Source organism: Lolium perenne, chromosome 7, assembly GCF_019359855.2.
Source record: "Lolium perenne isolate Kyuss_39 chromosome 7, Kyuss_2.0, whole genome shotgun sequence".
Lineage (NCBI taxonomy): Eukaryota > Viridiplantae > Streptophyta > Magnoliopsida > Poales > Poaceae > Lolium > Lolium perenne.
This window is the reverse complement of record NC_067250.2, coordinates 317,169,926-317,242,014: the sequence shown is the minus strand read 5'-3', so window position 1 is coordinate 317,242,014 and position 72,089 is coordinate 317,169,926. Positions and strand designations below refer to the sequence as shown.

Genomic DNA, 72,089 nt, shown 5'->3' with positions numbered 1-72,089 from the left:
GCGCCACTTCCAAGAGGAAGTCGGAGCGCGGCCGGCGGCGAGGTCCTGCGATAGGGACTCGAGATCAACGACGGGAGAACACACGGGAAGGGGAGGGAGACGGCGAGAGGCTCAGGAGGAGCAAAAACTCACCAGGAGCGCACCGGTGGGCTCAGAATAGCCAGGGGAGGGCAGGCGGCGTCGCCATGGTTGAAGGTGTGTCCGTCGGTGGCGAGGAAGATGCGTATGCCAACGGTGATTCACGCGCTCCCGAAGCGATTCCCTCTATGGAGGTTCTCAGCACGACGACACGGTTCTTCTGGTGGCGTCGGCGAAGCGAGGGGTGCCTGGAATCGATGGCGCGTCGGGGTGCTGCGGCGTTGGTGCTCGGTGGGGGGAAACCCTCTTTGGTTTCGTTTTCGTGGGGAAGGGGAAAGAAGGGGAGGAGTAGGTGGGTGCGGATGAGGACGAGGAGCTGCTGCGTGGTCCAAGGGTAAAGAAAGAGGGAGAAGGGGAGGCTCATCTGGTGAAAGTGGAGATCATGCGGGGTGAGGAGATGGATACAGACATGGTGGTTGAGGACCACGGCTCACGCTCCTCTCATGGGAGAAGAGAACAAACGAGTGTACCGCTTCGTCCAGGAAGATATGGGCTGGTAGCTGTGGGCTGAAGAGAGGGGGGTTGGGCCACCGTGGGAGAAAGGAAGAGAAGGCCAGGGAGAGGAAGGACTGGGCCAGGGAGGGAGAGAGCAGCCCAGGTCAGGTTAGGTTAGGGTTTTTATTTTGTAAATCTTTTCTCCTTTTAAAAGCTGTTTTGCAAATTGATTTAAACCAGATCAATAAAAGTTTGAATTTGAATATAGAGGTGGAGATAAAGGTAAAATAAGAACAAAAGATTTTATAGCAAAAATAAAATAATATATAATTTTATATAGGGTTTTGTTAAATGAATAGAAGAGGAGGTTTAATATGAGAGGGAAAACAAAATAATTTGGGTTTATAAAAATTATAGTTTTATTTTGTCAAACATGGATGAGATGCATGCATGCTGCCATGATGATGCATGAAAGAAAAAGAACAAACAAAATCTAATAGGGGTACTACCCGGGGCCGTTACAATCGACACCACTAACAAGGAACCTCGCCCCGATGTTCCACCTCAAGGTACGGGGGAGAGAGGTGAACTATCGGGTCTTCAGGCAACGTGTCGATCTCCTCGACACCACTAACAAGAATTGTTGCTCCATTATGATCGGTCGACACCACTAACAAGAAGTCGTTGTTCTGTCGGTGCTGATGTGCTTCTGTCGAGATCCTCCGAAGATCAGACCTAATAGGTGAGGGGCAAAGATCGTCCAACCCACATCGGGACCTAAGACTCAGAAAAACTTAGTTAAGAGAGAAGACTCAAAACTCGCAAAGGTAAGATGAGAAAGAATAGGGGTAAGGAGAAAAATCAGAGCTAATCAGATCTATCCAACGAATTTTAGAAAATAGTTTTGACACTAGACACAATGTCCGTTGGCAAGGTTATCCTATAGGCTGGACTAGTGGGGTACCGTCAACCTAGGCTCTGATACCAACTTGTGATGCCCCGGAACAGGTACCATGAGGATTCCAGCGATCCCGCCGAAATCCGCACGATATCGATTCAGAGACGCCCTCCGACATGACGTGCGCAATACACGTGATGCCAGAGGAATTAACATGAGCGGTAACATTACAACAGGATTACAATAGAGCCCACAAGATACATATATTACAACAACGACTCCAATGAGTCAAGATACAAATATACAACTCAAGATCCGAATCATACAGAAGATCAAGTATGTCCGAGTACGGACAAGATACAAATTGGACTAAGAGTCCTGAAGATAAACGACGGGGTCCATAACCCTGCCCAGGCCAAGCCGGAAGGGTAACCTTGCTAACGTTGTCTTCATCGAACATGTCTTCATACCTGCCCGGTTATGTCCCAAAGCAGCAATAAGTACGGGTGACATAGGCATCCCGGATGGGCCTGTCGAATAAGGTACCCGAAGATAGTCGAAGGCCCATGACCTGAAGTTTATAAAGCTCGGGAGCCCATTAAGCATTGATATGGAAAACAGAGATAGATTAGGAATAAGAGGCTTGTATCAATACGGGAAGGACTCGAGTAGGCCTCCCGGATTTTGTAACTTGTACGATACGAAAACCTCGGCTCCACCTCCTATATAAAGGGGAGCCGAGGGAGAGAGAAAGGATCGAATCATTGTCAACACAAACCCTAGTTTTAGCAGTCGAGCAACTTTTTCGGCTGAAACCTTCGAGATCTACTTGCCCTCTACTTTCCGCGAAACCCTAGTCTACAACTTGTAGGCATTGACAAGTTAAACCCTTGTCAATTGGTGCCGTCTGTGGGGATTGGACCCGACAAAGAGCTGATCTCGATGTCATGTTCAACATCAACAACATCATCAGTAGCAAGCAACGCGATGGACGGAGGTAAACAGATCAAAAATGGTCTCGTTGATTTTGTACCTCACCCTCCCTCCCGTATGGATGCATATGCCTATCTGGAGGACCCAATGGAGATGATGTTCGGGAGCTTCCACTTCTGCGTCGGGAAAGCAGGATCGCGTCGTCTCGCGGTACCGATTTCATCGGGACCGTTAGTGGTCGATTCCGATTTTTTGGGATCGTAATTATCGTTCGAGTCAGGCGACGAAGATATCTTGCCGTCAAGTGTCATCAAGCCCGCTACAGGCGAAAAACTCGCCAATATGTTCGGCAGCATGTCCTTCGAGTCATACACAGACTCAGATCTAAGCAGCGGCTCGGAAAGTGTCGATAGCTTTGACTTCATCGACATATCTACTTCTATTCGGGAGGTCTTCGCCGATCTATATGACGGTGTCACCGACCCTGAAAACGAAAACAAAGCTACAATATATCATCAGGTATGTGCAATTGGTGAATCCAGTCGCCAAGAGGATGAAACATCAGAGGATTTCGATGATTTGGAAAATCCATACATGCATCGATCCCGCTGATCTCATGCGAGGATTAGGAAATAAATACGTCGGGCCCACACCGCGCGAGAAATTACAACTTCCGCAGGCAGCCTGGGACAGAGCATCAAGAGCCATGAATGGCATGGAGCCGATGACAACTACAGCTACATTACAAGAGCTGCAAGCGTATCAATATAGACTCGCTCGTGCTAGACGGGAGATAGAAAAGGAAAAAAGTTATACTTGAGCAGAGAAAAGCTGCAACCTCAGCATCGAGTAGGTGCAGAGCCAACCTGAGCCAACATTCAGGAACCTCGGGAGATAGTCACAGAGCAGCACGCGCGAGAGGAAGATCTCGGCTAGCAAATGTGCCTGAGCATTAAAGAGAGAACTTGATACAAAACCTCGACATGTCCTTTATGTCGATAGATACAAGAGGGCATATCATCCAAAAACACCGGAAGCAGGATATATGGCGACTCATGCCTTCATCTTGGCATCCGAACCACCTCCCGGAGATCCCAGAGAAGCTCTGTACCAGATGGCCATGGCAGGAGTTGGAGTCATGGGGACAGCGTTTGCAGGGTCAAGTACGCCGCAATTCAAGAGCGCAGCAAGACAAAATAATCCTCGCCCTGCTAGGATAGCGAGAGATCCTCCATGCGAAGGTGATGCGAGAGACACAATGACACAAGCACGAGTCGATAGAGCATGGCAGGAGAGAAGAGAACGTCGGTATTCACCAGAAATCGACGAAGAAGACATGTGCAGGATCCCTTGCTTTACTCGACGAGTTAGAAAAACTTGGGTTCCTTCTGGGTTCAAGTTACCTGATAACTACAAAAAGTTCGATGGCTTGCAAGATCTAGAGGATTGGCTAATCGACTACCTGGAGACAGTGAAGTTGATGGGTGGAACTAGAGCAACTGCCATGCAGAGTATCCAGGTTCACCTCAGCGGAGCCGCAAGATCGTGGATAAAGAAGTTACCAGAAGGATCCATCGACAGCTGGGAGACTTTTGAGGACTTGTTTGTGAAAAATTTCCGTTCCAAGTGCAAGAAACCTGCATCAATAGAGCAACTGAGAACTTGCAGGCAAAAGTATGACGAACCAATGAGGATGTATATCCAGCGATGGAACATCATAAATTTTTTGGCAGAAAACATATCTGATGAAAGAGCAATAGATGTGTTTGTTGCGGGGATCCGAAGGAAAGACTTAATCGAGTTTCTGGGAAGGTCTAACCCGAAAAAAATAGCAGGGCTCATGGAGATAACGAATCGCTGGGTAGATGGCGAAGATAATGTTCAAAACAAAAGGCACGGGTCACCTGAAGAAGATCGCAACAGAAACAATAATCAAAATAGGCGACATTTTTCTCGACAGTTCTCAGATTATGACGGTCCCAGTCAAGTGGCGGCTGGCTTCCGCCGAAACAGTGGAGGAAATCATCGGGATGATTATCAGAGGAGCAACGAATAGCGCAATGACCATAGAGACGCGCCAAGCTCCAGCAGGCAAAATAATCGGCCAAGATTCCAGATGCCATACAATATATCACCCGAAGATCTTCTGAACGGGCCATGCCAGATGAACTTTTACCTCGACAATGAAGGAAAAAGACAGTCAGGCCCTCTTCAGAAGGATTGTCGAACTTTTCAAGCTTTGCATAGATATGCGGAACAAACTAATTCTCACGCGGCAAATAGGGGGCACCCGCAGGGGCCAAGGAGTGAGATTCATCTTCCACCTCCACCCGCAATTACTAACGAAAATCGACATCAGTTGCAATTGGTGGCAGCACCAACAAATAATGGCCCTTACATTGACACAATGGGAGCGGTGTCAATGATTCAAAGCGGTAGACCTTCGAATAGGGCGCAAAAGGTAATTTCGCGACAGGTATACATGGCGGAGAAGATGCCACCACCAACCATCGAGTACCTTAATTGGTCAGACCAAGATATAACATTCACTCAAGCAGACCACCCGCCTCAAGTTCTACAACCAACCATCGAGTACCTTAATTGGTCAGACCAAGATATAACATTCACTCAAGCAGACCACCCGCCTCAAGTTCCACAACCAGGGCAATCAGCTATGATTTTTCCAGCGGTGATTGCAGGATTCGAGGTTTCGCGCATATTCATCGACGGAGGAAGCAGTCTGAATCTCATTATCTCCTTGGAAAACTTGACACCTACGGACACCCGTTTCCACGGCATCACACTAGAGAAGTCGAGCTATCCTTTGGGAAAGATAAATCTCGACGTACAATTTGGAACTCGAGAAAATTTCAGAAGAGAGAAGCTGGAGTTTGAAGTTATCGACTTTCCATCACAGTATCATGCTATATTGGGACGACCCACGTATGCCAGATTCATGGTCGTACCACACTATACATACCTGTTGTGGAGAATCCCTGGTCCTAACGGCCCAATTACAGCGAAAGGAAGCTTCGCAATGGCAGATAAATGCGACAAGGATTTTCATAGGCTTTTCGAAACTTTCGGGATGTAGGCTGAGTACGGAGCATCTAAGTTCACCACCAACTACAATGTGCTACCCAATGGAGGAAGGCCACTCAAGGAACAAACCTTCGACACCTCCAAAAACTCCAAGGAAGTGCAGATTCACCCGATGGATCCCAAAAAGACGACAGCCATCGCAACAAACATGGATAGCGCATAGGAAAGCGCGCTCGTCGAGTTCCTCCGTGAGAGCTGGGAAATCTTCGCATGGTGTCTAGCTGACATGCCAGGAGTACCCAGTGAACTTGCCAAGCACCCCCTCAATCTAGATCCAAGAGCCAGACCAATCCGACAACCTTTGCGGCGTTTCTCCGAGCCAAACCGCAAAGCTATGCTGTCAGAGATTAATCGACTTAGAGAAGCAAATTTCATCAAAGAACTACACACCGAGGCCACATGGGTCGCTAACCCAGTTTTGGTCTCGAAGAAAAACACGGATGTCCTTCGCATGTGCGTCGACTTCACGTGTCTCAATAAACATTGTCCTAAGGATCACTTCCCACTCCCGAGGATCGATCAAATCATCGACTCCACAGCGGGATGCGGACGTATTTCCTTCCTGGACGCGTATTATGGTTATAACCAGATCCGCTTAAAAGAAGAGGATGAAGTCAAAACAACTTTCATAACACCTTATGGCGTATTTTTTTACAGAACAATGCCCTTCGGGTTGAAAAACGCGGGAGCTACGTATCAGAGGATGATGCAGAAGTGTCTTGCCAAACAGATTGGCAAGAACGTACAAGTATACATCCACAACGTCATCATAACAACAAAGCAAGGATTGTCTTTTATTGACGATCTTAGAGAAACCTTCGACAACCTCGACAAGTTTTGCCTCAAGCTGAACCCGACGAAATGCTCCTTCGGTGTTCCTATAGGAGAACTCCTCGGATACTTGGTATGAACTAGAGGAATAGAGGCAAATCCCGAGAAAATAAAGGCTATCGTGATGATGAGGAAGCCAACGAAGCTCAAGGAGATACAACAGTTGATGGACTGTGTCACGTCTTTGAGCAGGTTTGTCGCTAGATTAGGAGAAAAAGCGTTGCCTTTCTACGCGCTGATCAAGCAAGGAGAAAAATTCGAGTGGAACGAAGAAGCAGACAAAGCTTTTGAGCATCTAAAGCGCTCAATCTCGACACCTCCAGTGTTGGTGGCTCCGAAAGATAAAGAACCCCTCTTGCTATACATCGCGGCCACACCTCAGGTGGTCAGCACAATCCTCGCGGTGGAACGAGAAGAAGAAGGGAAGATTCATGGAGTTCAGCGACCAGTATACTTCATCAGCGAGGTACTATCACCATCCAAGCAGCGGTACCCGCAATATCAGAAACTCGCATATGGAGTATTCACAAGAGCAAGAAAGCTACGACACTATTTTTCGGCGCACCCGATAATAGTAGTCAATGAGGCACCCCTCTCGAACATCTAAACAATCCAGAAGCCACGGGACGTGTCTCTCTGTGGGGAATCGAGCTCTCCCCTCGAGACATCACGTATGAAAAAAAAAGGTGATCAAGTCGCAGATTCTACCGGATTTTGTCGCAGAATGGGTGGAATTACAAAATACCGGACCCCCGGATTTGTCGAGTACCTGACATATGAATTTTGACGGGTCCAAGAGATTGGAAGGAGCTGGAGCAGGCATGATACTTGTATCACCTCAAGGCGACAAAATGAAATATATACTACGGATGACGTTCCCCAACGCGTCCAATAACGAGGCAGAATATGAAGCCCTCATACACGGGATGAAAATGGCAAAGGCGTGTGGCGCAACCCGATTAAAAATCTTCGGCGACTCCCAGTTGGTAGCTCAACAGGTGATGAACAAATGTGATGCAGTCAATGATAGCATGATAGTATACAAGCAAATATACAATGAACTCGAGAAACTCTTCGACGGCTGTGAAGTCAACCACATCAGCAGGCTCAGCAACAACGAGGCCGACATTTTGGCAAACATCGGCTCGCAATGCTTGCCAATACCACATGGCGTTTTCTGGGAGGAGATAATTGAGAGATCAACTAAGGCGAAGAAAAGCACCAAAATAGCCGAAGAAAAAAAGAAAAGGCCAAGGAAGGCTCGGGGGCTCCAGCAGCTCAAGAAACAAATACATCAGAAGATGAAGCGGAACCAGAAGAAGTTATGATGATACAAGTTCCGTGGATGCAGGTTTACGTGGCATACATCACAAGGAAAGAGATACCCGAAGATCCGGTAGAAGCACGGCGGGTTATCCGACGATCCAAAGCATTCACCGTGGTAAACGGGGAACTATACAAACGGAGCATCTCAGGAGTATTGCAGAGGTGCGTTACACCCGAAGAAGGGAGAGTTATACTGAAAGATATACATGAGGGAGTATGCGGCCACCACGCAAATAGTTGAGCAATAGCAGCCAAAGCTTTTCGGGCAGGATTTTATTGACTGACAACAGTTGAAGATGCAAAAGATATAGTACGCACGTGCAATGCGTGTCAGATATTAGCGGCTAAACCTCATTCACCGGCAGCAGAGTTGATGCCAATACCATTGCCGTGGCCATTCGCGCAATGGGGGCTCGATATGGTGGGCAAATTACACAAGTCCTGGCCAGGAGGATACGTATATCTGCTCGTAGCTGTCGACAAATTTACCAAGTGGATCGAGGTAGTACCAGTAACTTCGGCAGACGCAACATCGGCGGTAAACTTCGTCAAGGGGATAGTTTTTCGATTTGGCGTCCCTAACAGCATAGTTACAGACAATGGCAGCAACTTCACTACTCGAGAATTCAAAGACTACTACGCAGAAGTAGGAATCAAACTACACTTATCGGTGGCGCATCCGCAAACCAATGGCCAAATCGAGAAAGCAAATGGTATTATCTGTAATGGCATCAAGAAGCGGCTGTTAACACCACTAGAGAAAACGCGACACACTTGGATTGATGAGTTGCCCAGCATATTATGGAGCATACGAACGGCAGCAAATACAGCAACTTAAGAAACCCCGTTCTTTTTGGTCCACGGAGCCGAGACGGTACTCTCGATAGAAATAGAGCATAATTCTCCAAGAGTCGCAGAATACGACGAAGAAACTTCGAGAAAGGCACTGGAAGATGATGTCGATGCACTTGACGAAGTGATGAAGTATTGTCAAGAGTAACCACGTACCATCATAACCTCAAAAATTATCATAGTCGACATTTGCGATCCAGGTCTTTCCAAATTGGCGACCTAGTTCTTCGGCTCACACAGGACAGCCATGAAAAATTCGAGTCTCCATGGATAGGACCATACATCGTCACCAAAGTAATTCCAGGAGGAGCATACAGATTGAAGGACAAGAAGATGGGGAAAGAAGAACCAAACCCATCGAACGTGGCACAGCTCCGACGTTTCTACGCTTAAGAGGTCAAAATAGCATCAAATATGTAAGCACACATTATACTGAAAAGCTCGCAAATTTTCAGACACACTCTTTTCCTTTCAGGGCATCGAGTGGGGCTGAAAGAGTTTTAATGAGGCGGGCTTGCGATGCTGCAATATAGTAAAAATAGTGGTGATATATATTTTTCTCGCAAGTCTCGGGGGCTCGTACCCGAAGAATTCACAAGATATACTCGACTCCCACAAAATGTAGCTCAAAACTATTTGCCTTGGTTAAAAAACCTCGCAAATAATCTCTATCTCTATCTCTACTACTATAATGCACCAGTTTTGAAATTTGAATTTTAAACCCAATCCAGCCACCCACCAGGCAACGCAAAGTCTCTTTTAGCCGTCCACATCGCCACATCGGACGGTTGTCAGCGCATGAATTCGCTCCTACTCACTTCCCGCTCACTCTCCCGCGCACAGGTTTTGGCAGCTCCTCGATCCTTCCCGACAACTCCACAAGCTGCAGCGCTTCTGATATTTTTTTATCTTAAAATAAAACCTGTTGCCGGCGGCCTGCGTTCCGCACACAACGCCTCCATCCGGTTGAACTCCTATCACCTGCATCCCTCTCGCTGCTCATACCTCACATTTTCACAACAGCTCTATTTTTGTCTCCCTTGCAGCGTTCCTTAGTTCTTCGAGGACCTTGTTGTTGTCAGCCCAGAGGGCTTGGTTGAGCTGAAGTGTCACCGCTACATCTACTACATATCCAGATTGGCACCTTTTTAGCTCTCTCCGGAGCGCGTATATCAGTATATGTACGTATACAGGCAAACCTGCCCTGTACATGACACGTTCTTTTGTGGAAGGCCAACAACTGGCGGCACCGCGCGCGGCGTTGTTGCGGTCTTCAGACTGAATCGTCAGGGCCGGACAATGGGGTTGGCGCAGCTGCGACCTCTGTTGTCGACCTGCCGGCAGCACGGACAATCCCGGTATTGGTGGCCGAGCTGCCGGCAACCACGCGCCTCCGAAGCGGCGGCCACAACAGCGAGGGCCTCTCCTACAACTTCAAACCATCGGCGGTGACTAGCGGCCTCGCTGGTGGGCAATGACATATCCTCGCGTCCCGTCTTGGTCAAGCCTTGCCTCCAAGAGCATGGAAAAAGGTAAATTTTGGAGATGCATGCACGGGAGAGCCAATGGATTGGAAGATTGGGTAGAGTTGGCTCACTGCTATACAGTAGAAAAGGGGATTTTGCTTACCGTACTTGCTTTTCACAAGAGGGAGATGTAGAGACGAGTGTGGCTGCTTCCATGATTACTCTTTACTTTTCTTCGATGCTTGATTTACTCTTACAGGGGGCTGACCATTGACATTTGACAATGGTATTTTACCAGGTTGAACATGAGCATGAACTGAACAAATAAGTGAGAAAAAACGGGTTGGATAAATAAAATACAAGTAAGATGTACTCCCTTCATCCTAGAATAAGTGTACGTTAGGATATGTCTTAAGTCAAAATTTATAATTTTAACTAAATTTCTAGAAAAAAGTAGCAATATTTATGACACTAAATTTTTTTTTGAGGAACCTACAGCAGAAGAGACTCCTACTGCACTTAAATTAAAAAGAAGGTTAAAGTTACAACATATTTACAAGGGTCCTATTTTTAGGACCCATAAAGGACTGGAAAAGATTACACTCTTATTTCTCTAACAAAAGAATCTATGTTGTGTCTAAGGTCTTGCTTCGCCCTAGACTTGAGAAGATCCAGATCCACACTAAGCTGACCAAGCCAATAATGAATGGAGACATCAACATTATCAAAGTGTTTCCTATTTCTCTGCTTCCATGTTCCAAGCCCCAAGGATGACATACTCCAGGAAGAAAGGCTTTCTCCAAACATTTGCTGCAGCTATGATCCTATCAGCCAACGGCAGAGTCAAGTCCCATGTAATACCCATAGCAGACCAGCACGTTTTACTGATGACACTAAATTAATACCGCTAAATTCATATCGACATATAGTTTAATTATATAGTAATTTGATGTCACATATAATGTTGTGTTTGTGTAAAATTTTGGTTAAATTTAAAAATGTTTAACTTCCAGAAAAATATTTGACTTCCTCAAAAGGAAACATACACTTATTAGCAGATGGAGGGAGTATGGAATAAGATTGAAAAACATAACCATACCAAGCGGGGAAAATTGGTACATAGATGTAATTTAGAAAATGAATAATGCCTACAAAAATAATGTGGCTAGCGGAAAATTGTTGGAGATATGCCCAAGAGGTAATAATAAAAGTGGTTATTATATATCTTTGTGTTTATGATAAATGTTTATATACCATGCTATAATTGTATTAACCGAAACATTGATACATGTGCGTTATGTAAACAAACAAATGAGTCCCTAGTAAGCCTCTTAACTAGCTTGTTGATTAATAGATGATTAGTTTCATAATCATGAACATTGGATGTTATTAATGACAAGGTTATATCATTATATGAATGATGTAATGGACACACCCAATTAAGCGTAGCATAAGATCACGTCATTAAGTTATTTGCTATATGCTTTCGATACATAGTTACCTAGTCCTTATGACCATGAGATCATGTAAATCACTTATACCGGAAAGGTACTTTGATTACATCAAACGCCACTGCGTAAATGGGTGGTTATAAAGGTGGGATTAAGTATCCGGAAAGTATGAGTTGAGGCATATGGATCAACAGTGGGATTTGTCCATCCCGATGACGGATAGATATACTCTGGGCCCTCTCGGTGGAATGTCGTCTAATGTCTTGCAAGCATATGAATAAGTTCATAAGAGACCACATACCACGGTACGAGTAAAGAGTACTTGTCAGGAAACGAGGTTGAACAAGGTATAGAGTGATACCGATGATCAAACCTCGGACAAGTAAAATATCGCGTGACAAAGGGAATTGGTATCGTATGTGAATGGTTCATTCGATCACTAAGTCATCGTTGAATATGTGGGAGCCATTATGGATCTCCAGATCCCGCTATTGGTTATTGGTCGGAGTGAGTACTCAACCATGTCCGCATAGTTCGCGAACCGTAGGGTGACACACTTAAAGCTGGATGTTGAAATGGTAGAACTTGAATATGGAATGGAGTTCGAATATTTGTTCGAAGTCCCGGATGAGATCCCGGACATCACGAGGAGTTCCGGAATGGTCCGGAGAATAAGATTCATATATAGGAAGTCATTTTATGTGATTTAAATTGATCCGGAAGGTTCTATGGAAGGTTCTAGAAGGTTCTAGAAAAATCCGGAAGAAACCACTAAGGAAGGCGGAGTCCCGGAGGGACTCCACCTCCCATGGCCGGCCAACCCTAAGGGGGAGGAGTCCCAAGTGGACTCCCCTATGGGGGCCGGCCACCCCCCCACATGGAAGGGGGGAATCCCACCCAAGTGGGATTCCCACCTTGGGTAGGTTTCCCTATCACATGGAAGGTTTTTGGTTCGGGTCTTATTCGGAGACTTGTAGTCCAACACTTGGGGCTTCCACCTATATAATGAGGGGCCAAGGGGAGGGGGGCGGCCACCCAAAAGACCACAAGGTGGCCGCACCCCTTAGTGGCCGGCGCCCCCCTCTCCCAAACCCTAGCGGCCCTCTCTCCTCCACCACATCCCGCACGCTTAGCGAAGCTCCGCCGGATTTCTCCACCACCACCGACACCACGCCGTCGTGCTGTCGGATTCAAGAGGAGCTACTACTTCCGCTGCCCGCTGGAACGGGGAGGTGGACGTCGTCTTCATCAACAACCGAACGTGTGACCGAGTACGGAGGTGCTGCCAGTTCGTGGCGCCGTGATCAAGATCTTCTACGCGCTTTTGCAAGCGGCAAGTGATCGTCTACCGCAGCAACAAGAGCCTCATCTTGTAGGCTTTGGAATCTCTTCAAGGGTGAGACTCGATAATCCCCTCGTTGCTACCGTCTTGTAGATTGCATCTTGGCTTGGATTTCGTGTTCGCGGTAGGAAATTTTTTTTTTCTATGCTACGTTATCCTACAGTGGTATCAGAGCTGTGTCTATGCATAGATGGTTGCACGAGTAGAACACAATGGTTTTGTGGGCGTTGATGCTTTTGTTATCTTTAGTTTGAGTACTTTGCATCTTTGTGACATAGTGGGATGAAGCGGCTCGGGCTAACTTTACATGACCGCGTTCATGAGATTTGCTCCACGCTTGACATGCAACTTGTATTGCATAAGTGGCTTTGCGGGTGTCTGTCTCTCCTACTATAGTGAAGATTCAATTTACTCTTCTATTGACAACACTAGTATCACCGTTGTGGTTCATGTTCGTAGGTAGATTGGATCTTACTCAAAAACCCTAAACCACGTAAAATATGCAAACCAAATTAGAGAACGTCTAACTTGTTTTTGCAGGGTTTGGTGATGTGATATGGCCATAATGTGATGATGACTATGTATGAGATGATCATTATTGTATTGTCGCAACCGGCAGGAGCCTTATGGTTGTCTTTAAATTTCATGTTGAGTAGTATTTCAAAGTAGTTGTAATAGTTGCTACATGGAGGACAATCATGAAGACGGCGCCATTGACCTTGGTGCTTCGCCGATGATGATGGAGATCATGCCCGTTGTTGATGGAGATCATGTTCGTGCTTTGGAGATGAAGATCAAAGGCTCAAAGACAAAAGGGCCATATCATATCACATATGAACTGCATGTGATGTTAATCCTTTTATGCATCTTATTTTGCTTAGATCGCGACGGTAGCATTATAAAATGATCCCTCTCACTAAAATATCAAGATAATAAAGTGTTCATCCTTAGTAGCACCGTTGCCAAGACTTGTCGTTTCGAAGCATCTCGTGATGATCGGGTGTGATAGATTCAACAAGTGCATACAACGGGTGCAAGACAGTTTTGCACATGCGGATACTAAGGTGGCCTTGACGAGCCTAGCATGTACAGACATGGTCTCGGAACACGTGATACCGAAAGGTAGAGCATGAATCATATGATTGATATGATGAACACTTTGAGTGTTCGCCATTGAAGTTACATCTTGTCTCGTGATGATCGGACTTGGTGTGGTGGATTTGGTTCGTGTGATCACTAAGACAATGCGAGGGATATTGTTTTGAGTGGGAGTTCACCTAGTTTTTAATTATGTTGAATTAAAATTTGAACTCAATTTGTCATAAACATTAGTCTAAACTATTGCAAATATGTTGTAGATATGGCGTCCTCAATCAATTTTAACCAGTTCCTAGAGAAAGAAAAGCTTAAGAGCAACGGTAGCAACTTCACCGACTGGTTCCGTCATGTGAGGATCTTCCTCAATGGCGGGAATCTGCAATATGTGCTTGATGCACCGCTAGGTGACCCTCCTGCAGAAACTGAAACCGATGAAGTAAAGAATGTTTACGCGACTCGGAAAACTCGGTACTCTCAAGTTCAGTGTGCCATCCTATGCAGTCTGGAAGCCGATCTTCAAAAACGTTTTGAGCACCACGATCCACATGAGTTAATCAATGAGTTGAAGACTATCTTTGAAACTCATGCGGCCGTGGAATGCTATGAAGCATCGAAACACTTCTTCAGCTGCATGATGGAAGAAGGCAGCTCCGTTAGTGAGCACATGCTCGCCATGACCGGGCATGCGAAGAAACTCAGTGACTTGGGAATAGTGATTCCTAATAGACTGGAGATTAATCGTGTCCTTCAATCACTGCCACCTAGTTACAAGAACTTTGTGATGAACTACAATATGCAGAACATGAACAAAGAGTTACCTGAACTCTTCTCCATGCTGAAATCTGCTGAGATTGAAATCAAGAAAGAGCACCAAGTGTTGATGGTCAACAAAACCACCAGTTTCAAGAAACAGGGCAAGTCTAAGGGAAAATTTAAGAAGGGTGGCAAGAAAGCTGCCACGCCTCCTGTGAAACCTAAGACTGGCCCTAAGCCTGATGTTGAGTGTTATTACTGCAAGGAGAAGGGACACTGGAAGCGTAATTGCTCCAAGTATTTGGCGGATCTGAAGAGCGGCCTTGTCAAGAAGAAGAAAGAAGGTATATCTGATATACATGTTATAGATGTTTATCTTACTGGTTCTCGTACTAGTACCTGGGTATTTGATACTGGTTCGGTTGCTCATATTTGTAACTCGAAACAGGAACTAAAGAATAAACGAAGACTACTAAAGGATGAAGTGACCATGCGCGTTGGAAATGGATCCAAAGTCGATGTGATCGCTGTCGGCACACTTCCTCTACATCTACCTTCAGGATTAGTTTTAAGCCTCAATAATTGTTATTTTGTACCCGCGTTGAGCATGAACATTATATCTGGATCTTGTTTAATGCAAGACGGTTATTCATTCAAGTCTGAGAATAATGGTTGTTCTATTTTTATGAATAATATCTTTTATGGTCGAGCACCTGAAAAGAATGGCTTATTTCTGTTAGATCTCGATAGTAGTGATACACATATACATAACATTGATGCTAAGCGAATTAAATTGAATGATAATTCTACTTATACGTGGCACTGTCGTCTTGGTCATATTGGAGTGAAACGCATGAAGAAACTCCATACCGATGGATTATTTGAATCACTTGACTTTGAGTCACTTGATAGATGCGAAGCATGTCTAATGGGAAAAATGACTAAGACTCCATTCTCTGGTATTATGGAGCGAGCTACTGACTTATTGGAAATCATACATACCGTTGTGTGCGGACCAATGAGTGTAGCATCGCGCGGTGGTTATCGTTATGTTCTAACCTTCACAGATGATCTGAGTAGATATGGGTATATCTATTTCATGAAACATAAATCCGAAACTTTTGAGAAGTTTAAGGAATTCCAAAGTGAAGTAGAAAATCAACGTAACAAGAAGATTAAATTTCTACGATCTGATCGCGGAGGTGAATATCTGAGTTATGAGTTTGGCATGCATTTAAAGAAATGCGGAATACTTTCATAATTGACACCGCCGGGAACACCACAATGAAACGATGTGTCCGAACGTCGTAATCGAACTCTCTTAGATATGGTTCGTTCTATGATGTCTCTTACTGATTTGCCGTTATCATTTTGGAGTTATGCACTAGAGACAGCCGCATTCACTTTAAATAGAGCACCATCAAAATCCGTTGAAACGACACCGTATGAATTATGGTTTAATAAGAAACCTAAGCTGTCGTTCCTTAAAGTTTGGGGTTGCGAAGCCTATGTAAAAAAGTTACAACCGGACAAGCTAGAACCCAAAGCGGAGAAATGCGTCTTCATAGGATACCCTAAGGAAACTATAGGGTACACTTTCTATCACAGATCCGAAGGCAAGATATTTGTTGCTAAGAACGGAACCTTTCTTGAGAAAGAATTTCTCACTAAAGAAGTGACTGGAAGAAAAGTAGAACTCGATGAGATTGAAGAATCTCTGCTCGTTGATCAGAGTAGCGCGATGGGAAGATGTTCTGTACACTTTGCCGCAACAGAGGAAGCTAATGATAATGATCATGAAACTTCAAATGAGACAACTACTGAACCTCGCAGATCGAGAAGGGAACGTGCCACTCCTGATTGGTATGATCCTTGTCTAAATGTCATGATTGTGGATAACAATGATGAAGACCCTGCGACGTATGAAGAAGCGATGATGAGCCCAGATTCCAACAAATGGCAAGAAGCCATGAAATCCGAAATGGGATCCATGTATGATAACAAAGTATGGACTTTGGTAGACTTACCTGATAGCCGCAAGGCTGTCGAGAATAAATGGATCTTCAAGAGAAAAACAGATGCTGATGGTAATATTACTGTCTATAAAGCTCGACTTGTCGCAAAGGGTTTCCGACAAATTCAAGGTGTTGACTACGATGAGACTTTCTCACCTGTAACGAAGCTAAAATCTGTAAGGATTTTGTTAGCAATAGCTGCATTTTTCGATTATGAGATTTGGCAGATGGATGTCAAAACGGCGTTCCTTAATGGAGACATTGAGGAAGAGTTGTATATGGTACAGCCCAAAGGTTTTGCCGATCCTAAAAATGCTGACAAAGTATGCAAACTTCAGCGTTCAATCTATGGACTGAAGCAAGCATCGAGAAGTTGGAACCGACGCTTTGATAAGGTGATCAAAGACTTCGGGTTTATACAGTGTCATGGAGAGGCCTGTATTTACAAGAAAGCGAGTGGGAGCTCTGTAGCATTCCTGATATTATATGTAGATGACATATTATTGATTGGGAATGATATAGAACTATTAAGCAGTGTAAAGGGTTATTTGAATAATAGTTTTTCAATGAAAGACCTTGGTGAAGCATCGTATATATTAGGCATCAAGATTTATAGAGATAGATCAAGACGTCTAATAGGGCTATCACAGAGTACATACCTGGACAAGATTCTAAAGAAGTTTAGAATGGACGAAAGTAAGAAAGGATTCTTACCTATGTTACCAGGCAAGGTCTTGAGTAAGACTCAAGGTCCGGCTACGGCAGAAGAAAGAGAAAGGATGAGTCAAATCCCCTATGCCTCGGCAGTAGGCTCTATCATGTATGCCATGCTATGTATAAGACCGGATATAGCACATGCTGTTAGTTTGACTAGCAGATATCAAAGTGATCTAGGAATGGAACACTGGACAGCGGTCAAGAATATCCTGAAGTACTTGAAAAGAACTAAAGATATGTTTCTTTGTTATGGAGGTGACCAAGAGCTCGTTGTAACAAGTTACACCGATGCAAGTTGGAACACTGATCCTGATGACTCTAAGTCACAGTCTGGGTACGTGTTTATATTGAATGGTGCTGCAGTAAGCTGGGCAAGCTCGAAGCAGTGCACGGTGGCGAAATCCTCAACAGAATCGGGGTACATAGCGGCTTCAGAGGGGCTTCATCAGAAGCGGTATGGATGAAGAGGTTCATTATAGAGCTCGGTGTGGTTCCTAGTGCATTGGACCCACTAGTCATCTACTGTGACAACATGGGTGCCATCGCCAATGCACAAGAACCAAGGTCACACAAGAGGCTGAAGCATATCAAGCTGCGTTATCATTCGATTCGCGAGTACATCGAAGATGGAGAAGTAAAGATTTGCAAAGTACACACTGATCTGAATGTAGCAGATCCGTTGACTAAAGCTCTCCCTAGGGCAAAGCATGACCAACACCAGAATGCCATGGATGTTAGGTAACTTACAATGTAATCTAGATTATTGACTCTAGTGCAAGTGGGAGACTGTTGGAGATATGCCCAAGAGGCAATAATAAAAGTGGTTATTATATATCTTTGTGTTTATGATAAATGTTTATATACCATGCTATAATTGTATTAACCGAAACATTGATACATGTGTGTTATGTAAACAAACAAATGAGTCCCTAGTAAGCCTCTTAACTAGCTTGTTGATTAATAGATGATTAGTTTCATAATCATGAACATTGGATGTTATTAATAACAAGGTTATATCATTATATGAATGATGTAATGGACACACCCAATTAAGCGTAGCATAAGATCACGTCATTAAGTTATTTGCTATAAGCTTTCGATACATAGTTACCTAGTCCTTATGACCATGAGATCATGTAAATCACTTATACCGGAAAGGTACTTTGATTACATCAAACGCCACTGCGTAAATGGGTGGTTATAAAGGTGGGATTAAGTATCCGGAAAGTATGAGTTGAGGCATATGGAACAACAGTGGGATTTGTCCATCCCGATGACGGATAGATATACTCTGGGCCCTCTCGGTGGAATGTCGTCTAATGTCTTGCAAGCATATGAATAAGTTCATAAGAGACCACATACCACGGTACGAGTAAAGAGTACTTGTCAGGAAACGAGGTTGAACAAGGTATAGAGTGATACCGATGATCAAACCTCGGACAAGTAAAATATCGCGTGACAAAGGGAATTGGTATCGTATATGAATGGTTCATTCGATCACTAAGTCATCGTTGAATATGTGGGAGCCATTATGGATCTCCAGATCCCGCTATTGGTTATTGGTCGGAGTGAGTACTCAACCATGTCCGCATAGTTCGCGAACCGTAGGGTGACACACTTAAAGTTGGATGTTCAAATGGTAGAACTTGAATATAGAATGGAGTTCGAATATTTGTTCGAAGTCCCGGATGAGATCCCGGACATCACGAGGAGTTCCGGAATGGTCCGGAGAATAAGATTCATATATAGGAAGTCATTTTATGTGATTTAAAATGATCCGGAAGGTTCTATGGAAGGTTCTAGAAGGTTCTAGAAAAATCCGGAAGAAACCACTAAGGAAGGCGGAGTCCCGGAGGGACTCCACCTCTCATGGCCGGCCAACCCTAAGGGGGGGGAGTCCCAAGTGGACTCCCCTATGGGGGCCGGCCACCCCCCCACATGGAAGGGGGGAATCCCACCCAAGTGGGATTCCCACCTTGGGTAGGTTTCCCTATCACATGGAAGATTTTTGGTTCGGGTCTTATTCGGAGACTTGTAGTCCAACACTTGGGGCTTCCACCTATATAATGAGGGGCGAAGGGGAGGGGGCCGGCCACCAAAAAGACCACAAGGTGGCCGCACCCCTTAGTGGCCGGCGCCCCCCTCTCCCAAACCCTAGCGGCCCTCTCTCCTCCACCACATCCCGCACGCTTAGCGAAGCTCCGCCGGATTTCTCCACCACCACCGACATCACGCCGTCGTGCTGTCGGATTCAAGAGGAGCTACTACTTCCGCTGCCCGCTGGAACAGGGAGGTGGACGTCGTCTTCATCAACAACCGAACGTGTGACCGAGTACGGAGGTGCTGCCAGTTCGTGGCGCCGTGATCAAGATCTTCTACGCGCTTTTGCAAGCGGCAAGTGATCGTCTACCGCAGAAACAAGAGCCTCATCTTGTAGGTTTTGGAATCTCTTCAAGGGTGAGACTCGATAATCCCCTCGTTGCTACCGTCTTCTAGATTGCATCTTGGTTTGGATTTCGTGTTCGCGGTAGGAAATTTTTTGTTTTCTATGCTACGTTATCCTACAAAAATAGCATCTAAAGCATAGAAATATCCAAAGTTAAATTGTGAGTTCAGTAAAACTCAGTTCTTAATGTTAAAACTCAGCTAACTTATGGCTAATTTTTTCAGTCGTATTCCATACATCTATGTACCAAAATTTTCATGCTCGTGGTATGGTTAATTTCCCCGCTCATATGGAGATGAGGGAAAATATAAGAAAATAGAAAAATAAATCGGCACAAGATTTTATTGGACGCAGACGATGCTAAAAAGAGAAGAAAATAAATCTGCAAAAGATGTTTAGGCCACGTAATTTAAAAGAACTTTAGAAACCAAAAAGATAGAAGAAAAATATTTAGGAGTATAATGAAACCATAGCTGAATTTGTCTTTGCAAACATATTAATTTATATTACTAGATAGGAGTAACAAAGAGCTTGATGTGCATTCTGCCAAATACCAAAAAAATGTTCATATAAAATATAACGATGCCATGTGTGGGTCACATAAAATTTATTAAGGTAATACATTTATATATAAATATGGTATAAAGTATTTTGAAATTCAAAAATATCGCAGAAATATATAACATAGATAGTCTAGCTTTGAATGCAAGTCACACTAGGTAAGATAGACCCTTAATATTTTTCGACATCTAATCGCAAAACTATATATACCCTTAATGACATGTCCATGAAAAAGTTGTATCACTTTCTATGAGGGTACACTTCTATTTCATACTTACTAAAAATTTAGTTGTAGTAATCCGACATATTGCTCCTTCTATTCCTTCGTTTAGGGTGTATTAGTTTTTTCAAAAGCCAAACTTTGGTCTTGGTGACTAATTTAGGAAAACAAATTATAAACATCTGCATACTAAATAAAATATGAAAATATTTTAGAATTATATATGGCGCCACGTGCAAAGCACGTGCTACTTACTAGTAAACATAGACACGCCACCAAAATAAGTCTATCGTGACCGATTTGGCGCAGAACTCTCGCACCACGCCACTAGCTAGTTAGTTAATCTCCGCGTACGTAGCTAGTTCAGGTTGGTGCTTTTTTCAAGCTAGGTTCGCTTGCCGCATGCACGCGCGCAGCTAGCATCTACCTTCCCTTGTGTTTAGGAACTAATGATTGAGAGAATCAAGTGATCTTTCATTGATGATTGTTGGGGGTATATATACCCACCGAACAGACGCCTATAAGGCGGTTACAAAGACATCCCTTCGGGATTACAGCGTTTGGACAAAAGTAACTACCTACTTAGCTTATGATCTAAGCTAATCTTAATAACTTCCTAGTTAGCTTAGTATCAAAGCTATCCTATTTCTAACACTCCCCCTTGGACAATGCTGTCTCTTGAAAATCTCTTGTATAATCTTCAAGACCTTCTCGCATAGTCTTGAAAGTCTTCTTGCTTTTATGTGAGGATGTCCTTGTAAACAATTGTTCTCTTTGTATCATCTTGAAAGTCATTATCTTTAAAATATCTCCCCCAAAAACCCTGTGGGAAAAATATGAGAAGAGTTGTAGTTGATATGTTGTTAAAACTCCTTTAAACCCTTTGGGAAAAATAAGGAGAAAATAGTACAACATGTAAAGATTGTTGTCTCCATGAGAACTCATATGAGAAAACCTTAGAGAAGGGAAAAAAACTCACGAATGAGTTTGGAGAACAATAAATATGCCTTTTGTACTTCCTTTAAAAACCCCAGCGGGGAAAATAGGAGGTATGGCATATATCTTGTGTAAATATTGCAAAGAGTGCAATATGATGTGCCACGGAAAACTCCTTTAAAATCCAATGGGAAAAATATAAGGAGAAAACAATGTGGCATATCTTAGCACTTGTATTTATATCGTCTCATTAAAAACCTTTTATGAGAAACCATTAGGAAAAACTCATTAAGGGAAAAAGAGTACAATATATGATCTAATGATCATCAACGGGTTATAATTTGGGAGTTTTACTCCCCCTGGACTTTGCAAGACTAAGAGTTGTCTCACGCCAATCCATGAACTTAAATTCGGAAATATGGGAATATGTAAAGCAATGTGAATAAATCTGTTAGATTTCACATGATATGTTTGCAAAGTGTTTATCTCCCTAGTTTGGAAAATATTAATTTAACCCTTGGGCATTTGAGAAATACAAGTGGTATTATCTGATAAATAATGGTGGGTGATTCTGTTGAATCTCAACCACATGATCTTGAATGTGGTTAGTCGAGCCTATTTTGTTCTCTTAGTTAGAAGGCTCTTTCATTGAATTCAGTCTATGATATGGCATTTTCGGGATCGGTAATTATAGCCAACTAGATGACCTGTTGCGCTATCGCGCAAATGACAGAATCAAAGCAAAATTTAAATTATAAGTTTTAGCTTATTTAGTATTAAAAATTAGCTTGAAATTTAATAAATGTTTTAGTATAAATGTAGACACAACATTCTATCAAGATGCTGCAATTAGATATGACAATTTCAGCGCAAAGGCAAAAGCGAAATAGAAGCTCATATAAGTATTTTTCAAGGAAACCCCCAGTACCATAATAATGAAGTTATAATACAATCGTATGGCGTGGCAAGCATGACCATCCATTTTCAAATTAATGCAGGAACTTATAGGATGGCAAACTCATAAAATGGCGCAGCAAGCATGATCATCCATTTTCAAATTAATGCAGGAACTTAGGATGGCAAACTTATAGGATGGCAATTCTGCCATTTATTCATTTCATCTGTAAATTACACTTTTTATGTGTGGTCTAATACAATCCCAGGAACTTATATGATGGCAATTCTGCCATCCATAGAGACTGGTTGCACCCCAGCGCAAAGGCAAAGCGGGACATTAATCAAACCATAAGTTTTACACTAATTGGCTGCTCCATGTTCATAAGTCAATAATAAGTTACTTTGGCACTTAAATGAGATGATGTTGAGATTCACTACACATAAAGTATGGAAATCCAGCCAGAGCAACATGATAGTCCTCGCAGAAAAACACATAAGCCCAAAGACCTGAATAACAAAATCTGATTAGGCATGGGGAAACGTACCAAATTCACAAAGATTGCCACAAAATAAAGTATTCTAATTTCTCATCGCTTCATCTGTTTCCATCCAAACTCAGCAAAGTCTGTCCAGATTACTTTGCAGAGTTGCAGAGAATGGTGTCCTTTTAAAAACCATAGCAGCTGGTTGTGGCATCTTAAGACAAAGATGAACTACTAAGTCTTCTCGTATTGGCTGCTTGCTGCTTGAGCTCGCTGAACCTTATGCATTATCATTTGTAAACTGGGAAAAAATAACAAAACAGGATAGACTTTCTGAAGCTGGGAGGAAACAATAATATAAGTATATAACAGAAATGCTCAATATATCATAACCACACACACACACACACATTCAAAGAATCATGCAATAAGAGATTCATCTCTATGTGCAATGTGTCCAAAGAACAAATATATACCAGAACAAGCATTATACATCAGCATATGCGTGTGCCATTCAATGATCAAAGACAAAAAGTCATAAAGTAATACAAGAAAATCTTCTTCCTTCATTCGTTGATACATGCATGATACATGCATATGAATGGCTCCAATAATTAAGGATTTTATAACCTAAGCTGAAGGGTCTTTGTTGCACAAGAACCACAGATCAGCGAGCTCCATGCACACAATTACATCCTGTAGTAGTTTCCAATGATCAAAAGCGGTTGGAGAAAAGGAAATACATTTGAAGGACAAAAGTTTGAAAGCAAAATCTATAACCTGGAATGGAGACATTGCACATTAACAAACATGTTCTATCAAAAGGGTCAAAGAGTTAGAAGTTGGGGCAATTCAAAGGTTCTTGCAGTCACACATTGATGCGGCTCAGCTAGTACGGCATTAACCTATGTTTTAATCACGCTATGCCGAAGCATGTGTAGTACATATGTCGTTGCTTAGTTTAATAGCCGACACATCGAAGATAGAGAATGCATTAATATGGAGTGCTTTGAATTTTCAAACAGCAGAATGGACAAACCACCAACAAGTTTGCATTGAAAATGTAAGCAAGGAACATAATTTTTTCAATTAACACAAGCAGATAATTTAAGATAACATACTTACATGCATCACCGTAGCTCTAAACAAAAAGAGAATTATTCAGAGCAGTACCATTATCTGGCTGTGTGGACGCTGGATGTAGATACAGAGCATGTCTGCTCTTTTTCTTGCTCTCATAGCACCACATCGAGAGGAGGGGTTGGAGCCAGCTGTGGATGGGAGACGAAGGAGGATGGCGGCGAGTTGCAACGCTAGCGCCATGGTCGGCCCGAGCCAAGCTGCTTCCCTCACTGGCATCCACGGATCCCCGCCTTCTCTGGCTGATGACGCACATTACAATAGTCCGTAAGTTAATACATGCAAAGTTGTCCTTTTCCAGCATATATGTTGACCTCAGTCTCAACTAAATCATAATAGATGACAAAAAGAGTAGTTGCTAGTGTACCTGAATCCACTATTATGTGGATGTCACAATCTATAACAAATATGTTGTACAATCTAACAGCCAGAAATAATGTTGTCAAATCCTAAGACTTGAGTGACAGTCCTGAAAACAATATAAGAAAAAAGAAGTCTTGAACAAGTCAGAATTGTGTGGGTTGCTTTTTTGTATCACTTGATTACTGTTTACGACTTTGAGGCCATTAGCTATTGTTAGGTGAACAAAATTGAAAGTGTGCCCAATTATGCCATCAATGCAGTAAATTTCATGAATGTGCTGCATTTATACATGTCGAGTTCTACTTATAATAATCTATATAATTTCATATCAACTTGAGAAAAGTGGGCATTGGATTCGGTGCGACCATACATCTTGAGTGCCTTCCATGTAACCTGAACAAATATCAGATGGTCATGGTTTGGTACGTAAGTGGCGTTTGAGAGGCTTCAGGATGCTATGCTCATATTTACTTCAGATTGTGAGAGTTTTACGCATTTTTTTCTCCAATTCAAACGATAATGGCCATCGTCTCTATTTTATATTGCATCAATCAAAGTTCAGAAACTGATATAACTCGAAAGGCTTCTACCTGAGATAATGACTTTCTAGGTTGGTTAATATTTGCTTTCCAAGGAATGTTGGCGGATGCAGAATCTAATTGTTAAGCAAAGTGATAGTTTCCAAAGTTACTCTCAGAGGTCAGTTCTATTTGACAAGACATGGGATGGCTTGTCATCTTTTTGGAGAATTTTCCCTTTTCTATACCAGGAGCATGAATAAAAAAGTTGATGTCATGGTTTCACCACTAACATATAAAGGGTATTTCACATGGAAATATCTTTGTCCTACCTTCTTACTTCTTAACCTGAAATTGTTTTTTCTCTTTCCTTCCACGTGATTCACAATAGTTCTATCTCAGATGGGAAAAAACTTATCTGTAACATACCAAATAAATTTAAATTAAGAAAATTGCAATGGTGGATGCATGCTTTTCATTTGTTTTTGTGATACTGATCATCTTCTCATGTAAGGATTAAATGACCTGATGTTATTCTCTCATTAAATAGAAAAATGAACTCTTGCATTTAATTTAGCATGTTTTTTAGTCAAATACTTAACTTCTACGTATGATCTTGCCTCTTGGTAGTAATGATGCAACATAAATAGTGTACTGTTAAGTTGATATCCTGATTGTGTCTCACACTGTCCTTGAACTGCTGTCTATACTTTTCATCTTCAGTTTAATTAATGCAGTCAGAGATTTTGACGACATTGTTGACTTCTAGATTGAATAACCATTTTAGCTATGCATCAAAATTAACATTTCAGACTATGACTATCTATTATTACCTCCTTTGCTGGTTCTATTTTTCAATGTGGTAGTGGAGTCATCGGTGGACGGTTTGTCTCAAGTTTTGGATGCGCCTCGTGTGTTGGGAGGCTCCTCAATGAGCTTCTGGTTTTTATGGTTACAGTGAAGCTATTTTCTTTGTCCTTGATCTATATTATTTGTTCCATATCTTTTTACTTGAGGATTGCATTATCTTATTTTAGTTGAGGACCGCTGTTATAAGCACATAGTCACCGGCCACGAAAAAATAAAAACATGTACAACAAAGGACGGCGCAGCAAAGCGCGCGGGGTCCTTCTAGTAGGCATGAAACTACACGGTAGGTAGCAGTAGCCTCAAATCAATAGACTAAAAAGGAGGCCACGGGGAAGGCTCACAACACTATATGAGGCCCTCGAAAGTTTAATGGGTCCACAGGGGGTGTAATGGGTCTCACGCTGCACAACATATCAAGTAATTCCACAGGGAGGTGTAATGGGTCCTTGAAAGTGCCAACAATTATCTAATAAATGATGAGAAAGTATAGCACATCGCACAAGCTTGATGGAAAGAGAGAGATATAAAGAAAGAGGATTTGGGAAAAGCTCACCTTGTTGTGTAGGAATCAGACGCTGTCGCTTGACAGGCGCACCACTCCCCAAGACGTGTTGTCTTGACCGTGATTTCTAAAGCATGTCCAGTCTGCTGCACCGTCCGCTGCGGTCGCCGCTGCTCGCCGCCATCCCGTATCGCTTGAGCCACCTCTCGTTGATCCCTAAGATGGACCGTGCCTGAGCAAAATCAACATTAACCAACTCAGGGACCTGAAAAGGAGAAGAGGACATTAAATTTCAAAACCTTACCTATCATCATGGAACCAAAATCCTAATGATACGAGGGTCAATTTTATTGTACTAAATATGGTACTCCCTCCGATCCACTATAAATGGTTTAAAGCTACTTATGGAACTACACTTTTGACCAAGACCGCTTTTAGAACCTATTTATAACATACAAAGGAATGGTTCTTTATCAGAAGATTCAAATTTACTCAGCAAGTTTTATTTTTTATAATCATTTATCCATAAACCATGAAGCAACTTCAGTAGCTTCAGTCAAACATACATGAACAACATATAATATTAATGTACCAAATACTGCATGTACTTCCCATTTTCCTTCATACATTTCATACATCAGTAGCGACTTCATGTTTAAGCTAAAAACAGAAGAAGCGTCACATACCTCAGGAGCAATGTAATTTTCCATGCCACAGTTGTGTGAAGAGGCCTACTCCCTGGAATTCCCAAAAATTAAGAACTCTCGATCAACACAAGAAAATATAAGAAGGCATTGTCAGCAAATGGAATCTCTTTATCACGTTTCTAGGAAAAAGTCCGAAACTGGAACTTTTAAGTTCCCATGTGAATCAAGAAGCAGGTTTTCAGGCTACAAAAGCAGATTAGAATTGTCAAGCATGAGAAAATGCAATTAGAGAATGAGAGAAAAGAAAGTGACGCATGCATCTCTTATCCAGAACGGACCTTCAGACCTCTATGATAGACTCCTTTGGTATGGCAATAATCATTGGCGTCAATAAGCTGCTTGACGTACTTCCTAGCTTCATTTTCTGGTTGCCAATGAATTCTTCAAGATCGTGCATTTCTGCACAAATATTCTTTCGCATTAACAAGGAACACAAACAATTGAAAAGCATATGTGGCACTTCTTTTAACACAATATGATGAGTTTCTCCATTGGATGAGAGTTAACTTTTCTAGAAAAATGTTCTTTCCACCATTCAAACATGAACACAAACAGTTGCGGGGCATATGTGACACTCTTTTAACATAGCATAATGGCCACCTAAAAATAAAATAGAGAGGGGCAGAAATTACTGCCGGTACCAACAACAATGTCTGGTTGCTTATCTCCTTCGTGTGTTTACCACTTTACCCCAACCAGACCCGCTGCTAGATGCAAAGAAAAGGCACAACGATGTAAACCAAAAAAATCTGTTGAGCCAGCAACTCCACAAAGCGCCGCCGCCCTCCTCCGGGACCCTCTCTGCAGCGCTTCCTCTCGTCTACCACGGCGGCCACATACAAAGGAATGGTTCTTTATCGAAGATTCAAATTTACTCAGCAAGTTTTATTTTTTATAATCATTTATCCATAAACCATGAAGCAACTTCAGTAGCTTCGATCAAACATACATGAACAACATATAATATTAATGTACCAAATACGCATGTACTTCCCATTTTCCTTCATACATTTCATACATCAGTAGCGACTTCATGTTTAAGCTAAAAACAGAAGAAGCGTCACATACCTCAGGAGCAATGTAATTTTCCATGCCACAGCTTGTGTGAAGAGGCCTACTCCCTGGAATTCCCAAAAATTAAGAACTCTCAGTCAACACGGTAAAATATAAGTAGGCATTGTCAGCAAATGGAATCTCTTTATCACGTTTCTAGGAAAAAGTCCGAAACTGGAACTTTTAAGTTCCCATGTGAATCAAGAAGCAGGTTTTCAGGCTACAAAAGCAGATTAGAATTGTCAAGCATGAGAAAATGCAATTAGAGAATGAGAGAAAAGAAAGTGACGCATGCATCTCTTATCCGTAACGGACCTTCGAGACCTCTATGATAGACTCCTTTGGTATGGCAATAATCATTGGCGTCAATAAGCTGCTTGACGTACTTCCTAGCTTCATTTTCTGGTTGCCAATGAATTCTTCAGTACTGTGCATTTCTGCACAAATATTCTTTCTGCATTAACAAGGAACACAAACAATTGAAAAGCATATGTGGCACTTCTTTTAACACAATATGATGATTTTCTCCATTGGATGAGAGTTAACTTTTCTAGAAAAATGTTCTTTCCACCATTCAAACATGAACACAAACAGTTGCAGGGCATATGTGACACTCTTTTTAACATAGCATAATGGCCACCTAAAAATAAAATAGAGAGGGGCAGAAATTACTGCTGGTACCAACAACAATGTCTGGTTGCTTATCTCCTTCGTGTGTTTACCACTTTACCCCAACCAGACCCGCTGCTAGATGCAAAGAAAAGGCACAACGATGTAAACCAAAAAAATCTGTTGAGCCAGCAACTCCACAGGCGGCGCCGCCCCTCCTCCGGGACCCTCTCCTGCAGCGCTTCCTCTCGTCTACCACGGCGGCCGTCCCGTCCGGCCCCGTCTGCTCGCTGCTCAAATGCGCAGGCGAGCTCTCGGAAAACGACGAGCGATGGTGGCGCCTCCGGCAGGAGGATGCGCGGGGCGGCCGCCGGCGATGGGGCATTCGCTCGCCTCCACCCTCGTCCAGCCTGGGAGTGCACTCTCCGGCCTCACATGGGGCTAGAGCGGGGGAGAGAGGCCGTCCCTGGGAGGAGAGACGGGACTGGGGACGAGAGGAGGGGGCGTGGATTGGGGAGCCAGGAGGGGAGAGCGATCTACCTTTTCACCAGCCCCAGAAAGATGGCGACCAAACAAGCGGGCGTGGATGCCCTGAATCAGCATGGAAGAAGAAGGGAACAACCATCCCGCTCCATCCGTTCGCCTCCACCCTCCTCCGGCCTGGGATTTCCCTCTCCGGCCTCACATGGGGCTGGGGCGGGGAGAGAGGGGCGGAGGAGGAGAGACGGGATTGGGGAGCCAGGGAGAGACGCCCAGCCGCCGCCGCAGACCACGCTCCCTGTTACCGACTGCCCCCGCATCCATCCGCCGCGGTCGCTCGAGCGCCGCTCTTCCTGCGCCGGAGCTGGAGAGAGGAGAGGAGCAGGAGAGAGGAGCGGGAGGCGGCTCAGAGCGGGAGTGGGGAGGCGGAGACGAGAGAGAGGAGACGGGGCCGATCTAGGGTTTCACTTTTCACCCACCACCACGCGCACAGAAAAATGAGGGGAGAAAGGAGACCTGAGCGAGCGACCTCGCGGACTCTGCTGGCTGACCCCACGCCCACGAGGCCCCATCTGTCATGGACCAATTTAGACAAAAAAAGAGTGAGAAAAAATTTACCGCATCCGACGGCTGTGGTGAAGAGTGGGATTGGAAAGTTACTGTAGCGTTCTGATTGGACGAACCAGATTCATTTGCCCCTCTCAGGTGGCCTGGTTGAGAGGGTAGTCTAGGATCATTTATAGGAGAAATGTAGATTACACGATGGTCAAATCTTGATATTCCTAAGGGAATTAATCAAGATCGTTTGAGCCTTAAATATATCGGAAGATATTACTTACACCAATCTTTTAGTTGGGGCTTGCACTTTAAAGAAGTTGACAACAAAATATTCACATTAATGATGTAGTTTGTATTGAGATATGGAACAAGAGGTCCAATATCACTTCATCACTACTACAATGTATGAATGAATTTGTATCCCTGTTAGGGATAGTGTGACCATATGTGTCTTTGATTTGATTTATCCATATTTAATTTCTCCAAAACTTTATGGACATGTAAAGACTGATAGATATGTATTCCGAAGGAATATACTCAAGTTATAAACTTGGTTAATACTTGGTTCAATCCAAATCTCCGTCTTGATATGATTGCAAGGACCTTTCATGTATATTATAAACTTTGATGATAAAGGCATTGATATATACAAAGGTCATGTAGAATCCAATTAGGGATTTTGTTCATGACTACATATAAGCAATCATCATTGTACGAGTAATCCTTTATAAGAAGGAGCTCTTATAGTCAATTGTACCACACAATTTGTGTTTGACTATTTTAAAGGCATAGAGTGACTTATGTATTATTACACATATGTTGCAATTTAATTTTGTATTTGGATTTATAAGTCTTAAGGACTTTAATATGGATATCCAAATTGAGTGACCCATATGATTATGTAATCACTACATCCATCAGCTGCATGGATAATTTATTTATAACTGCCAATAATATTAGTATCGAAACGTAATTCCACTTATACCAATAGGGTATGTTAGATCATAGCGAACCCTTGTGCTACAAGCCTCGCTTTTCACCACCTCATTGTTTTTTCTTTCTTGTTAACAAAAGATCATTTGTCTTCCAGGGGAAGGTACTTATGAGGAGTAGGTATTTCGATGGTAAATACCTCTCTTGCTGAGCGAGTGCTATTCTTATTCAATTGCCTCCTTCTAGTTGAACCAACATATGAGTGCATTAGGCACTCTGTCATGGACTTTGGTTCAGGGCCCCAAAGGTTTTAGCAATTTTAAGAATAAATATTTGTCGACAAAATGTAGTCTTTGTTGTATGATTCTGTTGAATCAATAAGATTTGTGGAAATTTGATTAAAATATTTGAACTCCTCATGATTTCCCATAACAATGGAGTCAAGGTGTTTCGATGTCCCAACACTTAAAATTATGTGCACATTTGTGCTGGGTTTGGATGATGAGCATCCACTATGTGTTATTCAACTTGAGGTTGAACTACATTTACTTGTTGAGGATATAATTTCCTCTGTTCCGCGGAAGCATGTGAGAATTTATATCTCATGTGGCCAATTTTCTCCCCCTTTTGCTCTCATTTCGGAGGAAAGTGGTTACATTAGGTTCCTTCACTCTTTTGGCACATAGGTTGCATGCATAATATGATTTTGTGACATTTTTGTCACGAGTAAATGTATGTGGCAGATTTGCAATATGTTGCAAATTTATGACTGAACTTATCGTTCAGATTTTTAAGTACGTGAATATAAGGACTGAAAGTCTATGATATTTATTATTTATTTATCGGCATTCTTTGTGGTACTAATCTCCCCCTAATGCCGAAAAATATTCTTATTGCAAATGCAATCAGCGTACGGGCTATCAATAACTCCCTTGTTAGGGTTTAAGGTATTTGACGGATATTGAAAAATTATACCTTAGTTATTTATCACATAGATCCCAAATTGATGTGAGGGCCCATGATGTACGTTGGGGTGGTGATATCAGTATATAACCGAATTATCGCAGATGGGAAATACTTGTTTTATTTTCACGTACTTACTGCAAGGGGAAGCAGTATTATAAGCAACTGTTGTGATCTGGATTAGATCTATGGCGTGTAATACCGTTTGTGTCCAACAAGATGTTGGCATGTTAAAAATCTGTCAAAGTGCTCATTAGTTAGTTTGTTTCTTTTGATAAAGAATTTATATACATAATTCTGGGTATGTACAAGAGGTACTTAGCAAAATCACAAATGCTTGTGAAAATGATAATTGTATTGGTTTCACCAATATGTTATTGATATTTTGCTCTTAATTTGATAATTTGAGCAATTAATTTAGTAAAATCATGGGTTTGTGGAGATTAGAGAACCACATAAGACCATCCATTAGAGTGGCTATGAATACCATGAAATAATTATATGACCCAGATAGTTATGAATAGTCAACAAGTATCTTCTTGAATAAGTTCAAGTAATTTGAGTGGAGTGTGAGAGACTTAGGAAAAAAAATTCTCATGGCACATTAGGTGCTCATAACATCTGATGATTTGAGAATTTTGCAACTTGTAAATTGTGACCAACAAAATTTCACTAAGTTTTCGCATTATCCCTATAATGGGTGAATAAGATGATTATGACAAATCTTAAATTCATCAAGATTCGATTTTTGTTTGTTTGTACGCAATAAAGTTTAGTATGAATTTAGTTCATACATAAAAATATCATGTATGAGAAAGATGATATTAATGGACAACATACCACATTTAGTAGTATGATTATAGGCTAAATGATATATTGGGATAGTCATGAGATAAAATGAAGTCCCAAACGTGTATTGGGAATGTATTCCATAAGAAAATCCATATTGTGAAGGAGTGCATCTCCTAACGGAGTGGACTTATATTATTTTTCTGATGAAGATTATAAGTACAATCCGCATCCAGGTTATTTTCTGGTTTTTATCAAGAGATGTTTCAAATTATCCCTTTGCACTCACATTACTTAATGAATCTGAAGTATAATTCAACCAAATGCTAGAGAACATTTGTATGTACAATGATTTATACAATAACCTATTTGGTAAACTTGATAGTTATTTTATCCCTTTTACTATGTCTACTATAATTTTGTTTGTCATTTTGCCTCCACTTTACATTAATTTCTCATGGTTCTTTTTGTGACCATTAAGATTCTTAGTATTTTGAGTACTAATATGAATTTCAGGTATTGGTATATCACCCGTAGGGTGTATCACATGAGTCTTCATATGAAGATATGATATATTATTATCCTGAAATAAATATGATAATTTATTGTATTATCATAAAAAAAATGTAAAGTGATTTCGAGGTTTAAGAAAAAACTACAATGTATTAGAAGTACTCAAAAGTGTTTGAGAAACTCTTAACATTGTGTGTATGCATCATATATCTCCTTGATGGAAATTTACGGAGAAATCAATATTTACTCAATTTCTCTCATGTAATGTGAGTTCGGTGATTTCCACTAATGGAAATGCTAGCCATGTATTGCAGGAGATGATCATGCAACTCATATTCTTTGATAGTAAATTGAAAATATGAAAATTCGTGAAAATGCTCTATCTAGGCCAATGGTCAAGTTGATTTTTTTTAATGACCATAGGGTAAACATCAATGTTGATACATTAAATGATACTTCTATCAATGATTTGGACTTCATTCCCAAGGTGATGGGTGATGTTACATTATATATATACTTTTAACATTGGTTATTCTTGGTGAATATGATTATTACCACATGATGTAGATGTAGAAAATTTAATAGTTTATGATAAATTTCTATTTATCATGGACTATCTTGATAGAAATTGTATCCCTAAAGATTCCACATCTTACCAACATAATAGAAGCATGCAATAATCATGCATCATTTTTTTTACTATAATGGTAAAATTTAGTTTGGTAAACAACAAATATGCTCTAGAGGAACTATTTAAATATTAAGCTGATGCTTTTATGCCATACGTGTGTGGATCTCAAATTGCAAGTTGACACATTACAGATATTCTCCGTATTAATGGAGTACATCTCTCGGTAACGGAAAGTCTGCAATTTCTGCATTCCATGCAATTACCTTGTGATTCGCAAATAAAATTTAAGATACTCACACATTTTATTGGTAATTTTATCTCTTTTTTTTAAATGAGAAATTTGCAAGAGAACAAAAATCAATTGCAAAATAACCTTGGTGTACTACCAAATTGCTAGTTACTCAAATAGTATATAAAATGCTAGCGGCAAATTTATACAACAACTGTGGTGTATATGAAGGCCTAAAGGCCTCATAATATGTTAATATATAGCAAAACTGATGGCTGAACTATTTATATATGAACTCGATCTGAGGATCTAAACTGAAAATCAGAGGACTGTAGGCTAAATCTAAACAATCATAGTGCTTAACTGCATACTGAAATAAGACTTGGGGCTTATAACAGAAAAGTGCAGAGGCGTTTGCTTATGATGGAAAACTGACGAAGAGATAAGGCTTCATCGTCATCCTCTTGGTGGGCAAAATCAATTATTTTGCTCACAGAACCCACCGCTTGGGTGCTACGACCCACGCCGGACGAGCGGCACGGCGCGGAGCTCGGCCGTTGGCCGCCACACCGATGAGATACTTGGTCTGGGGAGCCTCCCCGGGTGGCCGTTCTCGCGGGCGCCGCCGCGCTGATGTGGTATGTGACGCGCGTCGTTCGCCATGGCCTCAGACTGTGTCGTGCCGTCGGCGATACCGGTGCCGTGTCGCGACGGCTAAGCCGAAGGCTGCAGGGTGCGCCGCCGTTGGAGGTCATCTTCGCCGCGCATAGGCGGCCTCTTTGCCGGTAGCCGCGTGGCGAGGAACCGCCGCCGGCCTGGTCGTGTGCGCGCCGGAGGGCGCAACCGGCTGTTTGCCGAAGTCGCGAGGGGCGAGGCTAGAGGGGCCACGCTAGGAGCTCTTGCGCGGAGGTCGAAGACCATGCTTGTGCGCCTGTGCTCGCGCGACACCGTTGGTGAGTGGAGTTTCTGGCTGCGGCGCGTCGGAGTTCGGCGGAGCGGCGCTGGTGTTGGTCTCACCTTGCAGTGCAGATGAGTTGCCGCAGTTGCGGCTTTGGTCTTGCCAAGTACGGTACCTTCCACCGTCTTATTTTGACTGCCTTTCGCTCCTGCGGAGAGGGCAGCGTGCGTGATAACGTGTTTAGGAACTAATGATCGAGAGAATCAATTGATCTTTCATTGATGATTGTTGGGGGTATATATACCCACCGAACAGACGCCTATAAGGCGATTACAAAGACATCCCTTCGGGATTACAGCGTTTGGACAAAAGTAACTACCTACTTAGCTTATGATCTAAGCTAATCTTAATAACTTCCTAGTTAGCTTAGTATCAAAGCTATCCTATTTCTAACACCTTGCTTGTTTGCTCCATGAACAATTGAACATGCAGGCGCGCAGCAAGGTAGTTGCATGCACACGCGAAAAGTTCTTTTGGATCATGGGCACCAGTGATCTCAGTGTATTAAAAAATTCGAAAATTATATTTATATATTTCAAAAAATTATATAGTAAAATTCTAAAAGTAGCCATGATGTATTCTACTAACGTATAAAATCTCAATTACAAATGATTTGTTTTCTGAGCTACATAAAAATAACAAATTCTGAATTTTTTTTTAGATTTGAATCACTATACTCAGATCCACATATTTGTTATTTTTGTGCAGCCCAAAATACACATTATTTCCAGTTGAAAATTTACACGGTTGTGGGATACAATACTGACTACATCATGATTTATTTTCAGATTTTTCTAAAAATTAAAAATATGATTTTTAATTACTTTTCTGAAAAGGGATCACTGGAGCTCATGTGCACCAAATCTCTGTCCCATGCACACGCAACATTCATTCTTTCTATTTTAATTCATCCGTTATGCATTTTTTCTATTTTTAATTGCTTTACAATAACCGTCTATTTTTAATTGCTTTACAATAACCGGCTTCGATCAACTTGAGCCAACTTCTATCGGGAAGTTCTCTGCCCAGATCCTGCTATTTTTGCCATGTAAATAAATTGGTCACATACTGAACTAGGGGCAGAAACGTCATTTTACGTCCCAAGCTAACACCGTTAGTGCTCAGAATGCACTAGGGTGCATATAAGGAAGAAAACAAAGTTTACATGTCAAATAGGGAAGAATTTTTTTCTAGGGCCAAATAAGGAACTGAAACTTTAAGTAGTGTCAAATAAAAAATTCTCTCACATACTTGGAAAAAATATTAAAAAAAATGGTTAAACAAATTCAAGCTTTTTTGAAATCAAAGATGATTAGATAGTGTACTTGTATAAAAATATTTCCCTAGGGAATTACTTTCTCTGTATCCTGGGTGAAAAAACAAACACGAAACGCCCCATGACCAGGTACTATTCAACTTTATATTCATCATAATTTCGTTCTTTTGCCCTGAAGACCATGGTAATAATTTTCTTTTCCAAACATTTTTTTTACAAGTACAAACTTGATCATCCTCGGTTTTCAGGAAGATTCAATTTTGTTTGGATTTTTTAATTTACTACAATTTTTGGGGTGTATGGGGGTGTGTAGCACCCGAGAGCCAAAAGTCCGTGTTACAAGGTATAGTTGCTAACAAGATAGACCATCATCAGGTCTTACCAGAACTAGAGCATTTCTTCGTGCATATGCGTGCAAGCACAAAGAATAGTGTGCTGGGGGGCAAAGCAATTGCAAGATGGAATCAAAGAAAGTGCTACGTACAAATTATATTTCACAATTTGTATAGCAAAAGAAAAGGTGGGAACAAAATTCAGAAAACATAGAATTAATGAATGAGAGACCAATTGGAGAATATTCTTTGGATGATGCAACAACAAACGAAAGCAAGCATAATACCACAATCTATGCAATGAAGGTATCAAATAAAAGAAAAACCTTGTGAATACAGCTAACCAGCTAGAAATATTGGTGCACAAATAAGCAATGCCTTCAAATACAAATGATTAAAGAAATTGTGTAGCACAATATTGTTATAGACCAGTAAAAATTGCATGAGTGGGCTCAGATTCACCTTTGCTCGATCATATAACCTAACCTCATCATCTCTTATCACAGGATGAACCCGTTTTTACTGTGGAGCCTGCCAAGGTTATCACTCAACAGGAATGACCGTCCAAGGACAGAACCAGAAGTTCGCAGGATCAAAAAGGATAATAGAGATGAGGGAGGATCCAACTTGATACCCACAGGTGACTCGATTGCTCAAAGGCACACTTATTTCAGCCTAAGTCAATCATCATCACCCTCAAGCTTGACCACCATAATAAAAAGGATGCACGACAATGTAATCCGAGCTCCATGCATTTTTAAAATCCTGTGAATCAAAGAAGCCCTGAACACAGATACAGAACCAAACCATAATATAAAATGTTAGTCAGCGACCAGTATAACTGCATTTGAGCTGGGCTCAGATTCGCCTTTGCTCAATCATGAAAGCTACCCCTGGATTTGATTGCCGGGTCCTTCTCCACCCCTGACAGTTCCAGCGCCCAACTGACCGGTGGAGGCGGCACCCTTAGAGGAGGGATCTGGAACCAATGATGATGACAGATGACGGTGGGTCAATTGTTGGTTCAAGCTCAGCCACCGATGTGAAACTGGTGATTCCCAGCGTACTGAAGCAAAATTCTGGACAAAACAGCCATCGATCACCACCGAGTCTCCATGATTCCAAAGAGACTCCAAGGGGTTCCAAAGGGTGTGACACATTGCTGGGTCCATCCCTACGGTTCCCAGTGCCCAAGTGCTCATGGGAGGTGGCGACCAGCCAAATCCATAGTCTGCCCCAGAGTTCGACAAACACACAAGCAAACACACGAACCCACAGCGAGCAAGATGGCTAGATAGGTCAGAGTACCAAGTCGAAACATGCCAGAAACCGAGGTTTCACTCACTAGCCAGGCCAGTACAGCCTATCCTGTTGCTAATAGCTGACAGAAGATTCATGGCCAATAGATAATAACAGCCACATACCACAAATCAACAGAACGCAAGATACTACGAAAGAACAAAAAAAGCAAATAGCCTAGTTTCCCCTAAAAAAACAAGATACACTAGAAAAAGGTTAAAAGAGCACAACAAATGAGGTTCAGAAAAAACAAAGAAAATCAGTTACATTCACCAAGTCTGATGCTCTCCCGTAGGTGCAGTTGTGAAACATGCAGACCACCCAAGCGTTTGTGCAGGAAACTCGAATCTTGAACATGAACGAAAACAAACAATATAGCTTGGCAATAACAACGATGAGGAGAATAGCTGTGCAGGGTTTCAAGGGATTTCTCATCAACCAGTTCACTCAAGCATATCACAGAAGTACTGTAAATAATAGCACTACATCAGATGAGCATAAAAAATGTGAGATTCACAGAAGTACGTTACTAACAAATTCAAAAGAAGCTAATAGAAATTATAAAAACGTACAAGGCAGCCACAAAATGCCAAAAAGGAGAAATCATATTTATTATCAGAGGCTCAGTGTTGGCTCATCGATCATAAGACAAGTTGCGCTCTATGCACAAGCGAATCAAAAGAGGTGAGCGCTGTTGATATCCACCTTGTATCCGATCCATTTACACAAAGATGTGACATTTTCAGCATTCAAATGGTTGCTGGGAAAGCAAACCGTCCCAATCTGCACGCTTCCAACTAGTCACATCAAAACCCTAACCCCAAACCATACCCATGAAATCAATCATTGCTATCTGTTCTTAGTATTCTGTATGAACCTCTGAATGAGCCAAATTCATCATCGCCAACTTAGCACAAAACAACAAGTAAAAGGAGTAACAGAGAAACCGGCACAGAATATGTAGAGAATGTGAAAAGAGAGCTGACATGATTACGAATGATGAGAATAGGGCAGCTATGATCTGGCATCGTCTAAACCCGTGAAACGCACGGCAAACCACACCCATCCATCACCCGCCATGGCAGCTGCAAAGAACCTAGACCTACCGGACAATGTGAGTTAGCACAGCATGAAGGGTGGAATTAGAAGCAACAGCAAGAATGGAATTAGGAATCCCAAGGCCTTGTATGGAAGCAAGCAAGGTAACCAATGACCATAAATTGTCAGAATAAAGAATGTGGGCAGCAAAAGAATGCGAGACATGCTTTTGGCTCAATAATCATACCAGGCACCGGGACTCTAGAAGTATGTCAAAGTACAGTACTATTATCATTTTCCAGCATACAAATAGTTTACTTGGAGTACATCAGAGAGCATCTATGTAGAGCCAAGATAGATACTTTACTACTATAGATTACAGCATGCAACCAACACCAAAGGATAGCATTTGGAATTCAACCTTTTGAATGCGCCTCTGAATGAGCTAAACTCATGATTGACACAAATGATAAAAGCTCGAAAAGAATTAAAATGAAGTGGTAGAACAAATTACTCCCTCCCTCACATATTAGTTGACTAATATGGAACGGAGGGAATAGAACAAGTCAAAATGTTACGATTCCTTGCGAAAGAAAAAATTCACTTCAGCTCAAGCAGATAAAATGCAGAAGAAAAAAAAAATGAAAAGGGCATAGTTTCAAATAAAGGTGGACATAAAAATAGTGACATATACAGATGGCTCAGATACACTCCCATAGATTAGCTTAACTTGATAGAAACACCATTTATCTCCTCTCTGTCACTCCATATACTGTAAATTGGAATGTCATCCAATATCTATATAAGTACTCCCTCCGTCCAAAATAAAATGGAGTAGCTGCTAAGCTGGTTACTTGCTTCGGAACAAGCCCTCCTAGTTTAGAAGCAAACTGAATAAAGCAAGTTACCAATTTACATGGTGTTCAAAGCTCAGCAAGGGCAGCTAAATCATCGCAGCCATTCAGAAAGGATAGAAGTGACCCAGAAATCTGATCTTGCACAACATGACCTTTAGGTCAGAATCAATAAAAGATCACAGGAGAGTAGAAAGGACTGAGCAAATAAAGGGTCAAACAGAAGCATCAAATTATCGAATTCAAATAGCAAAGGATGAAACATTAGTGTAGCAACTTACAGAATACCAAGGAACCAAACTTCGTTGATAGCTTCCACCAGCAGCAATATTATTAAAACACGGAAAGAAAAACGGAAAGATCAAATAGCAAAACAACATGATCTGCCTGCACTTTACCTGAAATGTAAAGCACCAAAAAAATTGACAAGGTAACCAAATAGTGCCCAAAAGCAAAGAGGAACCTGAAGGTTGCAGAACATCAGGAAACAGCAATATTGGTTATACCCTATCATACTAGGCAATTGAATACATACAGAACTCAATATAATTGTAAGCAGAAAGGAAAACCATTTACTATATACTCTAGCAGAAGGGAGAAGAAGTACACAAACTATCAAAAATATCACTCATACTTACTCCAGTAGGACCAGATTTGTGATCAGAACAAATGTTATTCAGGTAGAGAAAATTCTATGGACGAAGGAATTATTTTGATATACTGAACATTAAACGTTTGTTAAGCAGCACAACATACATAAGGCGAGAAAACAGTAATCATTCAGATCAATATTTTAGCACTACCATGAGCGCAAGTGTTAACCAGGCATTTCAATATTTTCCCGGTTCACCCCTGGAGTTTTGACCAGGGGAGAATAGGCCTCGCTTAGCGGGAACCACAGGCTAAACGGACCCAGGCTCATCTCCGAGCCCGATCCTTTACGGTTGGGCCATGGAAATTCCCATACCAACCTTGTAGCACTACCAGGCAGATACCCCTTTCGGGCGTTCTCGCAACTGGCATTCAGGGGACTTGTGCCTCCTTCACGAGGTGCTGGTTCCCAGAATCGGGCTGAATTTTTTTGGCTTAATCAAACAGGTGACCCACAAAGATAACAAAGTTACAACATCTATAAAGCTAAGAATTTCCATGCACCGCTTAAAACCTAAAAGGCATCCGCAGGTGCTCTCAAATTCTCATTGATTGCATCCTTTGACCTAGAACCACACAAAGGTTAAAGATAGCCATCTAAATGTCGGTTTTAGAACTGCACAGTAATCTGCATACATAACCAATGAACAGAACTTTGACTTAGAATTAAGAGAGAAAAAATCAATCCTAAATTTATGTGAATGTGGATAGGGGCAATGTTGGTCATCATCAGAGAAATAACTTTGGGATTGCCACCGAACAGTTTGAAGAAACAAGCCATTCAGATCAATATTTTAGAAATAATAACATTAGTATTTGGCAACAGGAGAAAACGCTGTAGTTTTCACAAACAAAATATTTTTATAACCAAGAGCAGCATACTTAACAAGATAATGCCATTAGATTCTCAGAGTAGCAAGAATGCAAATACAGGACCTAGTTTCAAAGACAATGTTTGGACCATGTAAGCGTGAAGCTCTGCCAAAAATCTGTTTGTCATGCACTCTCAGTTGCATCAGTACATGACAAGCAGGTTGCACTTGTTACCAGATTAACCATCGAATTGCAACATGACAAACACTAGCATGGCTTGAACAAGCTTCCATGTTGCCTTAGCTCGCTCCAAGGTATACCATCTATAATACATGATAGAACAACATCAGGCATCACCAGAATTTGAGTCCATCCATGTGCAAGTGTGCAACCACAAAGTATTGCGTGCTTTGGGCCACGAAATTTGCAAGGCGAAATCAAAGAAGAGGCACACATTGAAACAGGGAAAGTGGGCAAACAAAGAGAACTGTGTGTCCTGGGCCACGAAAATTGCAAGGTGAAATCAAAGAAAAATTGCACCCAATATATACCAAAAATAAAAAATAAGGTGGGAACGAGATTAAGAACATAAAGTTAGTGAATCAAAGACCAACAATTTATGCAATAAAGGTGAAAACGCAGAAAACCTTGCAAAAGACAGCTATAAACACTGGAGCATAAATAAGCAAAACCTCCAAACACGAATGTTTAAGGAAACTGTGCAGCACATCATGCTTATAGACCAGTAAAATTGCATTTGAGTGGGCTCAGATTCGCCTTTGCTCGATCATATAACCCTAGCCCCATCATCTCTTATCACCAGATGAACCTGTTTTAACTTTGGAACAGCCCTGGTTATCACTCAACTAGAATGACCGTCCAAGGACAGAACCAGCAGTTCACAGGATCAAAAAGGATCACAGACATGCAAGGGAGGATCTACTTTGATACCCACAGGTGCCTTGATTGCTCAGAGGCACGCTTATTTCAGCCAAAGTCAATCATCATCGCCCTCAAGCCTGACCAACATAATAAAAAGATGCATGACAATGTATTCCGATCTCCATGTATTTTTAAAATCCTGTGAATCAAAGAAGCCATGAACATGGATACTTAGCCAAACAAAATACTCCCTCCGTACCATAATATAAGAGTATATTGGTTGTAGCACATCTTGCTTGGAACCAGTATAACTGCATTTGAGTTGGGCTCAGATTCGCCTTTCCTCGATCATTAAACCCTACCCCTATCATCTCCCATCACCAGATCAATCTGGTCTCTACTTTAGTGAATCTGCCCTGGTTATCACTGACAAGAATGATCATCCAAGGACAGAGCCACCAAAATAAACACATGATCAAAACAGCTCCGGGAGAAGAGGGGGGGGGGGGGGGGGTCTAATTTGATACCCACACACACCTCAATTGCTCAAGGTGCTTATATCAGCAATGGTCAATCATCACTGCCCCTCATAAGGATTCTGTTTCTTGATTATTAGAGCAAAGTGTCATTTGGACATACGCTGGCTGCCTAAAATGCTCCACTGGATTCCATGCATCACAGGTCCATCTCTATTCCCTGAGGGTTCCCAGCCCCCAACTGCTTGTTGTAGGCAGCGCCCTTAGAGGAGGGATCTAGAACCAGCGATCGATCAGACCCTCCATCTGGTTAGGGCTTGCTCATGTAAAGAAGCTTATAATGGAACGGAGGGAGTAGCTAGCAGCATCTCTTACAGTCCAGATTCACAACCAAGTAGGTCATGCATCATAGATGCTCAGAGACTAAGGGCACGTTTGGTAGGCTGCACTGATATTCAGAGGAATTTGAGAGAGAGAGAGAGAGAGAGAGCTGCTGGAAGCCAGCCTCCACCCCATGGTTCCCAAAACCCCTGCCACCGCAAAAGCCACAGCAGCTTGCCTGAACTCGGACTCCATGCCATTGGACTGGTATTGCAGCATGGACAGGAGGTCTGGCCCCGTGAGGCGGAGGACTGACTGCTCAGAGGCACGGGTCCATCACTACTCTACTTGTGAGTGAGGGCATCTCCAACAGCATGACCCATTACTTACAGTCCAGATTCACGAACAAGTAGGTCATGCATCATAAATGCTCCGAGAATAAGAGCGAGTTTGGTAGGCTGCAACCAAAAGGGTTATTTTTGTGTAAATCGCCGCCAGCAGCAACTGGAAGCCAGCCTCCACCCCACGGTCCCCAAAGCCCCTACCACAGCCGCAATCGCCACAGCAGCTGCCTGAACTTGGCCTCCATGCCCTGGCATTGCAGCTATGGACAGGAGGGCTGGCCCCGTGAGGCGGAGGACTGACTGCTTAAAGGCACGGGTCAGCACGACCAGGCTTGGGTGCCACAATTGATGATGATGATGACGGTGGATCTGTTGTTGGTCCAAGCTCCGCCACTGATGTAGACGGTGGTGATCCCCAGAGTAATAACACGAAATTCCCCAGCCAAAATAGCCAACGACCACCACCAAAAGGTTTCGATAAACAGCACAACACTGGCTCCATCCATACTCTGCTCCTAGGGTTCCCAACGGCAAACTTGCTCGTCGGAGGCGGCCCCCCAGGAGGTGGAATCACACACGCACAGACATCAGAGAGAGAGAGAGAGAGAGAGAGAGAGAAGGGAGTAGGGGTACCAAATCGAAACATGGCAGAAACGAAGTGGACGAATCCATGACGGGGCGGCTCAGATCTGCGGCTTGGCTTTCGCCGGAACCCACGACTGGGAAGCAACGCCCAGCATCCGCCACGCGGTCCCCAAAGCCCCCTACCGCCGCATCAGCCACCGACAATGCCGCGGCGGCTGCCCAAGTAGGGCCTCCATGCCGGTGGCACGGACGGACGGGAGGGCTGGCCCCACGAGGCAGAGGTCCGACGCGGCCGCCGGTCGGAGGCACGGGTCTGCGCCAAGGGCCGGGCCTCCTCATCGCCGCTGTTTACCGAGTGGCCACGGTCTCCAGTTGTGCGGTCATCGGCCGCGGCGAGGCGGGACGGCCGTAGTTGGAGGGCGAGAAATCCCGGCTCCGCCGCCACACACACGCGCGGCAACCTCACACTTAAACTAATGATGAGTGAGCTTGTGAGCGTACGCCTCGTCCTCCAGCAAAACCTCCAAACACGAATGTTTAAGGAAACTGTGTAGCACATCATGCTTCTCGACCAGTAAAATTGCATTTTAGTGTGCTCAGATTCGCCTTTGCTCGATCATAGAACCCTAGCCCCATCATCTCTTATCACCAGATGAACCTGTTTTAACTGTGGAGCTGCCCTGGTTATCACTCAACAGGAATGACCGTCCAAGGACAGAACCAGAAGTTTCGCAGGATCAAAAAGGATCATAGGGAGGATCCAACTTGATACCTACAGGTGCCTCGATTGCTCAAAGGCACGCTTATTTCAACCAAAGTCAATCATTATCACCCTCAAGCTTGACCACAATAATAAAAGGATGCACGGCAATGTATTCCAAGCTCCATATATTTTTAAAATCCTGTGAATCAAAGAAGCCCTGAACACAGATACAGAACCAAAACAATATACTCCCTCCATACCATAATATAAATGTTTGTACATTGGTTGTAGCACATTGTGCTTGGAACCAGTATAACTGCATTTGAGTTGGGCTCAGATTCGCCTTTCCTCAATCATGCAACCCTACCCCTAACACCTCCCATAACGAGAACAATTTGGTCTTTACTTTAGTGAATCTGCCCTGGTTATCACACATAAGAATGACCATCCAAGGACAGAGTCCCCAAAATAAGCACATGATCAAAACAGCTCCGGGAGAAGAGAGAGGATCTAATTAGATACCCACACACACACACCTCAATTGCTCAAGGGTGTGCTTATATCAGCAATGGTCAATCATCAGTGCCCCTCATAAGGAATCTGTTTCTTTATTATTAGAGTGATGAAGTGTCAATTGCACATAGGCTGGCTGCCTAAAATGCTCAAAGGTAAGACTACGTGATCACTATCACTTCACATTGTTGGGACCAAAGAAAAAGGCCCATTCAGCCCCCCCCCCCCCCCCCCCAAATCTTGTAAGGCAGTAAACCACCAGTCAATCTCATACGCTGGTTTCGCCCGTACTCCATAGGGTTCCCAGCATCCAACTACTTAGTGGAGGCGGCGCCCTTATAGACGGGACAAGGAACCAACGAGCCTTCAAATATTAAACCCTCGATATATTGCAGTTGCAGAGACCCTCAACCACAAGTGTAAGTAAGTGCTAAGAAGGGCCATTTAGGACAAAGTAAACAGTCATACAGAGAGAGAGGGGCGGTGGGGAAGAAGAGGAGGGAGGAGGAGGAGAAGCAACAACAACAACAACAACAACAACAACCTTAAGGTCCTCTTTGATTCAAAGGTTCATGGGGAACTATCACATATTCACCAAGTTTCACTGGATTTCATGCATCATGGGCCCATCTCTACTCCCTGAGGGTTCCCAGGGTCCAACTGCTCGTTGGAGGCGGCACCCTTAGAGGAGAGATCTAGAACCAGCGACTGATCAGACGCTCCGTCTGGTTAGCGTTTGCTCATGTAAAGAACATAATATGGAACGGATGGAGTAGCTAGCAGCATATCTTACAGTCCAGATTAACAACCAAATAGGTCATGCATCATAGATCCCAGAGAATAAGGGTGTGTTTGGTAGGCTGCGGCAATATCGAAAGGAATTTTATAGAGCGAGCAGCAGCAGCAGAAACTGGAAGCCAGCCTCCACCGCATGGTCCCCAAAGCCCCTGCCACCGCCGCAAACGCCACAGCAGCTGCCTGAACTCAGCCTCCATGCCAGTGGACTGGTATTGCAGCATGGACAGGAGGTCTGGCCCCGTGAGGCGGAGGACTGACTGCTCAGAGGCACGGGTCCATCCCTACTCTACTCGTGAGTGAGGGCATCTCCAACGGCGCGACCCATTACCTATAGTCCAGCTTCACGGACAAGTAGGTATCATAAATGCTCAGAGAATAAGAGCAAGTTTGGTAAGCTGCAACCAAAAGGGTTATTTTTGTGTAAATCGCCAGCAGCAGCAGCAACTGGAAGCCACCCTCCAACCCACGGTCCCCAAAGCCCCTACCACAGCCGCAAACGCCACAGCAGCTTGCCTGAACTTGGCCTCCATGCCCTGGCATTGCAGCATGGACAGGAGAACTGGCCTCGTGAGGCGGAGGACTGACTGGACTGACTGCTCAGAGGCAAGGGTCAGCACGACCAGGCTTGGGTGCCACAATTGATGATGATGATGACGGTGGATCGGTTGTTGGTCTAAGCTCTGCCACTGATGTAGACGGTGGCGATCCCCAGAGTAATAACGCGAAATTCCCCAGCCAAAATAGCCAACGACCACCACCAAAAGGTTGCGATAAACAGCACAACACTGTCTCCATCCCTACTCTACTCCTAGGGTTCCCAGCGCCAAACTTGCTCGTCGGAGGCGGCCCCCTAGGAGGCAGGATCTGGACCAGCCAAACCCTTGGTCAGGTCAGAGTTCGCACAAACACACACGCACAGACATACAGCGACCGAGTGAGAGAAGGGAGTAGGGGTACCAAATCGAAACATGGCAGAAACGAAGTGGACGAATCCATGACGGGGCGGCTCAGATCTACGGCTTGGCTTTCGCCGGAACCCGCGACCGGAAGCAACGCCCAGCCTCCGCCTACCACCGCATCCAACGCCGACGACGCCGCGGCGGCTGCCCGGGCAGGGCCTCCATGCCGGTGGCGCCCCGGCACGGACGGGCGGGAGGGCTGGCCCCACGAGACAGAGGTCCGACGCGGCCGCCGGTCAGAGGCACGGGTCTGCGCCAAGGGCCGGGCCTCCTCATCGCCACCGTTTTCCGAGTGGCCGCGGTCTCTGGTGGAGCAGTCATCGGCCACGGCGAGGCGGGACGGACGGAGTGGCGGGTGAGAAATCCCGGCTGCGGCGCCACAGACACGCACGGCGGCCTCACACTTAAACTAATGATGAGTGAGCTCGTGCTTGAGGGCAGCGGCGAGGGTTTTGTTGGGCGAGAGGAGGACGCGCTGCTGTGCACGCACACGCGCGTGGTTTTCCACGAGTCAGGCTCCAACGACCAGGTGTTGGTGTGGGTTTTCCTAACTAGCGGGGCCAGTATGGTCCGAGCTGAAAATAGCAGATTATAGATTCCAGCACGGCCCATAGAAAATGTCAGCCACGTTCAAGAAAATCGAAAGTCAGATTCAAATGAAAAAAAAGTTTTCTAAAAAAAAGTTTTAACACCATTTTTCTCTAGCAAGATGAGAAAATTAGCTTCCTGTCGACAATCCTGATGCTCTCCTGGTAAGTGAAGCTGTAAAGGATGCAAGACACCTTCATGGATCCTTTGTCATTGATCAAGAGAAATGACTACAAGTGTAGCAACAGTCTCATCAATTATAGGCGCCGAAACAAACGGATGGATGCATATCACCAAAATGATTGCCGAGTAAAAACCAAAGTGACCAAAAACAAGCAGGAACCTGAAGCTTGCAGAAATCAAGACATTGCAATACAAACAACTATTACACCAAACAGAAATGAGAGGGGGGCAGACAACATTATCAGCCTGCATTGTTTCTGAAATGCATATCACCAAAATGATTGCCGATTAAAAAACTAAATAGTACCCCAAAACAAGCAGGAACCTGAAGCATGCAGAAATCGAGACATTGCAACACAAACAATATTCTTTTACACCAAACAGTAGTTATGCTATCCAACTGAGCATAGGAATACCTACTGACCACCATCTAAGCCATGTACTTCAAAATCTAGATGAAATTACTAGTTACTAGCATATAATTGCAGTTGAAAGGCAGAAATTGCCCACAAACACAAAAGATTTGAAACACCCAAGCGTTTGGGCAGGAAACTTGAAAATCTTTAACGTGAAGAAAAACAAACAGTAAAGCTTGCCAATAAAAACGATGAAGAGAACAGCTGTGCAGGTTTTCAAGAGATTTCTCACCAATCAGTTCACTCAAGCATATCACAGAAGTACCGTAAATAATAGCACTACAACTTTGAGCATACAAACGGTGAGATCCATGGAAGTACATCACTAACAAATTCAAAAGAAGCATACAGATAATACAATAAAACACAAGGCAGACACAAAATGTGGAAATGAGAAATCATATTTACTATTGGAAGCTCAGTGTTGGCTCATTTATCATATGACAAGCAGCACAAGTGAAATCAAAGGAGGTGAGCTCTGTTGATATCCACCTTGTATCCGATCCATTTACACCAAGATGTGACGTTGTCAGCATTCAAATGGTTGCTCGCGAAAGGAAAAGCCGTCCCAATCTGCACGCATCCAACTAGTCACAACAAAACCCTAACCCCAAACCATACCCATAAAATCAAGCAGCGCTATCTGATCTTAGTATTCTGTATGTACCTCTGAATGAGCCAAATTCATCATCGCCAACTTAGCACAAAACATCAAGCAAAAGAGTAACAGACAGAAACTAGCACAAAAAATGTAGAGAATGTGAAAACAGAGCTAACATAATTACGAATGATGAAAATAAAAGAAGCAGAAAAAATCAGTATATAGGGAGAAAATATGGAATTAGGGTGAATCTATCGCAACAGGAAACAACTAAAGCAGATTCGAACAAATAAACAGCCAGCACTACATGTTGGGATGTGTGGGTTAACTAGCTGAGAGCGCCGAAATTTAGTCCATAGTCTTCAAAATGTCACAGCATTATGACTGATATTGTCTATGGCTGGTTTTCTAGTAGCCAATGGCCAACAATTCTTTCACACTGATAGACGTACAAGTACATACTCGAATAGAGTTGATGATATTCAAGTTAAGTGCTGGGGTGATGACAATGGTGCCAGAAAAGATCAATCACAGGGAGGCTATGATCTCACATAGTCTAAACTCATGACCAGAAAGCCCCAACCCATGCATCACACGCCATGGCAGCTGCAAAGAACCTAGAACTACTACAGGCCAATGTGTTGAATCTACTGTTACAGGCCAATGTGTTGAATCTACTGTTACAGGCCAACTTTATGTTTGGTTGATGCACAAACAGAAGTGGCTAACAGAAGAGACATACAACAATAAGGTACAGCTTGGGACAACTCAGCTAGACCAACACAAATAAAGTTTGGGGTTTCAGAACTATGTTCCAGGCATGCGTCAATATTATTTTATTTTCATCAATATTTTAGCATGATGCAAAAAAATAGTAAGATGAAAGTACAATTCTGCAGACAAAAATAATACAAGACAAGATTCATAAAACTACAACCACAGCAAATCGGAAAGGTTCAAAACTAACAAAAGGAAATAATGGAATGGCAGTTCAATAGTTTATATCAGCCCAGTCCCATTTAAAATGATTATTAGTTACAAGCAGCAACACAAAATAGTTTATATCAGTAGGCCACTGTTTACATGAACAGTCCGGTATAATCAAACTTTGCAGCATGTACTGGTAACTTGCTGAGACTAGGCATTCATACTATGGAAACAAAATTAACATGAATCTGTTAATTTTAGCTGGGAGATTCTAAAATAAGTAAAACCTCAAACACGAATATTTAAGGAAACTGTGTAGCACATCATGCTTATAGACCAGTAAAACTGCATTTGAGTGGGCTCAGATTCGCCTTTGCTCGATCATATAACCCTAGCACCATCATCTCTTATCACCAGATGAACCTGTTTTAACCTTGGAGCTGCCCTGGTTATCACTCAACTAGAATGACCGTCCAAGGACAGAACCAGCAGTTCACAGGATCAAAAAGGATCAGAGAAATGCAAGGGAGGATCTAATTTGATACCCACAGGTGACTTGATTGCTCACAGGCACGCTTATTTCAGCCAAAGTCAATCATCATCGCCCTCAAGCTTGACCAACATAATAAAAAGATGCATGACAATGTAATCCGATCTCCATGTATTTTTAAAATCCTGTGAACCAAAGAAGCCATGAACATGGATACAGAGCCAAAACAACATACTCCCTATGTACCATAATATCAGATGTTAAAACAACCAATATAAGAGTATATTGATTGTTGCACATCTTGCTTGGAACCAGTATAACTGCATTTAAGTTGGGCTCAGATTCGCCTTTCCTCGATCATGCAACCCTACCCCTATCGTCTCCCATCACCAGATCAATCTGGTCTCTACTTTAGTGAATCTGCCCTGGTTATCACTGACAAGAATGACCATCCAAGGACAGAGCCACCAAAATAAGCACATGATCAAAACAGCTCCGGGAGAAGAGGGGGGTCTAATTTGATACCCACACACACCTCAATTGCTCAAGGTGCTTATATCAGCAATGGTCAATCATCACTGCCCCTCATAAGGATTCTGTTTCTTGATTATTAGAGCAAAGTGTCATTTGGACATACGCTGGCTGCCTAAAATGCTCCACTGGATTCCATGCATCACAGGTCCATCTCTATTCCCTGAGGGTTCCCAGCCCCCAACTGCTTGTTGTAGGCGGCGCCCTTAGAGGAGGGATCTAGAACCAGCGATCGATCAGACCCTCCATCTGGTTAGGGCTTGCTCATGTAAAGAAGCTTATAATGGAACGAAGGGAGTAGCTAGCAGCATCTCTTACAGTCCAGATTCACAACCAAGTAGGTCATGCATCATAGATGCTCAGAGACTAAGGGCGCGTTTGGTAGGCTGCACTGATATTTAGAGGAATTTGAGAGAGAGAGAGAGAGAGAGCAGCAACTGGAAGCCAGACTCCACCCCATGGTCCCCAAAGCCCCTGCCACCGCCGCAAACGCCACAGCGGCTGCCTGAACTCGGCCTCCATACCAGTGGCCTAGCATTGCAGCATGGAGAGGAAGGCTGGCCCCATTAGGCGGAGGACTGACTGCTAAGAGGCACCGGTCAGCACGACCAGGCCTCATCACCGCCGATCCCAACTTCCAAAAGGGTTATTTTTGTGTAAATCGCCGCAACAACAACAGTAGCAGCAGCAGCAACCTTAAGGTCCTCTTTGATTCAAAGGTTCATAGATGCTCAGAGACTAAGGGCGTGTTTGCTAGGCTGCACTGAGAGAGAGAGAGAGAGAGAGAGAGAGAGGAGGAGGAGGAGGAGGAGCGACTGGAAGGCAGCCTCTACCCCATGGTCCCCAAAGCCCTTGGCACCGCAAGCGCCACAGCAGCTGCCTGAACTCGGCCTCCATGCCAGTGGCCTGGCATTGCAGCAAGGACAGGAGGGCTGGCCCCGTGAGGCGGAGGACTGACTGCTCAGAGGCACGGGTCAGCACGAACGATGGTGGATCAATTCATAGTTTAAGCTCCGCCACTGATGTAGACGGTGGTGATCCCCGGAGTAATGACGCGAAATTCCGCAGCCAAAACAGCCAACGATCACCACCAAGTCTCAGATTCCCAAATGGTGTGATACGCAACACAACACTGGCTCGATCCCTACTCTGCTCCTAGGGTTCCCAGCGCCAAACTTGCTAGTCGGAGGCGGCCCCCTAGGAGGTGGGATCTGGATCCGGCGACCAGCCAAACCCTAGGTCAGGTCAGAGTTCGCACAAACACACAGGCAGTCACGCACCTACAGCGACCGAGAGAGAGAAGGGAGTAGGGGGTACCAAATCGAAACATGGCAGAAACGAAGTGGACGAATCCACGACGGGGCGGCTCAGATCTGCGGCTTGGCTATCGCCGGAACCCACGACCGGAAGCAACGCCCAGCCTCCGCCGCGCGGTCCCCAGAGCCACCAACCGCCGAATCCGCCACCGACGACGCCGCGGCGGCTGCCCGAGCAGGGCCTCCATGCCGATGGCGCCGCGGCGCGGACGGACGGGAGGGCTGGCCCCACGAGGCGGAGGTCGGACGCGGCCGCCGGTCGGAGGCACGGGTCTGCGCCAAGGGCCGGGCCTCCTCATCGCCGCCGTTTCCCGAGTGGCCGCAGTCTCTGGTGGTGCGGTCATCGGCCGCGGCGAGGCGAGGCGAGCGGCGGGGGACAAATCCGGTTCCGCCGCCACACACACACACGCGCGGCGGCCTCACACTTAAACTAATGATGAGTGAGCGAGCGGCGGCCAGGGTTTTGCTTTGTTGGGCGGCGACGGAGGGCACACGCGTGTGGTTTTCCACGAGTCCTCCAGGTGTGCCGGGCCAGTACGGGCCGAGCTGAAAACAGCAGATTATAGGTTCCTAGTACGGCCCATAGGAAATGCCAGCGACGTTCAAAAAATCAAAAGTCAGATTTCAGATGGAAAACTGTTTTTTTCTAAATAAATAAAAAAAGATTTAAAACCATGTTTCCCTACCAAAAATAAGAAAGTCAGCTTGAATACTCATGCTGCTTTTGATATCAACCAAGGTTCTGGTGCAACCGGTGCTTTAATCCACGATGCAAACGGTAGCAATTCTACCCTGCCTTATGTTGCCGATGTTGCGTACGGCGTTGAGGAATGGTTTAGCCCAAGCAACCTTTGCGGGGGTGTAGCTGAACCATGGTGGAAGCAGACTGCAAGGAAGTTATTGAGGTGACGAACGGAGGAGGTAACTCTATTGGACCAGCAGCTGCGATATAGAAAGATTGTGTCTAGGACACTGAGTAAGGAGATCCCCTACATCGGTGCATCCTCGATATATCAATACGGTCAGACATGCAGACATGCAACACGTAGGGTTGTTAGCCTTCGATGACCGAAATCTGGGTAAAATCCTTCGTTTGATTATGTTCTTGCAGATAAGAGAACCCTTGGATGTGCTTGCCACCCTAGTGCCGAATAAGTAAAGGGGGTATACAATATTCATGATGTCCGTGTACCACACACGTACCACACACGACAGTGTGTGGCTACCAAACGGAACCCGCGAGTGATATCCGATGTGGCCGTGGGTGTCGGCCCTCCCCACCTGACCCTTGTGCCTAGGTAGTGGCACGGGGTTCCGATGATTTTATTAGGCTCCAAATCACGTCGGCAGATTATGGGGGGCGCCGGTGTGAGTCTAAAATCGAGCCGCACACCTACTAGGGACACTATTGGGGCCGCAGTGGACATGCTCTAAATACATACAAACAATGTTGCTTGTCATCGTATACTTTAGCACGTGTACACATATCTAGAGTGCTCGAACGGTGGTGGATTGTAGGTTAATGCCAATTAAGCTTACCAACTGAATTGATGAGTAACTTGTACGCCAACACTAAATACAGGTATGCAGATCTATCGGGGGTGTTCCATATATAGGTGTTGTTTTGTACATTAGTGCCGATCGAATACATGTGAGATTGTCTGTCGGGAGGAATTTCTGCGCCCGACACGGTGCAGGTGCAAACCGTTGGACAAACTTGGGCTTGTGATGCCTAAGAACAACGTCCATAGCGATGACCCGTGGGATCAGAAGTGTCCAGGAGAAGGTCATTTTCATTGTGAAGGGTTTTAGTGCTAGACTGCATGGTTAAGTTGTCTGCACTGTGTGCATGGTATTCCATCGGGGTCGCCAAAAGAGTAGTAGTACTCATGTTTCTCATGTCGTTGTATGCCTAGCCAATGTACCATTGAATAAGATAAAGGCCTTTACTCTATAAGGCCGCTGCTTTTAGCTCATCTATATATTTTTGCCATCTAGTTATTTTTAGAGAAAGTATCTGTCTACGTGGGCATCATGGCTCAATAGATGAAGCCGGAATAAGTACTGACAAGTAGATATGACAAGTAGATAAGATGATCCCGCCATGTGCCTAAATACTACTGCTGTATATATAGCATATTAATTTGACAGAGAGGAGAGGAAAAGTAAGAACCATGACCTGGGAGAGAGCGTATGGAGGCTATCTGAAAAAAGCTCTTAGCAGGAACCACGGGTTAATGGGCAAGGCTCAGCACAGTGGTCCATCCTTTACGGTTGGTATTTGGAATTTTCCAAACCAACCAGGTAGCACTACCAGCGTACACCCCTTCTGTTTCCCAAAAAAAAAGGCGTACACAACTTCTGGGCATTCTCCCAACATTCAGACAAGGTGCTTGTTTCCAGAATCAGGCTAAAAGCTTACAGTTCAATCAAGTAGGCGTACCATAAACCACAACAATTACAAAGCAAAACGATTCTATTATTGTGACATTTATTTATGCACCAATACAAGCAGGTCAATACACAAGGAGTAGAAGACTAGAAGACACAACAACTTCCATAATATTCTTCAGTATTCTCGACTTGTCTCAGTAACTCATGAATTCAGCCAATTATTTCGGTTCAGGAATGGAGCTGCACAGTCCCATGCAATCTACTCCTACTTGAGCATACCCCCAGTGAACCGGCCTAGACAAGATTAGATGGACAAGCAAGTCAGCCTTTATGTGAATGTCAGAATATTTTTGCACACCGTCATGCAAAATTAAGCAGGGACTAGACCAGCCATTGAGCTTGTCACCAGATTGACCACATAAATTACAGCACCACAAACACTAGCATATGACTTGAACATGCTTCTGTAGAGAAGGACGTGAAGTATGCCATCTACTCCAATACAAGGTATAGTTCGCTGGGGACAAAGCGATGGCAAGATGGAATGGACATAAGAGGCAAACACTGAAAAAGGGTAAGTACTGCAAATTACATTGCACAATTTGTATAGCAAAAATAAACAGGTGGGCACAAAATTAACAAATCATAGAACAAATAGAATCAAAGACCAATTGTAGATTTTTATTTTCGATGATGCAACAACAAACAAAAGAGAGCATAATACCACAAATTATGCAATGAAGATATGAAAAAGAAGAAAACCAGCCAAGACAGCAAAACAACCAGCAACAATGGAGCACAAATAAGTAAAACCTTCAAATACAAATGATTAAGGAAATTGCTTAGCACAATATTCTTGTAGACCAATAAAATTGCAATTGAGTGCTCTCAGATTCACCTGGTTATCAATCAACATAAATGACCGTCCATGGATAGAACCATTAGTTCACAGGATCCAAAAGGATCATAGAGACGAGATGGAGGATCCAACTTGATACCCACAGGTGCCTCGATTGCTCAAAGGCACGCTTATTTCAGCCAAAGTCAATCATCATCACCCTAAAGCTTGACCACCATAATTAAAGCTTGCATGACAGTGTAATCCGATCTCCATGTAATTTTAAAAGGCCATGAATACGGATTCAGAACCAATACAACATACTACCTCCGCACATCGCGCTTGGAACCAGTATAACTGCTTTTGAGTTGAGCTCAGATTCGCCTTTCTTTGATCATGCAACCCTACCCCTAACATCTCCCATCACCAAAACAATCTGCTCTTTACTATAGTGAATCTGCCCTGGTTATCACTGATAAGAATAACCATCCAAGGACAGAGTCCCCAAAATAAGCACATTACATTATTAAAACACAGAAAGAAAAAGGGAAAGATCAAATAGCAAAACAACATGATCTGTCTGCACGTTACCTGAAATATGAAGCACCAAAAAAATTGACAAGGTAACCAAATAGTGCCCAATTGAATACATACAGAACTCAATATAATCGTAAGCAGAAAGGAAAGCCAATTACTATAAAATCTAGCAGAAGAGAGAAGTACACAAACTATTAAAAACATTACTCATACTTACTCCAGTACGACCAGATCTGTGATCAGAAAAAATGTTATTCAGGTAGAGAAAATTTTCATGGACCTGTGAGGAATCCAATTATAAGAATAAACTACATGTAGAGAAAATTTTCATGGACCAGGCCTTTCATCATTTTCCCGGTTCACCCCTGGAGTTTTGGCTAGGGGAGAATAGGTCTCGCTTAGCGGGAACCACGGGCTAAACGGACCCAGGCTCATCTCCGAGCCCCAATCCTTTACGGTTGGGCCATGGAAATTCCCATGCCAACCTTGTAGCACTACCAGGCGGATACCCCTTTCAGGTGTTCTCACACCTGGCTTTCAGGGACTTGTGCCTCCTTCACAAAGTTTCCCAGAATCAGGTGGAAGATCTATGGCTCAGTCAAACAGGCGACCCACAAAGATAACGAAGTTACAACATCAATAAAGCTAAGAATTTTTATGCACCGCTTGCATCCTAGATGAAATCCACAGGTGCTCTCAAATTCCCAATGATTGCAAACTTTGACCTAGAACCACACAAAGGACAAAGATCTGCACGGTAATCTCCATACATAACCAATGAGCAGAACTTTGACTTAGAATTAAGAAAAAATTGTAATCCTAAATTTATGTGAACGCGTATAGGGCTAACATTGGTCAGCATCAGAGGAATACCTTTGGGATTGCCACTGAACAGTTTGAAAGAACAAGCCATTCAGAACAATTTATTTTAGAAATAATAACATTACCATTGGCAACAGGAGAAAACGCTGTAGTTGTCACAAACAAAATAATTTTATGATCAGGAGCGGCAATACTTAACAAACAAAAAACAAGATCATGACATCAGATTCTGGGAGTAGCAAGGAGTGTAGCTCTGCCAAAAACAAAAGGATGCAAACATAGGACCTAGTTTCGAAGACAATTTTTGGACTATGTAGGCATGAAGCTCTGCCAAAAAATCTGTTTGTCATGTACTCTTAGGTGCATCCAAATAGTACATGACAAGTAGGTTGCAGTTGCTACCAGATTAGCCATTCAAATTGCAACAAGACAAGCACTAGCATGGCTTGAACAACTTCGGTGTCTACTTAGCTCGCTCCAAGGTATACTAGTTATAATACATGATAGAGCATCATCAGGCCTCACTAGAATCGGAGTCCTTCCCTGTGCAAGTGTACAAGTGCAACCACAAAATATATCCTGCTTTGGGCCACGAAAATTGCAAGGTGAAATCAAAGAAGAGGCACATATTGAAACAGGGAAAGTGTGCAACCACACAGTGTTGTGTGTTGTGGGCCACGGAAATTGCAAGGTGAAATCAAAGAAGAGGCGAACACCGAAATAGACAAAGTGTTGCAGATTAAATTGCACCCACTGTAAACCAAAAATAAGATGGAAACAATAATAACAGAACATAAAGTTAGTGAATAAAAGACCAACAACTTTTGCAATAAAGGCGAAAGATAAGAAAACCTTGCAAACATAGTATAAACATTGGAGAATAAATAAGCAAAACCTCCAAACACGAATGTTTAAGGAAACCGTGTAGCACATCATGCTTATAAAGCAGTTTACCACCACAGAATTCCATGCATTGCGGGGCCATCTCTACTCCCTGAGGGTTCCCAGCACGGAATTCTATTTTTGTGTAAATCGCGGCAACAACAACAGTAGTAGCAGCAACAACCTTAAGGTCCTCTTTGATTCAAAGGTTCATAGAGAACTATCACATATTCACCACCAAGTTTACCACCACGGAATTCCATGCATTGCGGGGCCATCTCTACTCCCTGAGGGTTCCCAGCCCCCAACTGCTTGTCGGAGGCGGCACCCTTAGAGGAGAGATTTAGAACCAGTGACCAATCAGACCCTCCATCTGGTTAGGGCTTGCTCGTGTAAAGAAGCTCATAATGGAACGGAGGGAGTAGCTAGCAGCATCTTGCAGTCCAGACACAACCAAGTAGGTCATGCATCAAAGAAGCTCAGAGACTAAGGGTGCGTTTGGTAGGCTGCACTGATATTCAGAGGAATTTGAGAGAGAGAGAGAGAGAGAGAGAGGAGCAGCAGCAACTACAATCCAGACTCCACCCCATGGTCCCCAAAGCCCCTGCCACCGCCGCAAACGCCACAGCGGCTGCCTGAACTCGGCCTCCATGCCAGTGGCCTGGCATTGCAGCATGGACAGGAGGGCTGGCCCCGTTAGGCGGAGGACTGACTGCTCAGAGGCACTGGTCATCACGACCAAGCCTCATCACCGCCGATCCCAACTTCCAAAAGGGTTATTTTTGTCTAAATCGCCGCAACAACAACAGTAACCGCAGCAACAACCTTAAAGTCCTCTTTGATTCAAAGGTTCATAGAGAACTATCACATATTCACCACCAAGTTTACCACCACGGAATTCCATGCATTGCAGGGCCATCTCTACTCCCTGAGGGTTCCCAGCCCCCAACTGCTTGCCGGAGGCGGCACCCTTAGAGGAGAGATCTAGAACCAGCGACCGATCAGACCGTCCATCTGGTTAGGGCTTGCTCGTGTAAAGAAGCTTACAATGGAACAGAGGGAGTACCTAGCAACATCTCTTACAGTCCAGATTCACAACCAAGTAGGTCATGCATCATAGATGCTCAGAGACTAAGGGCACGTTTGGTAGGCTGCACTGATATTGAGAGAGAGAGAGAGAGAGAGAGGAGGAGCAGCAACTGGAAGCCAGCCTCAACCCCATGGTCCCCAAAGCCCCTGCCATCACCGCAAATGCCACATCAGCTGCCTGAACTCGGCCTCCATGCCAGTGGACTGGCATTGCAGCATGGACAGGAGGGCTGGCCCCGTTAGGCGGAGGACTGACTGCTCAGAGGCACCGGTCAGCACGACCAGGCCTCATCACCGCCGATCCCAACTTCCAAAAGGGTTATTTTTGCCTAAATCGCCGCAACAACAACAGTAACCGCAGCAACAACCTTAAAGTCCTCTTTGATTCAAAGGTTCATAGAGAACTATCACATATTCACCACCAAGTTTACCACCACGGAATTCCATGCATTGCAGGGCCATCTCTACTCCCTGAGGGTTTCCAGCCCTCAACTGCTTGTCGGAGGCGGCACCCTTAGAGGAGAGATCTAGAACCAGCGACCGATCAGACCGTCCATCTGGTTAGGGCTTGCTCGTGTAAAGAAGCTTACAATGGAACGGAGGGAGTACCTAGCAACATCTCTTACAGTCCAGATTCACAACCATGTAGGTCCTGCATCATAGATGCTCAGAGACTAAGGGCGCGTTTGGTAGGCTGCACTGGTATTCAGAGAAATTTGAGAGAGACAGAGAGAGAGAGGAGCAGCAACTGGAAGCCAGACTCCACCCCATGGTCCCCAAAGCCCGTGCCACCGCCGCAAACGCCACATCGGCTGCCTGAACTAGGCCTCCATGCCAGTGGCATGGCATTGCAGCATGGACAGGAGGGCTGGCCCCGTTAGGCGGAGGACTGATTACTCAGAGGCACCGGTCAGCACGACCAGGCCTCATCACCGCCGATCCCAACTTCCAAAAGGGTTAATTTTGTCAAAATCACCGCAGCAGCAACAACCTTAAGGTCCTCTTTGATTCAAAGGTTCATAGAGAACTATCACATATTCAGCACCAAGTTTACCACCACGGAATTCCATGCATTGCGGGGCCATCTCTACTCCCTAAGGTTCCCAGCCCCCAACTGCTTGTCGGAGGCGGCACCCTTAGAGGAGAGATCTAGAACCAGCGACCGATCAGACCCTCCATCTGGTTAGGGCTTGGTCGTGTAAAGAAGCTTACAATGGAACAGAGGGAGTAGCTAGCAGCATCTCTCATAGTCCAAATTCACAACCAAGTAGGTCATGCATCATAGATGCTCAGAGACTAAGGGCGCGTTTGGTAGGCTGCACTAGTATTCAGAGGAATTTAAGAGAGAGAGAGAAAGAGAGAGAGAGGAACAGCAACTGGAAGCCAGACTCCACCCCATGGTCCCCAAAGCCTCTGCCACCACCGCAAACGCCACGAGGGAATTGATTATAACCCCCCCTGTTGGTGCCCTAGGACAACATAAGCCCCCTAGTTCATCTCTATCACTTTTGACCCCCTTTTCATTGTTATTCCCTTGTTTAGCAATTGATTCAGTTGATTAGAACAATTAATTTCTGAAATGCCAAGACTGCCCTTGTCCTTTCATTACCACCGCATGAGGCAACTCGGAAGTCTGGGAGACAGCCAGACAGAAGACGAATGGGGGAGTCCAACCTGCGACCCCGTCGCCTACGCCCCGCGCTGCTCCTCGCCGCCGCCTTCTCCGCCACGTCGGCCGCCCTCCATTGCGCCCACCCACGTTGCTCGTCGCATACGTCGGAAAGGGCCGCCCGCCGCGTCTCCGCCTCGCCGCATCTCCGCCCCGTCGGCCGCCCTCCAATGCTGCTCCCCGGTAAGGCTGCCCTCCACTGCTTCTCCCCTTCCTGTGTCTTTGATTCCTCATGGATTGAACTTTACAAACCCTAGGTAGAGATTATCATGGTGATTTGAGTGGGAGGGTTTGGATTGAAGAATGGGTGATGGATTTGAATAAGTAATATAATAGCCCTTTTGTTATGAAGGGTATTTGTGTCTATTCATATGCCCTTTTGTTAATTATGTGTTGACAATTTTGTTATGCATTCAAAAGAGGGATATCAGACAATGCAACCTCAATCTGAGGAGTTAAAAGTGATAGAGATGAACTAGGGGGCTTATGTTGTCCCAGGGAACCAACAGGGGGGTTTTGACTTTTGTAAACAGTGTTCGTCGATGCTTTGTAGAGAATGTTCAGGACGCTGCTGCAGGAGCTGTCGCAGCAGCGGGGGTGGGCGTCACCGGCGTACACCTACGACTGCGAGGGCCCGTCCCACATGCCCAGGTTCTACGCCACCGTCGCCGTCAACGACGCCCAGTTCTGGGCGGACGAGGGGTCCAAAACGGTCAAGGAGGCCAAGGAGCTCGCTGCCAAGGTCGCCTTGGAGCACCTCTCCGCCCTCTTGCCCCCTCCTCCCCAGCAGAAGCCCGGTGAGTCACGAATTTCCCTTGTTTCCTACCGAAGGCCATGTGGTAGGGTGAGTTTTAATTCCCTTAAATTTGTTAAATATGCTGGAGGATCCCAAGTCGCTGGCGGCCGGCTCCAGAACTAGCGTGGAGGAACCGAAGCTGACGCTGACGCACGGCTGTCCTCCTCCCAACAATAAGCGTCAGCGGAACAACACTCCAGCGCTGGGTATGTTTAGAACTAACTTCATGAGATTTTTATTAATTATGTGATTATGCTAGTGCTCCATATCCTATTTTGTAGCTAGCTGATCTCCAAGGTAGAAGTTTGGTGATGCTATAGAATTTGTGTTGAACTTCCTGGCTGATAGTTGCTAGCCTTTTGTAATTATTTGTGCCTAGGCCTATGGCGGCGATTCTTATAGATGCCAAACTTTATTTGGATGTAGTTTTGGGTGTTTTCAGACCTCTTCTTTCCCTGATTGTCACGCCTGCGAACCTGGAGCCACCTCCTTCCAGAGAGCTTCTTGAATTGTGCATCAAAAATAGATACTTCCTAGAAACTAACTTTACAGATGGAGAGAAAATTGAGGCTACTCTGCTAGTCTAGCTCAAGGAGAAACTCATTGTCAGGCAAAGTTGTGGCAAGAGCAAAAAAGATGCTAAAGCGCATGCAGCTTCCAAGTTACTCGGGGACCTTGAGGTATCCCTTTTCTTTTTTACACTTAACTATTTCACATTACGGTTGTTGTTTAAGGTCCAGGAAAGTTTCTCAACCCCTTGATATTCAATTTTTCTTCTGCAGAAAGAAGGATTTCTAATCTCCAAGAATGCGGGAAGGATGCAACAATTACAGAACCAACATGGTGGTACTGCAAGTCGTTGCAACAACGTGTTTGATGCAATGGATACACAACCTCCAACACCAACTAGCGGAAAGAAGTCAGATGCTTCAAAGATAATTGGTAACCTTGATAAACCAGGTATGTTTTCATTTCTCAGTGATGTAGTTTTGTTTGTTATCTGAAGTACGAGTTCTTGATTCATGTCTGGACCTCATATATGGAGTTGAGTCCGGCTGAGTAGTTTCCTAGTTAGCTTGGCTGGCACACGTACGTTAGTGTGAGTACAATTAGTACCAGGGTACTAGTTGGTATATTTCGTGAGTCTACTAGTTTGAGTCGTTGTAGTCTAGCTAGGCAAGAGTAGTTCGATACTGATTAGAACTAGCGTTTAGCTTAGAGTTCATGTACAAGTAGGTTAGCTTGCTGGGTCGGTTGGACGTGCATATATATATGTACAGGGTTGTCTACCAGAATATTTGTGAAGCTCTTTATTCCTGCCACTTAAAAAGGTTTTAATGCTCTTTCACGTGTTCTTCTATATTTGTCGCACTCAATGTTTTATATGTTGTAGAAACCCAGCAAATTTACAAGTCTCGGTTGGAAACTTATGCTTAGAAGATACACAATGTTCTGCCTTTATATCACATCAACCAGATTGGTTCACCTCAGGCAATATTGTTCAAGTCAACATTGAGCATAGATGGGCGAAGATTTGAAAGTCCGCAAGAATATCACACAGGGAAGCAAAATTTGGTGCTGCAAAAGTTGCTATGTTGTCATTGGAAGCAAAATTTGGTGCTGCAAAAGTTACCCTGTTGTCATTACCGCAAAAATCAAAACCACAAAAGAAAATAAAGGTTGGCTCCACCTATTTTTTTACTATGATGGATGGTTTCAATTTGCATCACCTCACCTAGTCTATAGTTGAGCACTAGCATCCTTCACCATTTATCTGTATTATTAGTAAAAAAATGTTCATTTCTCACCATAGATTTTCACAATACTTAAGAACTGGTCGAATTAAGTGAATTGAATCACTGACTTAATTTACACCGCAGATACGGTTAAATTAGTGTATTGATGAAGTGACTTTTATATTGAAATCTGTGTATACATAACTTAGTACATAGAATGGTTATTAAATGGATATTGTACTTTATGGTTTTTTTTATTGCTAAACTTGGCAAGTTTTGTCTCATAAACTGCTTTTAACTTTTGTAGGCTAGATCAACTTCTGGTGGTGTTTCTTTTTCTGGCATCCATGTTAATTACAAGAGTGCGTTGCAAACTTATGCTCAGAAGAATGGCAAACTGCTGCCTTCGTATAGCAAAATCCATTACGGTCCACCTCATGCACCGCAGTTTAAGTCAATAGTGACCATAGATGGGAAACCATTTGAAAGTCCACAATACTACCGCACCAGTAAGGAGGCGGAATCTGCGGCTGCATATGCGGCTATCATGTCCTTAACTCAAGAAGCGTAAAGTCCTTGTGTCGGCTAGTGTGACTATCAAACCTTGTCGTGTAAGCTGGTATCCTCAGCCGTTTAAAACCTCGTTGTTGCTAGCTTATATATTCTAGTAGTAATGGTTTGGAAGTTTATGCACATCTTGTTCTGGATAATTGCATGGTTAGATGTGTCCTGTATAATAGCTACTTCTACTTGATGTTGTAGCTTCGTGTAAGCCAGCTCACAAAGAAAGCATATAATGGTTCTGAAACCAACTACATGAAGCCACAACATCAAGTAGAAGTAGCTATTATACATGACACATCTAACCATGCAATTATCCAGAATAAGATGTGCATAAACTTCCAAACCATTCCTACTAGAATATATAAGATAGCAACAATGGGCTTTTAAACGACTGAGGATACCAGCTTACACGACAAGGTTTGACAGCCACACTAGCCGACACAAGAACTTTACGCTTCTTGAGTTAAGGACATGATAGCCGCATATGCAGCCGCAGATTCCGCCTCCTTACTGGTGCGGTAGTATTGTGGACTTTCAAATGGTTTCCCATCTATGGTCACTATTAACTTAAACTGCGGTGCATGAGGTGTACCGTAATGGATTTTGCTATACTAAGGCAGCTGTTTGCCATTCTTCTAAGCATAAGTTTGCAATATACTCTTGTAATTAATATGGATGCCAGAAAAAGTAACACCACCAGAAGTTGATCCAGCCTACAAAAGTTAAAGCAGTTTATGAGACAAAAATTACCAAGTTTAGCAATTAAAAAAAACAGAAAGTACAGTATCCATTTAATAACCATTCTATGTACTAAGTTATGTATTCGCAGATTTCAATATAAAAGTCACATCATCAATACACTAATTTAACCGTATCTGCAGTGTAAATGAAGTCAGTGATTCAATTCACTTAATTCGACCAGTTCTTAAGTATTGTAAAAGTCTATGGTGAGAAATGAACATTTTTTACTAATAATACAGATAAATGTTGAAGGATGCTAGTGCTCAACTATAGACTAGGTGAGGTGATGCAAATTGACATCCATCATAGTAAAAAAATAGGTGGAGCCAACCTTTATTTTCTTTTGTGGTTTTGATTTTTGCGGTAATGACAACAGGGTAACTTTTGCAGCACCAAATTCTGCTTCCAATGACAACATAGCAACTTTTGCAGCACCAAATTTTGCTTCCTTTGCTGTGTGATATTCTTGCGGACTTTCAAATGTTCGCCCATGTATACTCAATGTTGACTTGAACAATATTGACTGAGGTGAACCAATCTGGCTGGTGTGATATAAAGGCAGAACATTGTGTATCTTCTAAGCATAAGTTTGCAACTGAGACTTGTAAATGTGCTGGGTTTCTGCAACATATAAAACATTGAGTGCGACAAATATAGAAGAAATACGTGAAAGAGCATTAAAAATATATATATATATATATATATATGCATATATGCACGTCCAACCGACCCAGCAAGCTAACCTACTCGTACATGAACTCTAAGCTACACGCTAGTTCTAATCAGTATCGAACTACTCTTGCCTAGCTAGACTACAACGACTCAAACTAGTAGACTCACGAAACATACCAAGTAGTACCCTGGTACTACTTGTACTCACACTAACGTACGTGTGCCAGCCAAGCTAACTAGGAAACTACTCAGCCGAACTCAACTCCATATATGAGGTCCAGACATGAATCAAGAACTCGTACTTCAGATAACAAACAAAACAACATCACTGAGAAATGAAAACATACCTGGTTTATCAAGGCTACCAATTATCTTTGAAGCATCTGACTTCTTTCCGCTGGTTGGTGTTGGAGGCTGTGTATCCATTGCATCAAACACGTTGTTGCAACGACTTGCCTCAGTACCACCATGTTGGTTCTCTAATTGTTGCATCCTGCCCGCATTCTTGGAGATTAGAAGTCCTTCTTTCTGCAGAAGAAAAATTGAACATCAAGGGGTTGAGAAACTTTCCTGGACCTTAAACAACCACCGTAATGTGAAATAGTTAAGTGTAAAAAAAGAAAAGAGATACCTCAAGGTCCCCGAGTAACTTGGAAGCTGCATGCGCTTTAGCATCTTTTTTGCTCTTGCCACAACTTTGCCTGACAATGAGTTTCTCCTTGAGCTAGACTAGCAGAGTAGCCTCAATTTTTCTCCATCTGTAAAGTTAGTTTCTAGGAAGTATCCATTTTTGCTGCACAATTCAAGAAGCTCTTTGAAAGGAGGTGGTTCCATGTTCGCAGGCGTGACAATCGGGGAAATAAGAGGTCTGAAAACACCCAAAACTACATCCAAATAAAGTTTGGCATCTATAAGAATCGCCGCCATAGGCCTAGGCGCCTGCACACATAATTACAAAAGGCTAGCAACTATCGGCCAGGAAGTTCAACACAAATTCTATAGCATCACTAAACTTCTACCTTGGAGATCAGCTAGCTACAAAAAAAAGGATATGGAGCACTAGCATAATCACATAATTAACAAAAATCTCATGAAGTTAGTTCTAAACATACCCAGCGCTGGAGTGTTGTTCCGCTGACGCTTATTGTAGGGAGGAGGACAGCCGTGCGTCAACGTCAGCTTCGGTTCCTCAACGCTAGTTTGGGAGCCGACCGCCAACGACTTGGGATCCTCCAACACTAGCTCTATCACAAAAATCATGCATATTTAACAAATTTAAGGAAATTAAAACTCACCCAACCACGAGCTTTAGTAGGAGGGCGGCCGACGTGGCGGAGAAGGCGGCGGCGAGGAGACGCGGCGAGGTGGCCCTTTCCACCGGAGGCGAGGAGCAGCGCGAGGCGTGGGCGACGGGGTCGCTGGTTGGACTCCCCCGTTCGTCTTCTGTCTGGCTGTCTCCCAGACTTCCGAGTTGCCTCACGTGGTGGTAATGAAAGGACAAGGGCAGTCTTGGCATTTCAGAAATTAATTGTTCTAATCAGCTGAATCAATCGCTAAACAAGGGAATAACAATGAAAAGGGGGTTAAAAGTGATACAGATGAACTAGGGGGCTTAGGGCATGAGCAATGGAGGCAGCTGTCCAACTAGGCTTGGATAAAACTTTTGACATATGTATGCCATGTTATGGTCCCATTAATATGTCTTTCTCTCAAAAGATGATTTGGTTTTTCTCTTTCTCTCTCACATTTTCCACTTTATGGTTGAAGAGGTTGCCTCCTGACGAAGAGGCTGTCTCCTTATCCGAACCTAATTTGGACCACCCGAACCAAGATAAAGCTGCGAGGCAACACCCCTAGGGCTATGCATTGGCCATGCCCTTATGTTGTCCCAGGGCACCAACAGGGGGTTATAATCAATTCCCCCCAAACGCCACAGCGGCTGCCTGAACTCGGCCTCCATGCCAGTGGCCTGGCATTGCAGCATGGACAGGAAGGCTGGCCCCGTTAGGTGGAGGACTGACTGCTCCGGTCAGCACGACCAGGCCTCATAGCCGCCGATCCCAACTTACAAGATGCCGCAGTCTTGGGTGCCACAATTTATGATGATGATGACGGTGAACAGTTTGGTTCAAGCTCCGCCACTGATGCAGACGGTGGTGATCCCCAGAGTAATAACGTGAAATTCCGCAGCCAAAATAGCCAACGATCACCACCAAGTATCAGATTCCCAAAGGTTGTGATACGGAACACAACACTCGCTCGATCCCTACTCTACTCCTAGGGTTCCCAGCGCCAAACTTGCTAGTCGGAGACTCGGATCCGGCGACAGCCAAACCCTCGGTCTGATCAGAGTTCGCACAAACACACACGCAGGCACGCACGTACACACGTACACACACAGAGAGAGAGAGAGAGAGAGAGAGAGGGAGAAGGGGTACCAAATCGAAACATGGCAGAAACGAAGTGGACGAATCCACGACGGGGCGGCTCAGATTTGCGGCTTGGCTTTCGCCGGAACCCGCGACCGGAAGCAGCGCCCAGCCTCCGCCGCGCGGTCCCCAGAGTCCCCTACCGCCGCATCAGCCACCGACGACGCCGCGGCGGCTGCCCGAGCAGGCCTCCATGCCGTGGCGCGCGGCGCGGACGGACGGAGGGCCGGCCCCACGAGGCGGAGGTCCGACGCGGCCGCCGGTCGGAGGCACGGGTCTGCGCCAAGGGCCGGGCCTCCTCATCGCCGCCGTTTTCCGAGTGGCCGCGGTCTCTGCGGTCATCGGCCGCTGCGATGCGGGACGGCCGAGACTCCCGGCTCCGCCGCCACAGACAGCCGCCGTGGCCTCACACTTAAACTAATGATGAGTGAGGTCGTCAGCGTGTGCGGGGTTTTGTTGCACGGCTTGCGGAAATCACTCTCTACATACACGTGGGCGTCCCAGGCTTATCCTGGGCGTCCGTTTTTGCTTCAAGATCTGTGCAGGCTACTGTCCACATTGCAGAAAACCCCTCCAATATATGTTTCTATTCGGCACAAAAACAACCTTAATTTACCGACTTTTGCTGTCATATCCCTGTACTGCAAACAGGTTCCATACAACCTTGACCAAACGTTGCTATGTTAATAATACCTGGACCAAGAAATTTCCGTTACGTTTTGACCAAACGTTTTCCAGTACGTTAAGTGGACCTGCTCTCCCATACTTCATTTCATCCAGGGTAAAATCTTCCATTGGATTTTTCTTACGAGTATTAATTTCCTAGGAACAAGATTATGTTGGCAATGACTTGTTTTTAGCATTAAACACATTGTTCATTACTGTAGCTTTTATGGTTCTGTTTATGGAAAAAAGCAAGGACATGATCAAGATTAGGCCAAAAGCAAGAAATTAGCACACAGATTAGGAATGTGCATTACGTTAACTGAACCTGGACCAATTTAACATGAATGACAAATCTGTAGTGTTCGGATATGGAGTAGTGTAGTATGTTCCAGGATCTGAACATGTCGTACAAAATGGAAATTCCTAGAAATTTTTAGTCATTTTCAAAGCACAATCATATTAACATTAGGATCTGACAAAACAAATTGTACATGTCATACATTTGGATCCGAGTCATTTGAGAGCAATGAGTCAATTTCTTCACCATTCACATCAACATTAGGATCCAAAACAGAACCAAAAAAGGGAACCAAAAAAATAGAACCAAATGAAATCATGCAACTATCAACAGATCTGAACAGAATAATATGCATGGAGAAATCGACTCTAGCCCTCCATGGCCAGATCCGCGACGAGGTAGCGGACGAAGTCCATGAACGGCGAGCTCGTTGCCGGCCGCTCGTCGGGGAACCGTTCAATCCAGATCCAGATCGGCACTGTCATGAACGGGTGCACCAATAGGGCGCGACGAGGAGCCGCACGGCACCAGACGGGGGCGCGACAAGGTGGGTTCGTCAGGTGGAGGGGCTCCGCGTTCGCCGGCGGTGGAGAGAGAAGGAGAGGAGAGGGGTGGCATGGCTGTAGAGTGAGGACGAGGTCGCCAGTTGAGATAGAGGAGAGAGACACGATGGTGGACATTGGGTAGCAGCAAGATATACACTGTACGTTTTCGTTCCCATAGAGCTGCGAAGTTGTACCCGGTACAGGATGAAACTGCAAAATTCACTTGCACAGATCTTAGAGCGTTGCACGCCCTTGGATAGGACAGGGACGCCCACCACTATGTAGAAAAACTGCGTTGCACGGCTTGGGGTTGGGGAAGGACGCCTGGCAAACAAGAAGCGCGCAGAATAATAGCTACAACCCTCGGGAGTCTTGTCCGTCATGGCGAATGGCGATATGCCCTAAACTCCGCTTCCTACACATCCAGCTCCAAATCCACTAGCCAAATCCATCTCCAATCCTAATCCCTCACATCCTTAGACTAATCTCTTCGTGCTCTTCCTTATCCCCCTGGTTCTTGCTCGGTTTGGTTCGATGGAAGGCGGAAATCAAAGGAGCGCAAGTCAGAGAAAGGAACCAGATAAGATTGGAATCCCGGATCTAGCTCTCACGATGCAAGCCATGAGCCTGTCTGAGCCGGGACTCTGCAGGATTCAAGGTAACCAGGAGATAAAGCAGGAGCAACTAGATTTCTCTTGCAGCCTTATCATGAAGGTTGCAAATACGGGTGGATCTTCAAGATCACTATCTCAGAAATCTGTTGAAGATGCTATGGCCAGAGCGTGGAAAGATAAGTACCATGGAATCTCTCAGGTATCAAGTTCTGTGTTTTTGGCGCATTTCAAATCGCAGGAAGATATGGTTTCGATTTATATAAAGCAACCTTGGATAGCAAATTCAGAGAACCTACTTGTAGACTGGTTTGACTCTAGCATGAACGCCACTTCAAGCTCTGATTTTAGATTTGACAGTATCTTGGTTACTGTTAGGGCCTATGGAATCCCTAGGAATAAGAGATCTATCAGTTTGCTCAAAAACATTCTCAACCAGGTTGGTGAAGTTTCAGACTTCCATATTCTGCAAGAAACCAATCTCTTTGCTAAACAGGATTATATTTGGGGAACAGCTAAATTAAAGGTTGACAATCCTATAAAGGATAGGGCAGCATTAAGCTTTAATGACAATTCTTCAGCAATTTCTTACCTCCACTATGAAAAGATAAAAAGAATTTGTCTATTTTGTGGAATAATGTTTCATAACACGCAAGACTGCAAGCTTCGAAACAACTTGATTTCTGAAAGGCTGAAGAACAGGCAATCAAGTGCAGATATTCCAGAGCAGAGATATGGGCAGTGGGTCGTCGATGAAAATCTGATACCTACTGACCTGATTCAGAGTGCAAGGATGGGAGATCAGGATACAAGCCAGGGTGGGAATGTTATTCTCCAAAGATTGAGGCAGATGTTTGCTGAAGACCTGAAAGGAAAAAGTAAAGTGATGGAGAATCATAGTCTCTTGCCAGCACAGCTCAGAATCCAAGACAATCAAAAATCTCCTGCAGTGAGAGACAACTATCAAGATGTTCTAAGGAGCTCCAACTACGAAGTTTCCACAGAACATCAACATAAGAAGGAAGGAAGGCTTCTCCTTACGGGTGACACAGGTCAAGATGATCGGCATAATATCTCTCCACAAGACAGTACTCAACCTGTGATTAATACTATAGCAGAACAGCATAAGGGTCAAAATAGCACTCATCAGGGAAGAGCTCAGCCAAATGAAAGTGAGAATACAGAGACAGGGTTTGAAAGCACATACATTCATGTAAACCCAACAGCAAGACCAAGTCAGCCTATCAATATCTATCAGAACCCAGCTACAGGAACCGTTTTTCTAGACTCGGTTGAAAGGCCATCGAATGCAAAAAGGGCTGCTCCTTCTTTAGAAGAACAGAACCAGCCAAGTGCCAAGAAGCCGATGGCTTCACATGGCAGCCATATGTATATGCAAGATCTGAATACACAAATTGCAAACTCTGAAAGCCAGTTGAGACCTTCTATACCCGAATGCGTCAAGAGAGATACTCCATCTTTTAACACAAGCTTACCACTAGCTCAAAATGCAGATCTGATGAATAAAGCTCTTAATATACAGATTATGACAGATGGAACTGGTATTCTTGGAGCTGCTCCAACTTCACCTAGCTTTTTCAATGCAACGCAAATTAATAAGTTTGATTCTAAAGCATGAACCAAGGCCTCAAGGTGGGACATGCAAACAAGGCAGCAAAGCCCTATGCAATATACACAAAGGCCATCAGTGTTTATGCCAGGAGCCAACACGTGGAAAAGGAACAAAACTGCTGCAAATGCTAGGAAAGTTCATCAAGTTCAAAAACCAGGGACAATAGCAGCATCACCTTGCAGATCTGATGCAACTAGTGCCATTGAAGGCTCATATAATCATGATCCATGGCCTCTACACGCACCAACAGCTTCTGCATCTCAAGGCACTCTAGATTCAAGACTTGGTGCCTTTTCTCCACCACAAATGACCAGAGACTTATATGAGGCATCAAATTTGCACACAGGAACATCTCATCAAGCTGTGCATGAAAACCAGGAACTACAAATGGTTACAATGCAGCAAGGAGTAACCCAGATTTTTCTTAACCAGAGCCAGGAAGCACGAATCGCTGAAGCTCAAAATGACCAGGCGGAGGCGCCAGCCTTAAAGGCGCCACAGGCGCCATGAAGGCTTTAGGTTGGAACTGCCAGGGTATGGGCAAGAACCTTGGCAGTAACAAAATGCTTCATCTTGCCAGGATGATACACGCTGCGAAACCTCAGGTATCTTTTATTTCTGAAATCAAATCTACTAAGGTAAGCTCTTCTGACTTGGTCTCTAGGTTTAATATGTCTGATGCTTTTGTAGTGCCCTCTCGGCGTCGCTCCGGTGGGCTTTGGCTGATGTGGAATGATGACATCCAGTTGACTGTTCATAGCTCTAGTTTTCATGTTATATTAGCTACTGCTACTGTGCGTTCTAGTAATCAGCATTTTGGTTTGATCTGTATATATGGTGACCCTTACCATCGGCAAACTAGCGATATATGGAACCAGGTCGCCACTTTTGTATATAATAACTTAAAACTTCCTATGCTTTGTATGGGTGATCTTAATGAGCTTTTGTATGCTGTGGATAAGAACTCTTTTAATGTTAATGTTTCCCGCATGAATACTTTTCATTTACTTATCAAAAACTGTGGTCTCTTTGATCTTGGGTTTAGTGGGCCAGCTTATACCTGGACTAATAAAAGATTCTCTTCTAAACCTGTTTATGAACGCCTAGATAGGTGTCTAGTGAACTCTGAATGGTGTGACATGTTCCCAATCTCCAATGTTTACAATATGCCTATCATCCACAACATAAGTGACCATGCTGCTATCTTACTTTCCACTGATGGTCCGGTTAGAAAAATCAAGAATACGTTTAAATTTGAAAATTGGTGGCTCAAGGAAGAAGATTTTCAAACTCAAGCGAAAATTGCTTGGAATGATTCAAAAAATAAATCTTTTGCGAACAGAACTAAGCATCTTGCAGGTCAACTAAAAATCTGGTGCAGGAAGAAGAAACCTTTACAACAGGAGCTGACAAATCTTGAAGAGCAAATCAAGGAAATCCAAATGCAACCTTTGGAGAAGCAAGATCACATGAAAGAAGCTTCGCTAGTGACAAGGTATGAACAAACTTTAACCAAAATTACCGATGCCTATATTCAAAGAGCTAAAAAGCATTGG

At 43.8% G+C, this 72,089-nt stretch overlaps 2 protein-coding genes and 1 long non-coding RNA gene across 3 annotated transcripts; 2 read left to right on the top strand and 1 right to left on the bottom strand.

Annotated features, from left to right (window-relative positions):
• Window positions 1-36,632: 36,632 nt before the first annotated feature.
• On the bottom strand, window positions 36,633-42,357 carry LOC127317412 (uncharacterized). Its single transcript, XR_007861111.2, has 2 exons — window positions 37,215-42,357; window positions 36,633-37,088 (listed from the first exon to the last, which is right to left on the bottom strand). It is a non-coding gene; the product is annotated as an uncharacterized lncRNA (long non-coding RNA).
• Window positions 42,358-60,393: 18,036 nt separating this feature from the next.
• Window positions 60,394-62,945, top strand: LOC127314988 (double-stranded RNA-binding protein 1-like). The gene is made up of 4 exons (XM_051345530.2): window positions 60,394-60,686; window positions 61,421-61,598; window positions 62,519-62,523; window positions 62,682-62,945. Exons 1-4 carry the CDS (start codon window positions 60,399-60,401, stop codon window positions 62,943-62,945), a joined length of 735 nt encoding a protein of 244 aa, XP_051201490.2. The 5' UTR covers window positions 60,394-60,398.
• A 5,691-nt stretch (window positions 62,946-68,636) lies between these two features.
• On the top strand, window positions 68,637-71,512 carry LOC139832986 (uncharacterized). The gene is made up of 2 exons (XM_071823008.1): window positions 68,637-71,138; window positions 71,224-71,512. The coding sequence occupies exon 1, from the start codon at window positions 68,824-68,826 to the stop codon at window positions 70,537-70,539; it is 1,716 nt and encodes a 571-aa protein (XP_071679109.1). The 5' UTR covers window positions 68,637-68,823; the 3' UTR covers window positions 70,540-71,138; window positions 71,224-71,512.
• Window positions 71,513-72,089: the final 577 nt, after the last annotated feature.

Excerpts from the sequence above, each read along its gene's own strand:
- LOC127314988 (XM_051345530.2), top strand. The coding sequence starts at position 60,399 with ATGTTCAGGACGCTGCTGCAGGAGCTGTCGCAGCAGCGGGGGTGGGCG. Across the intron at positions 60,687-61,420 it reads ACCGAAGGCCATGTGGTAGG|AAAGAAGGATTTCTAATCTC; the intron begins GTGAGTTTTAAT and ends TTTCTTCTGCAG.
- LOC139832986 (XM_071823008.1), top strand. The coding sequence starts at position 68,824 with ATGGAAGGCGGAAATCAAAGGAGCGCAAGTCAGAGAAAGGAACCAGAT.